General features: G+C 36.1%; 1 protein-coding gene and 1 non-coding gene across 2 annotated transcripts; one reads left to right on the forward strand and one right to left on the reverse strand.

Annotated features, from left to right (window-relative positions):
• The first annotated feature begins 6,645 nt into the window (after positions 1-6,645).
• On the forward strand, positions 6,646-9,358 carry LOC141670887 (cysteine-rich receptor-like protein kinase 25). The gene is made up of 7 exons (XM_074476943.1): positions 6,646-7,454; positions 7,583-7,705; positions 7,803-8,011; positions 8,103-8,313; positions 8,444-8,684; positions 8,768-8,918; positions 8,996-9,358. The coding sequence occupies exons 1-7, from the start codon at positions 6,695-6,697 to the stop codon at positions 9,293-9,295; spliced, it is 1,995 nt and encodes a 664-aa protein (XP_074333044.1). The 5' UTR covers positions 6,646-6,694; the 3' UTR covers positions 9,296-9,358.
• A 16,053-nt stretch (positions 9,359-25,411) lies between these two features.
• Positions 25,412-25,515, reverse strand: LOC141675522 (small nucleolar RNA R71). Its single transcript, XR_012556170.1, has one exon. It is a non-coding gene; the product is annotated as a small nucleolar RNA R71 (small nucleolar RNA).
• Between the last annotated feature and the right edge of the window lie 46,574 nt (positions 25,516-72,089).

Below are 72,089 nucleotides of genomic sequence, written 5' to 3' on the forward strand. Positions count from 1 at the left end.
CTCATCTATGTGATAAACTTTTGAAACTGATTATAACTTGAATGGTGGTAGTTCAAGTAGTATTTGGAAAAGATATAAGTATATTGGAGTATCTTGTAACTTCATCTTTTCAACTTATATCTAGTAAACGATTATCTTATGCATGATAAAGATTTTCAGAAAAACGTTGAGACAAGGTTAGATATATGAGATCACCTTGCAACGATATTTTTATACAGTTATAAGCTGGAACTCTGTGTATATTGTACATGTCGGAGGATTTCAAAGATTGTGAAAAGTATATATGTATATATACTGAATATTTTGCGACTTCATCGCATTAAGAGATCAAACTTGGTTCATTTCTTCTTGACCAAGACTTTCATGAGTACTATGAGAATGCTCATATATTGTAAATCATTATACATATTATTTTGGTGGGCTTGTTGCTCACCCTTGCTTTCTTCTTTCATCACACAACAATAGATAGACAAGATGGACAGGACCAAGCTCCCAATTAGCAAGCGGATAGGAAATGTTCCGCAATTTCCTATAGGCGTTGATGACGTTATAGCTGAGGTAGGAATTACCAATAGGCTAGGCTTTCAACTTTTATTGTACCAGACTTATGTATACTATGAATTGTAATAATGGCAAAGAATTTGTAAATCTATTCAGAAACCCTTTTGAGGTGTAATGACTTATAATTGTGGAATAAAATGACTTGTGTTATTTTGGTATTCATCTCTGAGACTATAACTTGTGGTGTGTGTGTGTATATTGTGGGGTCACGGTACGTCGTAGTTGGATGATTATTAAGATTGGGTGTTATTAAGGGAAATGGAACTCGTGACAACCCGGATACCCGACCCCGGATTTGGGGGTGTTACAACAAATCTGCCTGAAGCTCTATTAGCTCATATTCTATTACATGCCTGGAGTCTGGATTATATTTCTTAAGCATTGATACGTGAAAAACATTGTAAATGTGCTCCATGTGCTAGGGTAACGCCAACTCGTAAGCTACTTTGCCAACGCGCTTTAGAATCTCAAAGGGTCCGACATATCTTGGGCTTAGCTTTCCTTTCTTTCCAAATCTCGTTAGTCCTTTCCATGGTGATACTTTCAGTAGTACCAAGTTTCCTTCTTCGAATTCCATGTATTTTCTGGACTGGTCTGCATATTTCCTTTGACGGTCTTGTGCTGCTATCAATCTTTTCTGGATCACTTTAATAACTTCCTTTGTCTGCTGCACCAATTCAGGTCCAAGTATTTTACGTTCTCCTACTTCGTCCCAATGCACTGGAGATCTGCATTTGCGTGCATAAAGGGATTCATAGGGTGGCATCCCAATACTGGCATGATAACTGTTGTTATAAGCAAACTCTACCAGAGGTAAATGTTCATCCCAACTTCCTTTAAAATCAATAGCACAAACACGCAACATGTCCTCGATTGTCTAGATCGTTCTTTCACTTTGGCCATCCGTCTGGGGGTGATAGGCCGTACTCATATTCAGTCTTGTTCCCAAACATTCTTGAAAACTAATACCCTATTCCATAGGTAAACGAGCGTCTGAATAAAACTGATAGCAAAATCTATCAACGACTCGTCTGTAAGGCGTTTGACGTCGTTTACTGCCCGTAAACAGTGATTCTTGTTTTTCTGATTTGATTCTGATTTTTCTGATTTTTGTCATATATTTTTTTTCTGATTAGATCATGGATAATATGATATGTTAAGATCGGATTATGTGTTTTAACATGCTTTTATGTGTTGTATGAGCATGATGGATGGTTATGGCCTTTCGACCTTAGTGTAATGGTTTTGGTTTTGGTTTTAAATACGACTTGCATGTCATCAATCTTTGTAATCATAAATCTCGAATGTAACTCGAGTTATTCTTGTAAGTTCATTAGATTAGTTTTACTTTCAATCTATGTAATGTAATTGAAGACTCAAGAAGACTATCCAATGGAGGTGATACAAAGAAGAAGATGAGGCATACAAGAAGTCTAAACAAAGAAGAAGACTTATGTAATAAGTAGTTGTATTTATTTCCATCACCATATTAGATTGACCTTAATCTTTATCATGAGCTTGATAAAGATCACATAGGATGGGGCCATAACCAAACACATTTACTTTATTGCACTTTACATTTACTTGTTTATTTAATTTTATATATGAGATATATGCCTATGTTTACCATGCGATGATAGATTTAGGTGAACTTAAATCAATATAAGGCGTGCTCTAGAAAATCTAGAATAGGAATCGTTTCTTTCCTTAACAATAATATTATGAATATAATCATGAGATTCTTGTGTTTTCTTGTGTTTATGAAACACGTAATTAAATATGAATTTTCAATATTGAGAGAAAGGATGATTCTGTCAAAAGCAGACTTCTATCTGTAAGAAAGGGGTATTAAGTGACGCCTCTTGACAATGCTCCCCCCGATCTGAGAATCATCTGATTATCGATTATTGATTTGAAATATTTAATTTAAAAGGAAGAATCTCTTTATAATATGATTATGATTGTAACATAATATAATCCCTCTAAAATTAAATAATATCAAGTAGTAATTGGCCAATGACACAACGGGCTTATGTCGGTCATAGCCTTCCAACATGGTAGAAAGTGGTTCTTATTTTTAAATCATTGTCGTTTCGTGCTACAACCGAGGGCTTTAATTTGGAAATAAGAAATACTTTTCTATTACATAGAGATGTGTACATGGAATTAGAATCTAAAGGTCGTTACGTGCTACAGCCGTGGGCCGTTGGAGACTGATTCAATTATACGAAATGTTGGGTTAGACTTGACTTAGAATATTGATTTTGTTATGCTACAGCCGTGACTCAATTATTCAAGAGGCTAAAGTTTTATTAGGGAATAACATAAGATATAATTGACAAGAGTTGTCTGCCTATTGAACATCACATGACGTTTCAGGCTAAAGCCGAGGTTGTGTGATGGAATGTAGGATCCCTATTCCCCCTAGCATTATGAATGCTTAATTTTCACTTAGGGGTTGTATAAATTAAATAAACTAGTGGGAGCCACTTATGAATAAAGACCCGATTCATATAGTGTATTAAAATAAAATTGAATATTTGTTAAGTGTTGTTATGTGTTCATCATTTACAGATTTACTACATTCGTTATGTCTTCTGCACTATCACTCCGGAGTATACTAGATGCTCACAAGTTGACTGGTCCTAATTTTGCTGACTGGCTTCGAAACTTGAGAATTGTTCTCAGGGTTGAGAAGCTGGAATATGTGCTTGACTCACTTAAGATAGTGCAGAAGACATAACAATTCTCAAGTTTCGAAGCCAGTCAGCAAAATTAGGACCAGTAAACTTGTGAGCATCTAGTATACTCCGGAGTGATAGTGCAGAAGACATAACGAATATAGTAAATCTGTAAATGATGAACACATAACAACACTTAGCAAATATTCAATTTCATTTCAAGACACTATATGAATCGGGTCTTTATTCATAAGTGGCTCCCACTAGTTTATCTAATTTATACAACCCCTAAGTGAAAATTAAGCATTCATAATGCTAGTGGGAATAGGGATCCTATATTCCATCACACAACCCCGGCTGTAGCATGAAACGTCATGTGATGTTCAATAGGCAGACAACTCTTGTCAATTACATCTTATATTATTCTCTAATAAAACTTTAGCATCTTGAATAATTGAGTCACGGCTGTAGCACGATAAACTCAATATTCTAAGTCAAGTCTAACCCAACATTTCGTACAATTGAATCAGTCTCCAACGGCCCACGGCTATAGCACATACCGACCTTTAGATTCTAATTCAATGTACACATCTCTATGTAATAGACAAGTATTTCTTATTTCGAAATCAAAGCCCTCGGCTGTAGCACGAAACGATAATAATTTAAAAATAAGAACCACTTTCTACCATATTGGAAGACTATGACCGACACAAGCCCGTTGTGTCATTGGCCAATTACTACTTGATATTATTTAATTTTAGAGGGATTATATTACGTTACAATCATAATCATATTATAAAGAGATTCTTCCTTTTAAATTAAATATTTCAAATCAATAATCGATAATCAGATGATTCCCAGATCGGGTGGAGCATTGTCAAGAGGCGTCACTTAATAACCCTTTCTTACAGATAGAAATCTGTTGTTGACAGAATCATCCTTTCGCTCAATATTGAAAATTAATATTCAATTACGTGTTTCATAAACACAAGAATCTCATGATCGTATTCATAATATTTAATGTTAAGGCAAGAAACGATTCCTATTCTAGATTTTCTAGAGCATGCCTTATATTGATTTAAGTTCACCTAAATCTATCATCGCATGGTAAATATATGCATATATCTCATATATAAAATTAAATAAACAAGTAAATGTAAAGTGCAATAAAGTAAATGTGTTTGGTTATGGCCCCATCCTATGTGATCTTTATCAAACTCATGATAAAGATCAAGGTCAATCTAATATGGTGATGAAAATAAATACAACTACTTATTACATAAGTCTTCTTCTTTGTTTAGACTTCTTCTATGCCTCGTCTTCTTCTTTGTATCACCTCCACTAGATAGCCTTCTTGAGTCTTCAATTACATTACATAGATTGAAAGTAAAACTAATCTAATGAACTTACAAGGAATAACTCGAGTTACATTCGAGATCTATGATTACAAAGATTGACGACATGCAAGTCATATTTAAAACCAAAATTAAAACCATTACACTAAGGTCGAAAGGCCATAACCATCCACCATGCTCATACAACACGTAAAAGCATGTTAAAACACATAATCTGATCTTAACATATCATATTATCCATGATCTAATCATAAAAAGAAAATATGACAAAAATCAGAAAAATCAGAATCAAATCAGAATCAAATCAGAAAAATAAGAATCACTGTTTACGGGCAGTAAACGACGTCAAACGTCTTACAGAGGAGTCGTTGATAGCTTCATCTATCAGTTTTGTTCAGACGCTCGTTTACCTATGGAATAGGTTATTCGTTTTCGTAAATCGGACATCAGACCCAGATTTCAGTAAATCTACAGCAGCCAATTCAGAATCTGTATCTAATATGATTCTCATAATTAGAACAAACATAAATCATGTATATATCAGTATATATACAGATTACATAATCATCTTATGATTATACAACTCACATGAATATCATATATTCAAAACCATACATATATAAGCATATTATATCAACATCAAATCATGGCGAATCATGTACATGCTCATATATCGAAAACAGTTAAACACATAAACGAATTAAAAACTTTTCGCAAGTAGCTCTGATGCCATTGAAGGATTTTTAGCACATAAACGCAACGAAAACGTAAATTTAAATCTTAAAAAAAAAACGAAACCCTCCGCAGGATTCATGCGAAAAATAATATTTAATTCGTAGTTCAGTATGTTTACCTTAAGAAGCTTTACGTTAATGGAAAGATGGAGGTCTTTAATAGCGATCCAAGAACGATGAATGGAAATCCCTAGCAGCTGCTCCTCAAGTGTGAAGCACTCCACCGGTATCCACCAAAAGTACAATGTGATGGAGGAGGAAGAGGTTGAGAGAATTAGTTGCCTTCCTCTTGTTCTACTTTAGATTTAGGGTTATTTATCTGGGTTGAGGCAAATAGGGTTTATAATAGTATATTTATAGGCAAAATTTTCAGTTGAAAATTTTTCATAAAATATTATTATTATTAACCCTTTAATTGATTATTTTTATTAACCAATTAACTAATAATTAAAACACCTTTTAATCATTAATCCCTTTTCTAAACACTTTAGAAAAATAATTCTCTCACTTGATTTAATTTCCAAAATTAAATTCTTAATAATAATATTAAGAATTAATTAAATCTCATTTAATCAATTATTAAATCTGCTAATTAATTATTTATTTCACAAATAAATAATTACCAGCCATTATTAATTAATTCCTCCACCATTAAATCATTCTCTTTTATGGTGTGACCCTGTAGTTTCAATATTAAGCCGGTAGTAGAAATAAATAATAATAAAACTATTTTATCATTATTTATATAAATTCTCTAATTCATTAAATATGATTAATTAATTAATCATATTTATTTTATATCGTGAAGGATACTTCTCAGCATATCGCGACTATCCGGATAATACGAATTCACTGCTTAGATATTCTCTAACGACATTATCACCCACATTAAGCCGCCTGTGGTCCTGCATGTGGAATTTGAAGGTCCAAAACTGCAATGCAATTGATTCTTTGTTTAAGTACAAAAAATTGCTATTGGAGCTCTCAAGTGTAAACCCCTCTTACCTCCTTATATTCTTATTTATTAAAATCTTAATTGGTGTACGTATTCAAATTTTTGTTATATTAGTCAATTGCTTAACATAATGATATATAACTATTAATTGGTGTACCTATTGAAATTTTTGTTATATTTTTTAGACCAAGTTGAAGTTGTGGAAATATAGTGTTTGAATGACATGGCATTGCCATTGACGTTTAAGTGTTGAACAAATAACTTAGAAAACTTAATCTATATGTAATAACCTTGAAGGTTACAATATCGTTTTCTGCTTCTAGTTTGACCAAAAATGTTTTTAAATATTCAGAAACAACCTTTGATATTTCTACTTAAAGATTTGCAGAGAAGTCTCTATAGAAAGTTATGGCTGTTGTACTAAATTTCTCCAATAACAGAATGGTTTTGTTTAATCTTCTGCTTGTGTCTTTACTTGTTTCTGTGTATGCTTCTACTGAACCTCCTTATCCAGATTGTCATGGCGAAAAGTTTATAGAGAATAGTATGTTTCATAAAAACCGCGATGAACTTCTTCATTCTTTATCCTCAAGTGCTGCTGTCTCTAAGTTTAACAGTACTTCCATAGGAACTGGAATGGATACAGTTTATGGTCTCTTTCTCTGTTACAATCATGCTAATAGTGATGAATGTACGAAATGCGCAGAAGTAGCTAGCAAAGATATTACAAGCCTCTGTAAAAAATTAAAGCAGGCACTAGTGTGGGAAGAAAACTGTCAGTTGCGCTACTCTAACCAGAAATTTTTCGGGCATTTGGATGTTGCTGGAAACATAAATCAAACCAACCCAAAGCCATTTTCTGATCCAGAACGACTTAAATCAACCCTCAACCCTATTTTACTTAATATGAGCATGGTAGCAGCTAATTCAACTAATATGGTTGCAACTGGAAATGTATCCTTTCCTGGCGATGAACCAATTCATGCATATGGGCAGTGTACTAAAGACTTGTCTCCAGATGACTGCTATGCATGCCTTAGAACTGCAATATCAAACTTTTCAAGTTGCTGCTATAATTATCGAGGAGCAAGACTTTTTAGCCGTAGTTGCTTCTTAAGATACGAGTTTTACAAATTAAGTAGTCCAAGTCCTACACCTGGATTACCAAGTAAGTCAGTCCTTCGTTTTAAATTTTGTACTGAGTTTCATATTTCTGCTAGTTTTGTACTGTGCGATTGGCTAGTCATATGCTTCATCAAGTGATTTTTTTCTAAAATTTTTTTACCTCATCTGTAGAACAAAGTGCTCGGAAAAACAAGTGGATGATTGTAGTTATCTCCTGTGGAGCCATGGTTGTACTTGTAGCACTGATTGGTTTCTACATTTATTGTCTTAAACTGAGGAATCAAACAAGAAATAGTAATGCTCGTAATTGAAGATTTTTTTTTTCTTTTTAGTGATCCAGCTTCATTTGTTTTGAATATATTTTAAACATTGTTATACTTTCTACAATTAGGGAATGACAGAGTTTCTCGACAGCAAGTTCAATTACCTGAAAGTAATGAGCACCGTGACCCACATGCCATGCTCCAAAAGTTTCAAGTTTTGAAGAACCTGGATCCTCAAGAGTTTTCCTTTATTCCTATAGAATCTGTAAAAGTAGCAACAAATAATTTTTCTGATTCTAACAAGCTTGGACAAGGAGGCTTTGGTCCTGTTTACAAAGTAATAGCACATGCTTAGAGTAGAATAATATTCTAAGACGTTTCTAGGTGATTCGACATTCAACTTTTTTCTGTGTTTTTCTTTTCAATAGGGCATTCTACCTACTGGCGAGAATATAGCAGTCAAGAGGCTTTCAGCCACCTCCACTCAAGGTTCAGATGAATTTATAAACGAGGTTCTACTGATCTTTAAATTGCAGCATAAAAATCTTGTCAGGCTCTTGGGTTTTTGCGTAGACAGAGAGGAAAGGATACTGGTTTACGAATATATGAGCAACAGCAGTCTGGATTTATTTCTCAATGGTTTGTCATCCATTTACATATCTTACATTCTTGATTGCATTTTCCTATACTCAAAAAAATTGACATAAAAATTATTCCAGCTCTAATTATTAATACAATGTTGTCTTGGGGTGATCTTTTACCCCGTCAGATGAATCTAAACGAGCAAAAGTCAGTTGGACTGTACGTCTAGATATTATAAATGGAATTGCCCGCGGAATGCTGTATCTTCATCAAGATTCTCGTCTTAGAATCATTCACAGAGATCTTAAACCAAGTAATGTGTTACTGGACAAAGAAATGAATCCAAAAATCTCCGACTTTGGAATGGCGAGGATCTTTGGAGGTAGCGAATGTCAAGCTAACAGCACTGTCAAAGTAGTTGGAACATAGTAAGTAGACAAACATAACGAATTCACTATCTTGTCCAGAAACAGTGTCGAGAAACAGTATCTTATGTATAATTTCTTGGCAGTGGATATATTGCCCCCGAGTTTGCAATGGAGGGCCTCTACTCCATCAAGTCTGATGTTTTCAGCTTTGGTGTACTATTGCTTGAAATAATTAGTGGCAAAAGGAATGCTAAATATCATCTCTCAACAAAAACTACAAGTCTTCTTTCATATGTAAGTTCATTATACATGTTGTCAGTATACATTGTAGAGAAGTCCCTCTTGGATATAATATTCTGTTGGTGCTGCAGGCATGGCTACTATGGAATGAAGGAAAAGGAAAGGACTTAATGGATCCGCTATTGGCTGATACTTGTAGCCTCGATGATTTTTTAAGATGCATGCATATTGGATTATTGTGTGTTCAAGAAGATTCATATGACAGACCAACCATGTTATCTGTTGTTATGATGCTAAACTGTGAAACAACAACACTTTCTCAACCTGAACGACCAGCATATTCTATTGGAAGATTGCCTAATCACCCAAAAACATGTTATAACAATTTGTCCATCAATGATATGTCCATTTCTAATGCATTTCCACGGTAGGGGAGCTGATGCTAAGCCTGAGTTGTTTGTATTTTCAACACATTGATGTGAATATTGGTGAGGCTAATTTAGATAACTTGTAAATTGTAATTTAATTTTTTGTTTCCTGTAATTAAAAGTATTTACAACAAAATCCACAAGCCATTCATTATTGCTGTTAGATTCTTACATAGGCATGCTGTGTTCGGGTCATCTTCACATCATCAGGTCGAATCAGTTAAGTACTGGCTAAAACAAAGAAAATGCTGCAAACCTAGGTTCTGGGTAGCTTTGATAAACTGTACAATTCAATTAGGTGAATGGTGCTCTATTTTTTGAATATTCAATAGATTCCCGATCTTTTTCGAGGACAATAGTCGAGTGTCTCCGAACCTACGTTGCTGAAAAGTAATAGGAAAATGGCCTATAGGTATATTTGCTTGAATAGACCCACTGCTGTACAGAGAATAATCTCATTTGTTGACATGCAAATTGGCAGAAACGGCCAATACATCCTTGTCATTGAAGTTTTTACATTTGTTATAATTGACTTGAAAAGAGAAAAATATCATTTCATTATTTGATGTTACGGATTTTATTTACCAAAATGTAAACTGCAGACTTTCTTAATTAGCATCAGTTTTTTTTTTCTTCTCTAATCCTGTAAATCAGTCCAGGTGCCAAACAGGTGATTTTCTTCATGTTTTTGTTATGTTCAATATCTCTCCCCAAGCTCTAATATTCTGAAATACCAAGTTATTAGTAAGCTTTCCGATGCATTGGTATCCCATATATGCCTTCAAATTTTGCTATGAATTTAGTGTCATTCTTTTACATTTTCTATTGTTTTATTTTGATTTGAGATTGATTGTCAAAAATAACAAAGGAACTTGTATATTACAGTTTTGTTAGAGAAACAGTATTTGGTTTTGAGCAGTAATGTAATATCCGGGATATATCATGTAATTATTTTTGCTATTATATAATTATTATGTGTGTTCAGTATCTATTTTGTGAGCTAATTGTTAAGTGTTATCTGTACTTGAATATTCAAAAATAATATTAATTGAGTATTTTAATTTTTATATGTCTAAAATAAAATATAGATAATTGTCATATCTTCCTAATTATTTTTATGTTGGTTTAGGATTTATAAGAATCATATGAAATTTCTAAATTTTTTTCCGGGTAATTAAAGTCTATTTTATAAAAACGGGAACCAACCGACGTCACCCGTTGTTACGTTTTTGGAACCCGAAACTCTTTCGAGAACTCCTTCCTAACCTAATTGTAATATTCCGAGCATATTCCATGTTTCGACTTTTTCGATCCGGCTTACGGTTTGTCCTGCGCGGGTCCCGGCGCAACATTTTCGATACAATATTCGTTTCGGTAAATCAATAAAACCCGTATTTTCGATAAACGGGAGCTTTTTATTAAAGTATCCCAATTATCACTTCGTAATACGTGTAATCAGGCGCTGAGACCAAGACCGCAGTACAAATTGTACTGATTTGGATAATTATCCCGGAAACCGATACCGTTTGGATCAGTTTTTACAAATAAACGTACCGTTTTATATCGGGAATGATCCAACGGGATACTAATTTTCCGTAATTATAAATAGCCTTTTACCGTATTTTATTTCGTATCAAAATCATTTGCAGATAATTAATTATATAATTTTCAGAGAAAAACCCTAATTACATAAACTGTTCTAAGAATCAAACAGCAAAACGAAGGTGTTACCGATCTCTGTTTTCAAAGCTTGAATAACCAAAACAAAGGATTTGAGGTGTTCTATCAGATTCTGAGCTTTGTTTCATTGCAGAAATCAAGGTTATTTTTCTAAAAATTTATTTATTTTCGAATTTATTTTATTAAAAATATGAATTTTTGTTCGGATGATTGTTTGTATGATTTGATGATTGCATGTTGTAGAGCTTGTTTTCCTGATGATTTTCATATGTCATACGTTTGATTTGGAGTTCAATAACATGTTCAAAATTGAGTTTGATTTTCGAATTTTAAAATTAGGGTTTATAACCCGTATGAATGTTCTTAATTGAAATTTGGGGGTTTCTTATTCTGTGATAGATTGATGTTGTGTTATAGTGGGTTGTGTTCTCTGTGAAATTTGCAATCTAGTCGTATAAGTTTTATTAACCAACGAGGTCTGTAGAGAAGGGAGTTGTGTTTTGAAGTTTTCCGATGTTCGCCGGAAACTGGAAAACTTCACGGCCAAATTCCGGCCAACTCATGGATTGTTAGGATGAATTGATTGCATGGTTGTGTTCCTGATGTTGTGTAGATGTGATCTAGAGCTTGTGGTAAGGTGAGGAGGTCGGAATCGTGTTCTCCGGCGAACCCGACTATTTTCCGGCGACCCCTTGGAAAATTACAGTTTAGTACCTATAGTTTTGAAAACGATGCAGTTTGGTCCCTGTAGTTTACAGACTTTGCAAAAATTGGATTTCTGTTTTAAAAATGTTTAAAAATCATATTTCCTATTTATTTTTATTATAAAAATTCGTTTTTAATTTCTGAAAATTCTAAAAATTATTATTTTAATTCTGAAAATTATTTTTAATTCACAAATAAATCTAAATTAATTAGTTAATTAATTTCAGTTAATTTATAATTGATTAATTGGTCAATTAATTCAAAAATTAATTGATTAATTGATTTAATTAATTATTAATTGATTTTAATTAGTTATTTAATTAGATTTAATTATTTAAAATGATTTAAAAATTCTGAAAAATAGTTTCAAGCTTTAAAATATTATTCTAAATTATTTCCAAGGCTCGATAATTATTCTAAAATTATTTCGGAGCCAGAATGGGCCAACCGAACCCTGTTTATTAACCCGAAATTTATCCAACGACCCGTTTTAATTCCGAAAAATGTTTTAAAAATCATTTTAAATACCAGAAAGCCTATTTATGACCCGAGACTTCTTTATAAATAATATGTCATTGATTACGTGATGTATTATGTGCTATATGTGACTTGTTAATTGACTAGCGGTCTATATATTCGGTGTTTACTTAATTATTGCATAACTTTCAATCCGTTAATCGGATTTGGGTAAAATGAAGGGTAGATAGAAGTATGTGTTGAATAGAATTCCATGAGTAAATTATTGATAGATGCTTATGACATGTGAGCAGAAGAGGCAAGACGTAAGAAAGGGAAACAGATAGTTGAAGAGTAAGACGGTTGTGATTGGAAACGAGTGCAGTGTAGTAAGCTAATATCAGGCAAGTGTTCTGAACTTTCTCGAGATATTGTAGTACTTGATAATCCTGTGATATTGCAAGTGCTTTGAAGCACAGAAACCTAAATCCTGATTTCAGTTATTGTCCTTGAGCCATGAATCATATTCTTTCTAATCCATTGATTATTGTATACCCAAACAAGAACCACAAATCTACGATACTACTCTACAAATACATACAAACTAAATACCAAACACTGAAATGAACTATTATATACTCAACCCATGGTATCTTATACTTTGAAAGACCAAATCCTTGAAACCTTGAAACGTTGATTCCTTTGTTATCCAATTCTTTCATTACCCAGCATCCAAGCTTTTAAATTGCCTTATTGATCCTTACAAGGATTGAAACCCTTTCATTATTAAACATTTATCGTTGTTAATGATTTCGGTTATTGTTTATTATTGCATACTCTGTTATTATGTTAGAATTGTATTGTTTTTATAAAATTGTGGACCAGATTCGTGGTCAGACCATATAATGGTCAAGTTAGGCCAATGTGTGCCTTGGATCCAGTAGTTAGAGCAATGCTGTGTGACTTGCTCGGGGTTAGTGCGTGACTGATCAGCAGCCTAACCTTGGTTTTAAATTAAAAGTATAATATCCAATTCTAAATCATAATCCATTGTTCACTTGATATCATAACCATATTCACCTGATGATCATTATTCTCAGTTTTGTCATTGTGACTTGCTGAGCTAGTAAGCTCATTTGTGCGATGTTGTTTATATTCTTTCCAGTTAAAAAGGAACCAGTTGGTAAAGAGGATCCCCAGTCCAGCGCGAGAGCTAGGGGTTCAGGTTTAGAAAGCTGAGCTAGTAGGCTTCTTTTGGAATAATTTAAGTTTGTAAAAGTTTGTAATAATGTTTAATACTCAGTTTGAATTTGAAATAGTTGGGATTTGAATGGTTTGTAATATATTAGTGTGTTTGGCTTGTGTGCATACTTTAACCTGTTGCGGTCCGTGGTGGTTGGTAAGTAGGGTCATTGCATATATTATTATTATCTTTATTATTGTTATAAGCAGGTTATAATTAAGGTGTGTGTGTGGACCCCAAACTTCTGACCCGGGTTTGGAGGGCGCCACAGGTTTGGTATCAGAGCTACAGGTTATAAGTCACTGACACAAGCCTAGGTTGACGGGAATGGGTAGAGGGATAGGATTAGAAGTAAGGTATAGGATGATAGAACGTCGAGAGGTTGAGTGTTATGGTATAACCGGTATTAGTATAGTTTGCGTCGTGGTACGAGATTCTTATATTACGATATGATTTCAGATAGCAGAGATGGCCGACTCTTTTATTTCCGTATCAGCTGATCACTCAGAGCCTTCAGTTGGAGCACCAGCATCGGATCCACGTCCTGTTATTCCACCAGCATTGGCTATTCTACCTCCACCGGTGTTGCAGCCCGTACCATTGCAGGCCATTCCACCTCCAGGCATGAGGCCACCTGTCAGAGGACCCCCACCAGCTGATTCAGATTCCACTGGGCATTCAGTAGCGAGTGCTCCATTCCAGTCTACATTGCCCCCAGTTCCTTATTACCGGTATGAGGCTCTTCTATTGGAGCGTGATTCCTTGTTGGCTCAGATTAGAGAGTTACAGCATATCATTAGGACTACAGATGTTGATCGTGGTGTGAGGGAGCTTCGAGAGGAGATTCATGTGACACGGAGGGTTCTTGAGGCTAGGCTACATGGAGCTACATTACCTGGCAGAGGCCCTGATGCACTGCTGAGCTGGGCTACTGAGGTGATGGAGGACTTTGAGAGGCTGGCAGGACCAGAGTTTCCTTGGAGCTGAGTTAGAGATTTTGAGATGGAGATGCTGAGCAGTATTGTTATGGTTATGTAGTATGGACAGTAATGTGTAGTGTGTATCAATAGACTTTTGAGTTGTATCTATAGACCAGCGATGCTGACTAGTGAGTAGGTTGTTGTACCCTTTTTGCTTTTACTTTCGAAGCGTCTTTACGCTTGTACTACCTAAAACTTTTGATCTATATATCAGTACCTTTTCCTTTCCAACACTGTCATTTATTTTATTGCACCTGTTTTACTTTACCTTATTTATTGCACCAGTATATCCTGTGATACCATGTACCCTGTCTTCTATAACTGTTTATATTCTGTAAAGAAGCATGCAATTTACTAAGTTACAACTGTTTTCAAAAAAGAAAAAAGAAAAAAGAAGAGATATTTCTATTTCATAAAACTTTTCTTTTATACAAAGATTTGATTCAAAAGCTAAATAAATTGATTGATTCTTTACAGAAAATGCCTCCCAGAAGAAATACCCGCACCAACACCCAGAATGAAGAAACCAACAACAACAACAATAACAACCAAAATGATATAAACCAGAATGTGAACCCAGGACCCATGGACCCAGCAATAGCCCAGATTCTTCAAATCTTGGCCCAACAAACAGTTCACCTAGCACAACAACAGCAGAGACAGACCAATCCCCAGGTAACTTTCAAAACTTTTCAGGCAGTAAACCCACCAGAATTCAAGGGTTCCTTAGAGCCAATTGAAGCAAATGTATGGTTAAAGGAAATAGAGAAGGCTTTTGCCTTGGTAAAAGTGAAAGAGGAGCAGAAGGTTGAATTTGTAAGTTACTATCTGAAGAATGAGGCCACCTATTGGTGGGAAATGGTGAAAATATTGGAAAGTACAGATGTTATTACTTGGGAAAGGTTTAAGGAATTGTTTTTAGAAAAGTATTTTTCTCAGTTTGTTCAGGATCAAATGGAGCTGAAGTTTTTAGAATTAAAGCAAGGGAACATGTCGGTAACAGATTATGAGGGGAAGTTTGAGGAATTGTCAAGGTATGTGCCGTCGTATGTTGATACTGATAGAAAGAAAGCTAAGAGATTCCAGCAAGGCTTGAAGCCATGGATCAGAGGGAAGGTAGCTATTTTTGAATTGGATACTTATGTCGGGGTTGTACAGAAAGCTATGATTGCAGAGACAGAGAGTGAGATGTTCCAGAAAGAAAAGGAAAGCAAGAAAAGGAAAGTTGAGGGAAGTGAGGGTCAGTCACAAACAGGGAAGTTTCCAAATTTTAAGAAGGGTAAGTTTCAACCAGGGAGAAATTTTAATTTCAGGAGACAAAATGTAGGAGACGGAGGCCAGGGCAATCGTTCAGCTAATGTGAATTAGCCGAATCAGTTGAGATTAACTTTTTCAGATTGTCAAGTATGTGGAAAGAAGCATGGAGGAGTTTGTAACAAGTTGAATGTGGTATGTTTTAAATGCAACCAGAAAGGGCACTACTCGAGGGAGTGCCGAAATCAGCCAGCAAGAGAGCCAGCAAATAAGGATCAACCTATCCGGAATCCAGCAGTGAATGTTCCAGTCATTGGATTTACATGCTTTAAATGTGGGAAGCCAGGACATATGGCCAGAGATTGCAAGACACCAACCCCAGTCAGTAATGCATTAAGGATTATGGGATCTACCCCAACAGTGAATGAGACTCCGAGGGCTAGAGTTTTTGACATGTCGGTGAAGGATGCGATCCAGGATACGGATGTCGTGGCAGGTACGCTTAATGTGAATTCTTTATGTGCCAAAGTGTTAATAGATTCGGGAGCAACTCGATTGTTTGTTTCACAAGATTTTGTTAGTAAGTTAAATTGTCCAGTTGGGTATTTAAATGAAATAATGATTGTGGAATTAGCAAATCAAGAACGTGTAACTGTTAATCAAGTTTGTGGGAATTGTGAGATTGAGATTTCTGGTAGTAAGTTTTGTGTAGATTTGATACCGTTTAAGTTAGGAGAATTTGACGTTATATTAGGAATGGATTGGTTATCTAAGCATGATGCTCAGATAGATTGTCGAAATAAGAAAGTAATGGTGAAAACGCCAGACGAAAGAATAGTAACGTTCAAGGGACAGAAGCAGGTAAAGAAGTTCTTAACGATGATTCAAACCAAGAAGTTACTACGACAAGGATGTGAGCATTTCGTAGCATATGTGATCGACAGAAGTCAGGAGCCAGCAAAACTTGAAGATATTCCAGTTGTAAATGAATTTCCAGACGTATTTCCCGACGAGTTACCAGGACTTCCTCCAGATAGAGAAATTGAATTTGCAATCGACTTAGCACCTGGAACCGAACCAGTATCTAAGGCCCCGTATAGAATGGCGCCCGTTGAGATGAAAGAATTAGCAAAGCAATTGCAAGAGCTGTTAGAGAAAGGAGTAATTAGACCCAGCGTATCCCTGTGGGGTGCACCGGTATTATTTGTCAAGAAGAAGGATGGAAGCATGAGACTGTGCATCGACTATAGAGAGCTCAACAAGTTGACGATTAAGAATAAGTATCCGTTACCCAGAATTGATGATTTGTTTGACCAATTGAAGGGAGCCAAGTATTTCTCCAAAATCGATTTAAGATCGGGATATCATCAACTAAAGATTAAACCAGAAGATATACCAAAGACAACTTTCAGAACAAGGTATGGGCATTACGAGTTTTTAGTGATGTCTTTTGGATTGACCAACGCCCCAGCAGCGTTTATGGACCTGATGAACAGAATTTTCAAGGAATATTTAGACAAGTTCGTTATAGTATTTATAGACGATATTTTGATCTATTCAAAGACGGAGGAGGATCATGCGGAACATTTAAGGACAGCTTTGGAGATTTTAAGGAAAAAGAAGTTATATGCTAAATTGTCGAAGTGTGAGTTTTGGCTACAGGAAGTTCAGTTCTTAGGACACATAGTCAGTAACGAAGGGATCAAAGTGGACCCGGCAAAGATCGAGGCAATTACGAATTGGGAAAGACCGAGAACACCCACTGAGGTAAGAAGTTTCTTGGGATTGACAGGATATTATCGACGATTCGTTCAGAATTTTTCAAGAATTGCAACACCATTGACAAAGCTTACACGAAAGAATGAAAAGTTTATATGGAATGACAAGTGCGAAGAAAGTTTTCAGGAATTGAAGCGGAGATTAATCACAACACCTGTTTTGTCACTTCCAGACGATCAAGGGAATTTCGTAATTTATAGCGATGCTTCCTACAAAGGATTAGGATGTGTTCTTATGCAGCACGACAAGGTGATTGCGTATGCGTCAAGGCAATTGAAACCACACGAACAGAAGTACCCTACTCATGATTTGGAGTTAGCAGCTATAGTTTTCGCTTTGAAGATTTGGAGACATTATTTGTATAGAGAAAAATGTGAGATTTTCACGGATCACAAAAGTTTGAAATATATATTTACCCAGAAGGAACTTAATATGAGACAAAGGAGATGGTTAGAATTGATCAAAGATTATGATTGCTCGATTAATTATCATCCCGGTAAGGCAAACATTGTAGCAGATGCGTTAAGTCGGAAGGAAAAGTTAAATGTATTATCCGTACCTGAAGAGATATATAAAGAATTTCAAAAATTGGAATTGGAGATTAGAATTTGCAAGCCTGAGGAAGCAAAAGTGTACGATATGATTTTCCAACCGGAGTTATTGGAGAAAATAAAGAAATGCCAGAAAGAGGTAATGGATCAAGATATAAATAGTTTGGTAGGTGAGGAATTATGCACGCAACAAGATGATCAAGGTATTCTTAGGTTTTCCTCAAGAATTTGGATTCCACCAGTAACGGAGCTGAAAAATGAAATTTTACAAGAAGCACATAGTTCAAGATATTCCATCCATCCAGGAAGTACCAAAATGTACAGAGATTTAAAGAAGAATTATTGGTGGCCAAATATGAAGAGGGAAATTGCGGAATGGATTAGCAAATGCTATACCTGTCAGAGAGTTAAAGCAGAGCATCAGAGACTAAGCGGATTGCTACAACCATTGGAGATTCCAAAATGGAAGTGGGAACATATTACCATGGATTTCATAGTTGGATTGCCAAGGACAAGGGCTAATCATGATGCCATTTGGGTTATAGTAGATAGACTTACCAAGTCAGCTCATTTTCTGCCTATAAATGAAAGATTTTCGCTCGACAAGTTAGTTCATATGTACTTGAAAGAAATCGTAGTTCGTCATGGAGTTCCAGTGTCTATTGTATCTGATCGAGATCCAAGATTTAATTCAAGATTTTGGAAGAGTTTTCAAGAATGTTTGGGAACAAGATTGAATATGAGTACGGCCTATCACCCCCAAACGGATGGCCAAAGTGAAAGAACGATCCAGACAATCGAGGACATGCTACGTGTTTGTGCTATTGATTTCAAAGGAAGTTGGGACGAGCATTTACCCCTGGTAGAGTTTGCTTATAACAACAGTTATCACGCCAGTATTGGGATGCCACCTTATGAAGCCTTTTATGGTTGCAAATGTAGATCTCCAGTATATTGGGACGAAGTAGGAGAACGCAAAATACTCGGACCTGAATTGGTGCAACAGACAAAGGAAGTTGTTGAAATTATCCAGAAAAGATTAATAGCCGCACAAGATTGTCAAAGGAAATATGCAGATCAGTCAAGAAAAGACATGGAATTTGAAGAAGAAAGCTTAGTATTATTGAAAGTATCACCGTGGAAAGGACTAACGAGGTTTGGGAAGAAAGGGAAGCTAAACCCAAGATATGTCGGACCTTTTGAAATCCTAAAGCGTATTGGCAAAGTAGCTTACGAGTTGGCGTTACCTCCGCACATGGAGCACATTCACAATGTTTTTCACATATCAATGCTTAAGAAATATAATCCAGACTCCAGGCATGTAATAGAATATGAGCCAATAGAACTTCAAGCAGATTTATCATATATAGAGAGTCCGATAGAGATTCTAGAGGAAAGAGAGAAAGTATTGAGAAATAAAGTGGTAAAGTTAGTAAGAGTATTGTGGAGAAACCCAAAGGTTGAAGAGTCAACCTGGGAGTTAGAAAGTGATATGAGAGAAAAGTACCCTTATTTATTTTCTTAGAGATTCTGAGGACAGAATCCTTTTAAGGGGGGAAGGATGTAATATCCGGGATATATCGTGTAATTATTTTTGCTATTATATAATTATTATGTGTGTTCAGTATCTATTTTGTGAGCTAATTGTTAAGTGTTATCTGTACTTGAATATTCAAAAATAATATTAATTGAGTATTTTAATTTTTATATGTCCAAAATAAAATATAGATAATTGTCATATCTTCCTAATTATTTTTATGTTGGTTTATGGATTTATAAGAATCATATGAAATTTCTAAAATTTTTTTCCGGGTAATTAAAGTCTATTTTATAAAAACGGGAACCAACCGACGTCACCCGTTGTTACGTTTTTGGAACCCGAAACTCTTTCGAGAACTCCTTCCTAACCTAATTGTAATATTCCGAGCATATTCCATGTTTCGACTTTTTCGATCCGGCTTACGGTTTGTCCTGCGCGGGTCCCGGCGCAACATTTTCGATACAATATTCATTTCGGTAAATCAATAAAACCCGTATTTTCGATAAACGGGAGCTTTTTATTAAACTATCCCAATTATCACTTCGTAATACGTGTAACTAGGCGCTGAGACCAAGACCGCAGTACAAATTGTACTGATTTGGATAATTATCCCGAAAACCGATACCGTTTGGATCAGTTTTTACAAATAAACGTACCGTTTTATATCGGGAATGATCCAACGGGATACTAATTTTCCGTAATTATAAATAGCCTTTTACCGTATTTTATTTCGTATCAAAATCATTTGCAGATAATTAATTATATAATTTTCAGAGAAAAACCCTAATTACATAAACTGTTCTAAGAATCAAACAGCAAAACGAAGGCGTTACCGATCTCTGTTTTCAAAGCTTGAGTAACCAAAACAAAGGATTTGAGGTGTTCTATCAGATTCTGAGCTTTGTTTCACTGCAGAAATCAAGGTTATTTTTCTAAAAATTTATTTATTTTCGAATTTATTTTATTAAAAATATGAATTTTTGTTCGGATGATTGTTTGTATGATTTGATGATTGCATGTTGTAGAGCTTGTTTTCCTGATGATTTTCATATGTCATACGTTTGATTTGGAGTTCAATAACATGTTCAAATTTGAATTTGATTTTCGAATTTTAAAATTAGGGTTTATAACCCGTATGAATGTTCTTAATTAAAATTTGGGGGTTTCTTATTCTGTGATAGATTGATGTTGTGTTATAGTGGGTTGTGTTCTCTGTGAAATTTGCAATCTAGTCGTATAAGTTTCATGAACCAACGAGGTCTGTAGAGAAGGGAGTTGTGTTTTGAAGTTTTCCGATGTTCGCCGGAAACTGGAAAACTTCACGGCCAAATTCCGGCCAACTCAGGGATTGTTAGGATGAATTGATTGCATGGTTGTGTTCCTGATGTTGTGTAGATGTGATCTGGAGCTTGTGGTAAGGTGAGGAGGTCGGAATCGTGTTCTCCGGCGAACCCGACTATTTTCCGGCGACCCCCTGGAAAATTACAGTTTAGTACCTATAGTTTTGAAAACGATGCAGTTTGGTCCCTGTAGTTTACAGACTTTGCAAAAATTGGATTTCTGTTTTAAAAATGTTTAAAAATCATATTTCCTATTTATTTTTATTATAAAAATTCGTTTTTAATTTCTGAAAATTCTAAAAATTATTATTTTAATTCTGAAAATTATTTTTAATTCACAAATAAATCTAAATTAATTAGTTAATTAATTTCAGTTAATTTATAATTGATTAATTGGTCAATTAATTCGAAAATTAATTGATTAATTGATTTAATTAATTATTAATTGATTTTAATTAGTTATTTAATTAGATTTAGTTATTTAAAAATGATTTAAAAATTCTGAAAAATAGTTTCGAGCTTTAAAATATTATTCTAAATTATTTCCAAGGCTCAATAATTATTCTAAAATTATTTCGGAGCCAGAATGGGCCAACCGAACCCTGTTTATTAACCCGAAATTGATCCAACGACCCGTTTTAATTCCGAAAAATGTTTTAAAAATCATTTTAAATACCAGAAAGCCTATTTATGACCTGAGACTTCTTTATAAAAAATATGTCATTGATTACGTAATGTATTATGTGCTATATGTGACTTGTTAATTGACTATCGGTCTATATATTCGGTGTTTACTTAATTATTGCATAACTTTCAATCCGTTAATCGGATTTGGGTAAAACGAAGGGTAGATAGAAGTATGTGTTGAATAGAATTCCATGAGTAAATTTTTGATAGATGTTTATGACATGTGAGCAGAAGAGGCAAGACGTAAGAAAGGGAAACAGATAGTTGAAGAGTAAGACGGTTGTGATTGGAAACGAGTGCAGTGTAGTAAGCTAATATCAGGCAAGTGTTCTGAACTTTCTCGAGATATTGTAGTACTTGATAATCCTGTGATATTGCAAGTGCTTTGAAGCACAGAAACCTAAATCCTGATTTCAGTTATTGTCCTTGAGCCATGAATCATATTCTTTCTAATCCATTGATTATTGTATACCCAAACAAGAACCACAAATCTACGATACTACTCTACAAATACATACAAACTAAATACCAAACACTGAAATGAACTATTATATACTCAACCCATGGTATCTTATACTTTGAAAGACCAAATCCTTGAAACCTTGAAACGTTGATTCCTTTGTTATCCAATTCTTTCATTACCCAGCTTCCAAGCTTTTAAATTGCCTTATTGATCCTTACAAGGATTGAAACCCTTTCATTGTTAAACATTTATTGTTGTTAATGATTTCGGTTATTGTTTATTATTGCATACTCTGTTATTATGTTAGAATTTGATTGTTTTTATAAAATTGTGGACCAGATTCGTGGTCAGACCATATAATGGTCAAGTTAGGCCAATGTGTGCCTTGGATCCAGTAGTTAGAGCAATGCTGTGTGACTTGCTCGGTGTTAGTGCGTGACTGATCAGCAGCCTAACCTTGGTTTTAAATTAAAAGTATAATATCCAATTCTAAATCATAATCCATTGTTCACTTGATATCATAACCATATTCACCTGATGATCATTATTCTCAGTTTTGTCATTGTGACTTGCTGAGCTAGTTAGCTCATTTGTGCGATGTTGTTTATATTCTTTCCAGTGAAAAAGGAACCAGTTGGTAAAGAGGATCCCCAGTCCAGCGCGAGAGCTAGGGGTTCAGGTTGAGAAAGCTGAGCTAGTAGGCTTCTTTTAGAATAATTTAAGTTTGTAAAAGTTTGTAATAATGTTTAATACTCAGTTTGAATTTGAAATAGTTGGGATTTGAACGGTTTGTAATATGTTAGTATGTTTGGCTTGTGTGCATACTTTAACCTGTTGCGGTCCGTGGTGGTTGGTAAGTAGGGTCATTGCATATATCATTATTATCTTTATTATTGTTATAAGCAGGTTATAATTAAGGTGTGTGTGGACCCCAAACTTCTGACCCGGGTTTGGAGGGCGCCACAAGTAAAGTGCAGATCGACAGGTATTCTGGGTGCAGTTTTTGTTTTCTAGAATCATGGTTCTTATGGTTCTCCCAATATTGTGAATTCCATTTAAATCAAAGCCTAAAATATCATTGTACTAGTAAAAGAATCACAAATGAATGTTTGATGGAGCCGAGCAATGTGAAATGCTTTTCTGATTGTTACATGGCTTATTTATAATGTCCTTCAGTTTAGGCTTATATCCATTTGTTAATGAGGCCATTTTGTTTTCTACAAATTACAGAATATTATGGGTGCAATAAAAGTAAAAATTCAAGACAAATAGCAAAAGTTGCAAAACCAAATGAAAATGCGCTAGTTGACCATTTTTCAAACATAAATTAGAGGGAACTTCCTTACAACAATGCCCAAAAAATGGAACATCCTGTCTCCATATTGTTAAGTGACATTTATATCCACTTAGAACGCTCTATATAGGCTCAAATTGGTGTTTTGTACTCAAGTTATTTGTGTATTTGATATGTTTTTGTAGTGTTTTGCATTACAGGTGTTTGAAGAGTGTTAGGAATGGAGCCTCGGTCAAATTGAACAAGAAACCAGCAGCTGAAAGCAAGAGAAGAAGAAAAAACTCAGATTTTCCAGAAGGTCAGCGCGCCCGCGCTGTGTTAGCGCGCGCCCGTGCCAGTTTAGCAGAAGAACAGCGCGGCCGCGCGGCGGCCGCGCCAAGTCGAATTCTGAGAATCCTGATTCAACTAGAAGATTGATTTCCTGGACTTCTCTTCTGATTATGTTGCTATATAATGACTCTTTAAGGACGATTTTCATAACGGAGACTAAGGAGAAGACGGCGAGAAGACCTAGGACCACAAATACAACGAAGGAGAAGAAAAGCTTGTTTATACTTGTGATTCTTTGATTGAGTTGTAATCTTGGATGCTTGTTTTCTTGTTTATTGAACCTATTACTCTTGATTACATACTTTGATTATTTATTCAATTTATAAAGACTTAGTTTATTATACCATGCTTTTATCGGAACCCACGGTGATAATGAGTTCGGTTATGAACTAATCGTTATTGTGGGATTCTAACGGATTTACTTATAGATTTCAATAGTTAATTTGTTTCGATATCTTAGTGTGTGGTGATTGTATAATATCCCAGTATTGGTTGTACTTATTCGTCTTATGAGCGTCGCGAACTTATAAGATAGCGTGTTAATCTCTATTGAAGCGAAATTGAATATTGGGGTTTAGAACTTGCCATGCTAGCATAGGTTCATGTATTTGTTATGCATGATTTGTAGGTAATTTTAACCATCTTACTACTTGCCCTATGTAATCACGATAGATAACTTGTGCACTAAACCGTTATATTGTCAAATTCTATAGACATATAGGGTCTCAATATAATTGGTGTCTATCCAGCTTCTATTTCTTTTGTGGATGTCTAGTAGTAGGGTATTCGTGCAACGAAAGTTGGCGTTTACTAGTTTCATGTTATCTGATTAGTTGTCATCACCATTGCATGCTAAGGTTAAGAACAATGACTTTAAATGAAGTAGTAATGAAGTTAGAATTCCATGTTTGTCTCGTATAAATAATTCAACCTTAATTCTCTTAGTTAATGTCAATTAGTATAATCTCCTAGTTTAATCAAACCCAAATTGTTATCATCTTAGCATTGAATAATAACCATACCATTGTTGCATAAGTGCATAAATTGAACTTAACCTAAACCAGTCTCTGTGGGAGTGAACTAGAAAGAATTCTATATTACTTGTGAATGCGTATACTTGCGTGTAAATTTGGCGTGTATTTTCATCCTAACAAGTTTTTGGCGCCGCTGCCGGGGACTCGTGGTTTATTTTTAGTTTATGTGCTTGACATCAGTGGTCGTTAAAGTTCACTGACTCGGATATTTTACTTACTTGTTTGCTTGTTGCTTTTTCAGGTACTCTAGAGATCGTGTTTGCTAACGCGTTCTCGATCTCGAAAGAGAACACTGGATAAAGTGGAGGAAATAGTAGACGAAGATCTTGTAGAGGAGAAAGTAGAAGAGAAATCTTAGTTGAGAAAGTACAAGAAGAAGCTCTTATTACAATGAGAGAACCATAAGCAAATCCGAAAGCTTTGATGGATTACTCTCAACCGAAGATTAATGATATTCAGTCTAGCATTGTCAGACCAGCCATCGCGGCTAACACTTTTGAAATCAAAACTAGCACGATTCAGATGGTACAGAACTCAGTCCATTTTAGGGGTTCTCCAACGGAAGATCCCAACATACATATTAGAGATTTCATCGAGATCTGCGATAGTTTCAAATTCAACAATATTTTTGAAGATGCTATAAAGCTAAGACTTTTCCCATTCTCTCTGAGGGATAAAGCTAAGTATTGGTTGCATTCTCTACCACTAGGCTCTATCACCAAATGGGAAGATCTTGCTCAGAAGTTTCTTACTAAATTCTTCACTATGGCAAAAATATCTGCAATCCGAAATGCTCTTACTCAATTTACGCAGCAATCGGGAGAGTCTTTATGTGAAGCTTGGGATCGTTATATTGAGATGCTTAGAAAGTGTCCTCATCATGGGATGCCTGACTGGATGATTATCAACTATTTTTATAATGGCTTGGGAGCACAGTCTAGACCCATGTTTGATGTAGCATTAGGTGGAGCCTTATGGGCTAAGAGCTATGATGAAACTTATGAGTTGATCGAACTGATGGCTGCTAATGAATACCAGAACCCTTCTCAGAGACTACCTCAAGGCAAGGTAGCAGGAATTCTAGAGGTGGATGCAGCTACTGCTATAGCTGCTCAGCTTAAGGCTTTAACGATGAAGGTGGATTCTTTGGCTAATTATGGAGTTCATCAGATCACTAGTGTTTGTGAGCTTTGTGCTGGTGTGCATGAGATGGAGCAGTATGCTATTTCTAGTGAATCAACTCAGTTCGTGAGCAACTTTCAGAGGTCGCAGCAAACAGTTCCAGCCACTTATCATCCTAACAACCGCAATCATCCTAACTTCAGCTGGAGCAACACTCAGAATGCGGTTCAACAGCCTTATCAGCAGTATACAGCAAAGTAATACAACCCTCTCGGTGTTCAGCAACCGTAATATGCACCAAGACAACAACTCCAATTGCAAAAATCTAATGAAAAATCTGAATTGGAGGAGTTGAGGCTCATGTGCAAGAGCCAGACGGTTTCTATTAAGACCTTGGAAAATTAAATTGGGCAGAATGCCAATGCCTTGATGAATCAACAACTTGGTACTCTCCCTAGTGACACAGAAGTTCCATGCAAGAAGGAAGCAAAAAAGCAGGTTAAGGCAATTACATTGAGGTCTGGGAAGATTGCAAATTCCTAAAAATCTCAAGTTTCGGAAGATGAAGTTATGGTTGAAGAAGATGTACAGAAGGAAGTGGAAGTGGAACCAAGGAAGACAACTGTGGAACACACTCATCCTGAGGGTAATACAGGGGAAAAACAGATCTATCCTCCACCTCCTTTTCCTAAGAGGCTGCAGAATCTGAAGTTGGATAAGCAGTTTGCTAAGTTTTTGGAGGTGTTCAAGAAACTTCATATCAACATACCTTTCGCTGAAGCTCTTGAACAAATGCCTAGCTATGCGAAGTTTATGAAAGGTATTCTCTCTCAAAAAGTGAAGCTCGATGACTTAGAGACCGTTGCTCTTACGGAGGAATGCAGTGCTGTGCTACAATAAAAGTTGCCTCCGAAGCTTAAAGATCCTGAAAGCTTCACTATTCCTTGCACCATTAGAAACCTATCATTCGACAAGTGTTTATGTGATTTGGGAGCTAGAATCAATCTGATGCCTTTGTCTGTCTTCAAGAAGTTGGATTTACCTGATCCAAAGCCTACTTATATGTCCTTACAGTTGGCCGATCACTCTATTATATATCCACGAGGCATTGTAGAGGATGTCTTGGTCAAGGTGGATAAACTCATATTTCCTGCTGACTTTGTAATTCTTGATTTCGAGGAGGATAAAAAGATTCCCATAATCTTGGGAAGACCATTCTTGGCTATTGGCCGAACCTTGATTGATGTGCAGAAGGGTGAGCTCACTATGCGAGTGCTGGATCAGGATGTGATGTTCAATGTTTTCAATGCCATGAAATTCCATACTAATAATAAGGAGTGCTTAAAAGTGGAATTGGTCGATTCCGTGGTTACTTCAGAACTTGATCAAATGCTAAGGTCTGATGCCTTAGAGAAAGCCTTGTTGGGGAATTCAGATAGTGAAGATGACGAAGGTGATGAGCAGTTGCAGTATTTGAATGCTTCTCCTTGGAAGCGAAGGCTGGATATGCCTTTTGAATCTCTTGGAATGTCAGAACTCAAAAATGCTGAGGGGTGTCTCAAGACATCTATTGAGGAAGCTCCTATACTTGAGCTTAAACCATTTCCTGAACAATTAAGGTATGCTTTTTTAGGCGATGCATCTACTTTGCCTTTTATTATTACATCTGACCTTTCAGGTGGCGATGCGGAAAAGCTCTTGAGAATTCTGAGAGAGTTCAAATCGACAATTGGATAAACTATAGCATATATCAAGAGAATCAACCCTTCTTATTGCATGCATAAAATTCTGCTAGAGGAAGGAAGTAAGCCTACTGTTGAGAAACAAAGAAGGCTAAATCCTATCATCTCGTGAAGAAGGAAATTCTCAAGTGGCTAGATGCAGGGATCATCTAATCTATTTCTGACAGTTCTTGGGTGAGTCTAGTTCAGTGTGTGCCGAAGAAATGAGGTATCACTGTGGTTGTTAATGAAAAGAATGAGCTCATTCCTACTCGAACAATCACGGGGTGGAGAGTTTGCATGGACTATAGGACGCTGAACACGGCCACGAGGAAGGATCACTTCCCTCTTCCCTTTATTGATCAGATACTTGAAAGGTTGGTTGGGCATGAATACTATTGTCTTCTGGATGCCTATTCGGGTTATAATCAGATTTGCATCGCTCCGGAAGATCAGGAAAAGACTACTTTCACTTGTCGGTTTGGTACTTTTGCCTTCAAAAGAGTTTCTTTTGGGTTGTGTGGTGCACCTGCCACATTTCAGAGATGCATGATGGCTATCTTCTCTGACATGATTGGTCAGAATGTGTAGGTGTTCATGGACGATTTTTATGTGTTCGGGGATTCTTTCGACGAGTGCTTGCAAAATCTTGGCGCAGTTCTTAAAAGGTGTGTTGAGACAAATCTGATTCTCAACTGGGAGAAATGTCACTTTATGGTGCAACAGAGCATCATTCTTGGGCACAAGGTCTCTAGTAAAGGTCATGAGGTGGACAAAGCCAATGTGGGGGTCATTGAAAATCTACCTCCACCAATTTCTGTTAAGGGGATTCACAGTTTTCTTGATCATGCGGGTTTCTATAGGCGGTTCATCAAGGACTTCTCTAAAATCTCTAAACCTTTGTGCAATCTTCTAAAGAAGGATGTCCCTTTCAAGTTTGATGATGAGTGTCAAGCTGCTTTTGAGAGCTTAAAGAAGAGTTTGATCACGACATATGTCATAACTGTACCTAATTGGAATGAGTCTTTGGAAATGATGTGCGATGCAAGTGACTATGCAGTTGAAGCAGTTCTTGGGCAAAGGAAAAACAATATATTTCATGTGGTCTATTATGCTAGTAAGACCCTCAATGGTGCTCAACTGAACTATACTTCTACAAAAAAGGAACTTTTAGCTATTTTTATGGTTTTGAGAAGTTTCGTTCTTATTTGCTTGGGACGAAAGTGACAGTTTTCACTGATCATGATGCGATTTGCTATCTTGTCTCGAAGAAGGACTCGAAGCCTAGATTGATTCGATGGGTTCTTTTACTTCAGGAGTTTGAGTTGGAGATCAAGGATAGAAAAGGCACGAAAAATCATGTTGCTGATCATCTCTCTCGGTTAGAAGATCCAAGTACGACTTCACATGATAAGACATTGATAAATGAGTCTTTTCCTGATGAGCAGCTGTTTGGGGTGCAAGAAGAAGAACCGTGGTTCGCAGACATTGTGAACTACCTTGTGAGCAATATTATGCCTCTATACTTGTCTTTTGCCCAAAAGAAGAAGTTTCTTTATGAGGTGAAGTGGTACATGTGGGATGAGCTATTTTTGTTTCGGCAATGATCTAATCAAATCACCAGGAGATGTATTCCGTACAGCGAGACGGAGGGTATCTTGCGAGACTTTCATTCGACTGTTTATGGAGGCCACTATGGTGGAGAGAAGACAACAGCTCGTATCCTTCAAGCGGTATTCTTCTGGCCTACACTATTCAAGGATGCGCATCGATTCGTTTTGAAGTGTGATCGCTGCCAGCGTGTTGGTAATATATCCAAGAGGGATGAGATGCCTCTTAATGTGCTTCTCGAGGTTGAGGTCTTAGATGTTTGGGGAATTGACTTCATGAGGTCATTTGTCTCATCTTGTAATAATCAGTATATCTTGTTGGCAGTTAATTATGTCTCGAAATAGGTTGAAGTTAAAGCTTTGCCAACGAATGATGCGAAGGTAGTGCTTAAGTTTCTTCATAAACAGATTTTACAAGATCCAAGAGTCATAATCAGTGATGAGGGATCGCATTTCTGCAATCACAAGTTCACTGCTATGATGCAACGATATAATATGAATCATCGCATTGCTACAACCTACCATCCTCAGACTAATGGTCAAGCTGAGCTATCTAACAGAGAGATCAAGTGTATTCTAGAGAAGGTTGTATGTCCATCAAGGAAGGATTGGTCTTTGAAGCTAGATAAAGCTATTTGGGCGTATCGGATGACATACAAGACTCCGTTAGGCATGTCTCCGTTTCAATTAGTTTATGGGAAATGATGTCATTTGTGTGTGGAGTTAGAGCATAAAACATATTGGGCTTTGAAGAAATTGAACCTTGATATGGATGCAGCTAGTAAGAACATGATGCTTCAATTGAATGAACTCGATGAGTTTCGACTTCAAGCGTATGAGAACAACAAGATGTATAAGGAGAAAGTCAAGATGTGGCACGATAGGGGTCTAGTGCTCAAATCATTTATGCGGGGGCAACAAGTTCTCTTGTTCAACTCTCGTCTCCGTCTTTTTCCTGGGAAATTGAAGTCAAGATGGTCAGGGCCATTTGTTATCAAAACAGTGTTTCCACATGGAGCGGTGGAGATTTTTGAGAATGATCTAGGCCAAGCGTTCAAGATAAATGGACAACGATTGAAGCATTACTATAGGAATACGGAAAACCGTGAGGCGGTTAGTGCCGTTTAATTGTCCACTTGATCTCGGGATTTTACGTCAAGCTAGCGACGTAAACCAAGCGCTTTTTGGGAGGCAACCCAAGCTTGTTGTACATTAGTAGGAGATAGAAGGAAGAAAAAGCAAAAGAAAACACAAAAAATCAGAAAAATAGTGAAAAAGCAGGGTGTTTTGACAGAAGCACGGCGCGCCCGCGCTGGAATTCCAGAAACATGGCATGCCCGCGCATCCTGGCTTGCCACGCTACACCCCTGTAGAAAAAAAAATCAGAAAAAACGAAAAATCAAAACAAAATACAAACTCCAGCCGAATTTCCCTCCCCCACTTCTCTTAATTCCTTCTCCAAATCAATTCCAATCACCCCATTACTCCCACTAATTCCATAATCTATCCCACTTCTATTCTAAACCTAATTCTTAATCCCTATATATACATACACTTATACACAATCCAATCTCCACCACACTTTTCAATTTTCAAACTCTAAATCTCTCTTAAACACTTCTCTTTTCTTAACTTATTCAAATTTAATGGCACCCAAGAGACAAAGAACTCAAGTTAGCAGCAGCACCAGCGATTCTTCAAGTGTTGGAGGTGTGAGGCCGAGGTTTGCTACTCCAGAGGCTGAATCGGAGTATACGAGGTTGCTATCGAAGCCCATTACGAAGGAGAGGGGTTTCCTGCCATCGGGGAGTGATGGTAAACTTTTGGAGATGATTCTCGAGATGGGTTCGGTTGCTTTTTGTGAGGCACCCGCTGTTGTGCCCATGAGTGTAGTTCGTGAGTTTTACGCGAATGCGAAGGCGGATAAGAACGGCTACTCGGTGGTTCGGGGATTGACGGTGGATTATATTGTTGAAGCTATTCGGAGGGTGATTAATCAGCCCGAGAGAAAGCCGGAGCAGGAGGATTGGGTGACGAAGACCGGGGAGGATTTTGACTTGGACATGATTGTTGCGACGCTGTGTGTACCAAACACTCACTGGAAGTTCAAGAAGGGCTCGAACGAGTATGCCACTTTCCCTGCCTCTTGCTTGAATAGGTTCGCTCGTGCATGGAACTCTTTTATCTGTGTGAACATTATGCCCTCTTCGCATGTGCACGATGTTACTGTGGATCATGCCAAGTTATTGTGGGGGGATATTGTAGGGCGACTATGTGGATATTGGCTCTATTATTTATCAAAGTATTTTGAGGATTCTGCATGGGAGCACTACATGTTCTATTCCGTATGCGTCGATTGTGATAAAGCTGTGTGTGGCAGTTGGAGTTCATTGGCCCGCATACGAGCAGCTGCAGTTGCCTAGTGCCCCGATTGATAGTTCGACGATCGCAATGATGCAGGAGTGGTTTGTGATGCATGACATCCATAGTAGTTTTGCACATGATATCACCCAGGTGTTGGGGACTGCTTTTAGAGCCACATGAGTTGACATTCAGTGGCCAGTTTTCGGGGAGGATTCTGTGTACCCGCCTCCTGACACTCCACCCGTGGAGGGTGATAATTCGGATTCCGAGTAGGTATGCCCTTATTCCTTACTATTACCTTCACTGAGGACAGTGAATATTTTAATTTTGGGGGTGGTAGTTAAGGAATATATTTGTGTGTGTCCATTTAGTTGCATATTCATGCTAATTTAGTTCATATAGTTGTATATTTGTCATGTAGTTTTTTATTTTATTTTATTTTGCAATTTACTTTGCATGATAGTATGTTGCATATAGTTGCATGTACTTTTTATCATGATCCCTTAAGTTTGCTGTTTCGACTGATTTGTGATATTGATGTGAGTGTAGTGATGTCGTATAGAGGGATGTTAAGTCCTATCGATTTGATTTGCATGCTAGAAACAATAAATTTTTCACTAAGTCTTATAGGTTGCTTGAGTGCTGGATCATGATCATGGTTTGTTTGTTTGTCGAGGTTTAATCACCAGTTTATATCTAGAATATATGATATTACCTTAGTGGCGAAATAACATGGATATTTAAAAATTGGAGAAAAACATTGGATTTCATTGCTAGTTGTTGTGGCTAGGTGTCAAATGGCTAGTAGCCGGCTCATATGTATATGAGTAGTCGAGGGTTGAGCGAGATGAAACGAAACGAACTCGTTCAGAAATCATGTGAAAAAAGAAAAAAAAAGAAAAAAGAAAGAAGAGAAAAAAATATGTGTGGATGCATAATTGATCACGAGTGGGCTCTTTAATGCTCGAGTTATTAAGTTCTTAGGAGACTTTGTGTCTAGTGACCTAAGGCTTTTATAGTCTGGGATCCGCTAACCTAACGCTCGCTATATGGGTATTAGTGTATAAGTCTTTTGTGGACCTCACTCATTGCACTTTCAAATAAGCATATTTGTGTTTATTTTGTGTTATCAATAAAAGCATGAATTCTTGTATAACTTTGATATAAAAATGGAAGTGTTGTCATTTATTTTGAGTTTATCATTTATTCTATTTATAACCTTGTGATTGTCTTGATGAGTAGTGAGTCATGGTTATTGATCTAGTTGCGAGAGTGTATCTGTTAAGCAATTGCACACACGCACGTTTATGGTTTGTGAGTTAAATTATGGGATTTGATTGATCTTTGTGCGAATAATTGCATTTATTGAGATATTGCTCATTGGTTGGTTTAGCTAATCTAAGGGGATCATTGCATTTATGTAGTTTGCATTCATGCATTTTTATTTTTGTTCTTTGAGTCTATTTATGCTTAAGGATAAGCATCGATTCAAGTTTGGGGGTGTGTTAAGTGGCATTTATATCCACTTAGAATGTGCTATATAGAATCGAATTGATGTTTTGTACTCAAGTTATTTGTGTATTTGATGTGTTTTTGTAGTGTTTTACATTTCAGGGCATAATCGAAGGCAGGAATGGATCCTACATTATTTTATGCTTGAAGAGTGTTAGGAATGGAACCTCGGTCAAATTGCACAAGAAACCAGCAGCTCAAAGCAAGAGAAGAAGAAAAAACTCAAATTTTCCAGAAGGTCAGCGCGCCCGCGCTGTGTTAGCGCGCGCCCGCGCCAGTTTAGCAGAAGTACAGCGCGCCTGCGCTAGGATAGCGCGCGGCCGTGCCAGGTCGAATTATGAGAATCCTGATTCAAGTAGAAGATTGATTTCCTGGACTTCTCTTCTGATTAGGATGCTATATAATGACTCTTTAAAGACGATTTTTATAACGTAGACTAAGGAGAAGACGGCGAGATGACCTAGGAGCATAAATATAACGAAGGAGAAGAAAAGCTTGTTTATACTTATGATTCTTTGATTGAGTTATAATCTTGGATGCTTGTTTTCTTGGTTGTTGAACTTATTACTCTTGATTACATACTTTGATTATTTATTCAGTTTATAAAGACTTAGTTTATTATACCATGCTTTCATCGGAACCCACGGTGATGATGAGTTCGGTTATGAACTAATCATTATCGTGGGGTTCTAATGGATTTACTTATGGATTTTAATAGTTAATTTGTTTTGATATCTTAGTGTATGGTGATTGTATGATATCCTAGTATTGGTTGTGCTTATTCATCTTATGAGTGTCGCGAACTTATAAAATAGCGTGTTAATCTCTATTGAAGAGAAAGTGAATATAGAGGTTTGGAACTTTCCATGCTAGCATAGGTTCATGTATTTGTTATACATGATTTGTAGGTAATTTTAACCATCTTACTTGCCCTATGTAATCACGATAGATAACTTGTGCATTAAATCGTTATATTGTCAAATTCTATAGACATATAGAGTCTCAATATAATTGGTGTCTATTCATATTCTATCTCTTTTGTGGATGTCTGGTAGTAGGGTATTCGTGCAATAAAAGTTGACGTTTACTAGTTTCTGTTATCTGATTAGTTGTCATCATCATTTCATGCTAAGGTTAAGAACAATGACTTTGGAAGAAGTAGGAATGAAGTTAGAATCCCATGTTTGTCTCCTATAAGTAATTCAACCTTAATTCTCTTAGTTAATGTTAATTAGTTTAATCTCCTAGTTTAATCAAACCCAAATTGTTATCATCTTAGCATTGAATAATAACCATACCATTGTTACATAAGTGCATAAATTGAACTTAACCTAAACCAGTCTCCGTGGGAATGAACTAGAAAAATTCTATATTACTTGCAAACGTGCATATCAGGAAGGAAATCATTAAATTTATTTGGTGTAGAAACTTACATGGAATAATAGTTCACCATCATGGTTACATTGATAAAAAGAACTGTTTTTTTCCACTTATGATTTCAAGGAGTAAGACGCCAAAACTAAAGACATCAGACCTCACAGAGTAATCTCTATGCATTGCATACTCAGGAGACCTGTAGGCGCTGAAAGTGGATAACACGTCAAGTAGATAAATTAGAGCTATGATTTTACTTACTAAGTTCCAACAATTCTACTTGTCTTTCCATGGTGTTCATCGATGGCAAAAATCCTTGACATGCCAAAATCAGATACTTTTGCATTCATTTCAGCGTCTAACAAAATATTGCTTGGTTTGAGATCTCTATGAATAATTCTTATCCTGGATTCTTCATGAAAATAAAGCATCCCTTTAGCAATTCCTCCAATTATATTGTGTCTTCCCGTCCAGTCCAATTGTACTTGTACGATAATGAGTTTAGAAAGTCACCTGATTTGCATTACCAACTTTCTGAACTTTCTTAACAATACTCAGGGTCTGAATATACCCATCTATCTGTGTTTATGTACATTTTTTTGCAGTTAGTGCCATATATTTTTATTAGACTTTATACATCATGTTATACAGGGCTTGATGAGAAGAGCAGGCTCTAACCGAATAAAAAGTAGTCTAGGCTTTTGTTGAGGATATGTTCGTAGATGAGAATTTTTTCCTCTCCTTCAAAGCAATATGTCAAAAGCCTCACAAGATTTCTATGTTGAAGCTTAGCCCCTAAACAACCTCGTTCTTAAATTCTTCTGACTGCAATTTCTTTTCCATAAGAGATTTAGAACTTTAAAAGACTAAATTTTGAGATTATTGATACGAATTTTCGTAAGATACAAAAAATTTAAGCTTTATACCTTGTAGACCTCACCGAATCCACCTTCACCTATTTTGTTATGGTTAGAAAAGTTATTCATAGCTTCTTGAACAGTTTTTAAATCCAATCTCAAGGATTCCACAGTTGTGATATCATTCTCCACTATAGCCAGTTAAACATTGTTACTTGAGCATTTTTAAGATATGTAATCATTACAAGTCTAAGACGAATGTTAACTACATTAAAATCTGAACTTACAATCGAATGAATTAATAATATCTATATCAGATTCTTCTGATAAAGTAGCCTGTGCCGCAGAACGTCAGGGAAGCACATAGTAGAGCAATGAGGATAAAAAGTTTTTGGGACGAGTTACGCTCTTTCCTTAAACAAAAAAGTAACCCCATTAACACAATATAAAGTACATCAAGTTAACAAAATTCAGATTCAACCTTTTGTTGGTTTTGGAAATGCAAAGATCTATCGATTAGTATACCTTCATGCTTCCCTAATGAGCTTGGAGTTGGAGAAGGTGAAGGTGCAGAAACCAGGATATCAAAAAAGGGGTAAACCTCGTATCTGATATTACAACTATACAGTAATATTCTTCCACCTTGCTTCCTATCACAGCATTTTGGCAGATACCGCGTAGCCTCTCTGAGTTAGTGACCACAGTCATTCCTTGACAAGTCTGGTGTACACTAAACTAGCTCATAGAGAGTTAGCACACTAGTATTATTAACAATCTGAGTTGCGAACCCCCTTATAGCATGGTTATCTTGATCCATTGTTACATTTGAAGCCAGGGTTATTAAGTCACTTAAACTACTATCTAGTACCTTTTTAAAGCCTGTACTCTCACTTATGCTACTAGGATTGCCATAATACAATCCCAGTGTTTGATTATTAGTCCTGAAAACCAAAGTCTCTTTTCAGGTTCAGTATATTCTGAAGGATCTTTAAGAATATAATGTGCTGGAATGACCATGTCCCCATCTGTAGATTCCTCAACTCTTACCATTGGAGTGAAGGGCCCATTCTTGAGGATCTTAATGTATAGTGGATTGACTTGTTGATATCTCCAATCTTCATGTCTTCAAGGCTTGTCGATATCTCTGAGTTCTCTAGTAACTATTCTTGACTTCTCGATAAGTCATTCTGGAGTTCTCGAATGACTTCTCTATAACACTTAATCTGTGACTTGTAGACTTCTTGACTTAGAATGTTTTTCACAAAATAGATTTATTCAACTTCAAGCTTCTTCACACTTTCTCTGAGGCATGATCTTCATGATCTTCATGATCTTCTTCTAGAGCTTATTCTTTGGCTTGAGACTGTTTACAGAAAAATACTCCAGTCTAGTCTATTTACATTTTTACAGACTTAAGTGTTAAAATACAAAATGCAAACTTAGATTATCATACAACTTACTTAGGGTTATCAATTTGACTTAGTCTTGTTATAGTACAGTCATGTCTTGCACAACAATCTCCCCTAATTTGTGAGAAGATTACTTATCACAAATTCATGCATGTTAACAAGACTAACCCCAAGCTACTATGAACAATTTAGACTTCACATACAAATTGACAGAAATATAACATTTGACATTAAATGGTTATTGAAGTTTTAACAAGAACATTCATTACATGAAATCTTCATATTCTGGCTCCTTTCTAATGAGATCTTTAAGAGTCACTAACACTTTCATTTCTTCTAAAATTTTAGTTCCTCTTAAAGCTTCCACAAGCTTGAGCCACTCATCTAATGAATAACCATTTAAATAACCAGCCTTAAACCTGGAGAATCTGCCAATCTTGATGTTCAGAAAATGTCCATCTTTGGAGAGTCTGCTCAATCCTTTAACTTTAAGCTCATTTGATTTTTTCTCAATTCTTGCCAGTTTTTCAACATATTTCCTATCTCCTTCTTCCTTCTCAGCTTTTGCCTTTACAATTTTCTCATCCCTTTCTTTCACCCATAAACAATACACAGCTTTCTAGAACCTTATAATAGTGTCCTTATCTTTCATGAGACTGATCACTCTTTTAAACTCTGTAGTTGAAAGTGTGTCCGTTAGATTATTGCCAAGTAGAGTGAATGAACCATCATCATAATAAATTATGACTTCTGTATATGATACAACCTAGACTCTGACCATTTCTTCAGCCAGCTGTTGAAAATATTCTTCATCTGTGAGGCAACAATTTAGTGGAAGAAAGTCAGTTTGATCATAGCAATTCCATAATGATCTCTCAATAACTGGCAGTTGCTTTGCTTTTCTTCCAACAAATTTAAAGTGTGTCTTGATTGGAGGTTTATATGAAGGTAGGGTTGTGATTTTCTTCAAGCTGGTTTGAGTGGAAGTGATTTGAATTTTGAGAAGTGAGTTTGCAGTTGGCTTTTATAGAAATTTTGGCTTTGCGGTGAGAGATGGTTGAGTGTTTGAGCTAAGAGATTTGGTAGGTTGAGATTGTGTCATTTGGATTTGTAGGTTTTGTGGATATGTTGTGAACTTGATGATTTCATTAACAAAACACCTTAGTAGATTTAACTTAGTGAAAAATGTAGCACCCGACGGATGATTCATTACAGTCCCGACGGATGACTCATTACAGTCCCAACGGATGACTCATTACAGTCCCGACGGATGACTCATTATAGTCTCGACGGATAATGATCTGTTATCCATCGAGTGAGTAGCTTATGTAATAATAAGTCTATAGCACATTTCTGCATACATCTTTATATAGATTTTGTAGTAGCATATAAGTCATGTTGACTTTAATTAGATATGCAGAATAGGTTGATGAAATGTACATAATTGATGTCTTGTAATTCTGCATAAATGAAATGAAGTCAAGTGCCAAATAGCTACTCGACGGATGATCAACAAAGCTACTCAACGGATGATCAACAAGACAACTCGACGGATGATCATGTACTCAACGGATAATCAATTCAAATATCCGTTGACAGTGACAACACAGTCACATGCGTCGAGTGTATGCAAAAGGAATGTGGAAGCCTATTCAACTGGGTTTTAGAGAACAAAGAAGCATTGTCATTTCCATGCTATTATGAAGATATTCAAAGATGTCGGAATAGAGTAATAAAGCAGCAGAGTATTAGACTTGATAGGTTTTGTTTTATTATCTTGTTTTATTACTTTGTAATCTTGGTGATATATAAACCAAGAAGTAGCAAATAGAATAACAACAAGACTAAGAACATTTTTCTCTGAGAAATATTTATAAGCTGTATTTCTTAGCATTTCTCTGTAAACTTAGTTGTTTATATTTGTAAGCAGCTGTGAGCTAATTTAGCTACACAGAGTTCTCTTGATATAATATATATATCTCTGGTGGATACATTCAAATCCACCAGAAAGTTTTTAAAGACTTTTCTTTTTAATTACTTGTGTTTTGATTAATTCTAAGTTATTATTCCGCACTCTGCAAATCAATTCACACAGATATATATTCTAAGTTAGAACACTTTTAAACCAAGAAAAAGTTTCAAGAATTCCATTCAACCCCCCTTCTGTAATTCTTGTTGCATTGTTAGGGACTAACAATTGGTATCAGAGCAAGCTCTTGATAAACAAAGAGTTTAAAGATCACAACAAAATAACAAGATGAACAAGAAGGATGTTGGAGTCAAGATTCCTTTTCTGGATAAAGATAATTACCATCACTGGAAGGTAAAAATGCATCTTCATTTACTTTCTCAAGATGAGGCCTATGTAGATTGCATAGAAAGAGGCCCTCATGTACCAATGAGAGCAGCAACTGGAAATGAGCCATCTGTCCCCAAGCTAAGGCATGAATGGTCTGATCCTGATATTGAACAAGTCAGGAAGTATAAGAAGGCCGTGAATATTTTGTTCAATAGAGTTGATGGTGACATGTTTGACAACATCATCAATTGCAAAACTGCCAAGGAAGTTTGGGACACTATACAGATTATCTGTGATGGCACTGAACAAGTTAGAGAAAACAAGATGCAGCTGTTAATTCAGCAATATGAGCACTTTCATAGTGAAGACAGTGAGTCTCTCACTGACATTTTTAGTAGATTTCAAAAACTACTAAATGCTCTGAAGTTGCATGGAAGGGTATATTAGACTAAAGACTCCAATCTTAAGTTCCTTAGATCTCTTCCAAAGGAATGGAAACCTATGACAGTCTCATTGAGAAACTCTCAAGATTACAAGGATTTTACTTTGGAGAGACTGTATGGCATCCAGAAAACTTATGAGCTTGAAATAGAGCAAGATGAGATGATGAAGAGAGGAAAGAAGAAAGGAGGATCCATTGCACTAGTTGCTGAGTTAGAGAAAGAGAAGGAGATGAAGAAGGAAGCTGTTGAATCAACTTCAAAGGTCTGTGAAAACAAGGGCAAGGGGCTGGTAGTAGAAAATGAAGATTCTTTGAGCCAAGATGACATGGAAGATATTGATGAACATCTAGTATTTCTTTTCAGAAGATTTTCCAAGCTCAAGTTCAAGAAGAACTTTGGAGCAGCTAAGCCAAATAGAAACATGGTGGATAAATCAAAATTCAAATGTTTCAAATGTGGCTTGGTAGGGCACTTTGCCAGTGAGTGTAGAAAGTTAGATTCCAACAAGAAAAAGTTTGAGCCTATGGATTATAAACAGAAATACTTTGAGTTTCTCAAACAAAAGGAAAGGGCTTTCATTACATAAGAAAATGACTGAGCAGCAGATCGTCTGGATGAGGATGAGGATGTCAGCTATGTCAATCTAGCCCTAATTGCCAAGTCTGATGAAACAGAGACACGTTCTTCAAGTAATCAGGTCATCACCACTAACCTTGCACATTTATCTAAAGCTGAGTGTAATGATGCAATAAATGACATGTCTATAGAATTATATCATTTGCGTGTTACACTTAAGCCTCGTACTTTGGAAAATGCTAAAATCAAAGAAAACAATTTGTTTTTAAGTGAGAGGAATAATGTGCTAGAGTCTCAGTTCATTTAATTTGAAAAATTGACAATTGAGTGTAAGATTGCTAAGGATGAATTAACTGAGTCCTTGAAGAAATAAGAGATCTTGAAGAAGCAGCTTAAACGAGCACAAGAGGTGATTAAGGCATGGAAAACATCTAGAGATGTTCATGCTCAAATCACCAAAGTTCAAGGTATTGAGTCCTTTTGTGATGTAGCCTGGAAGAAGAATAAGGAGAAGCTAGAATCCAATTTGGTTGAAGGATTGCTAACAGATGTAGACTCGACGGATGATGAGGGTCATCCGTCAGATAACAAAAAGGGTTATCCGTCGAGTGATATAAATCCTCATCTGTCGACTGTGAGCGAGCCTGTGAGTAAGGCCAAACTTATTAAGTCAAATGAGAGATATGGATCAGTTTCCAAGAATTTTGTTCCTGGAGAAACCAGTCAAGTAAAGAAGGAGAAAAAGGTTAATGTTGGTCATATGACAGTCAAGCAGTTGAGTGACAGACTGGAGAAAATTGAGGTTAAAACAGATGTTAAAAAGAAAAATAATAGAAATGGCAAAGTAGGAATTAACAAGCATAACAACTACACACCTGATAAATATGCTCCCAGAAAAATCTGTGTCAAGTGTGGTAGTATAAATCACTTGTCTGTTAATTGCTAATCTGCCATGCCTACTTCCATATCTGTGCCACCTCATTTTTCCAACATGAATGCCATGCCTTCTATGCCTATGAATGCTATGTCTGCACAGAATATGAATGCATAATTTGCTAATATGCCATCTGCACCTAATCCTTATTATGCTGTATTTAATATGCCACAAATGCCATTTAGCATGCCTTACTGGAATAACATGTTTACTAATAGCATGCCATTCTCTGTAAATCAAAATATACATGATAATTCTGCTGTAATGAATGGTTTCAAAGGTCCAACTCAAATGACTAAGGATGAATATGAAATTCCCAAGTCAAATGAGATCAAACCTAAGAAACAGAAAAAGAAAGCTAACAAGGAAGGACCCAAGGAAACTTGGGTACCAAAATCAACTTGATTTGATTTTGATGTGTGCAGGGAAACAGAAAGAATCTTTGGTACTTGGATAGCGGCTATTCAAGACACATGACTGGTGATTCTACCCTGCTCACAGAGTTCAAGAAGAGAGCTGGCCCAAGTATTACTTTTGGAAATGACAGCAAGGGTTATACTGTGGGATATGGCTTTATTTCAAAAAACAATGAAGAGGTTGCCTTAGTGGATGGTCTCAAGCACAATTTGTTGAGTATCAGCCAGCTTTGTGATAAAGGCAATTCAGTAACCTTCAAATCAGAAGCCTGTGTTGTGACAAACAAAAGAAGCAACAAAGTGGTTCTCACTGGAGTGAGAAAAGGAAATGTGTACCTAGCTGACTTCAACTCATCAAATGCAGAATCTATTACCTATCTTCTCAGTAAAGTAAGTCAGGATGAAAGTTGGTTATGGCACAAGAAGCTATCACATCTAAACTTCAAGACCATAAATGAACTTGTAAAGAAAGAACTGGTTAGAGGCATTCCTCAAGTGGAGTTTTCTAAGGATGGATTGTGTGATGCCTGCCAAAAAGGAAAGCAGATCAAAGTATCATTCAGAAAGAAGCATGATTCATCAATTGAAGAACCTTTGCAACTGCTACACATGGATTTGTTTGGACCAGTCAATGTATTGTCAATTTCAAGGAAAAGATTTTGCTTAGTAATTGTTGATGATTTCTCAAAGTTCTCATGGACATATTTTCTAAAGTCTAAAGACGAGGCTAGTGAAATTATTATCAATCACATAAGGCAAGTCAATAATCATCCTGATTTCAAAGTTAGAAGAATCAGGAGTGACAATGGAACTGAGTTCAAGAATTTCACTATGAGAGCATTCTGTGAAGAAAATGGGATTATGCATGAGTTTTCAGCAGCAAGAACTCCACAATAAAATGGATTTGTAGAAAGGAAGAACAGATCACTTATTGAAGCTGCAAGGACAATTCTTGAAGAGTCTAAGTTACCAACATATTTCTGGGCTGAAGCTGTAAATACTGCATGCTATACTCAGAATATTTCTCTGGTTAATCAAGCAAAATGCATGACTCCCTATCAATTATTCAAGAACAAGAAGCCAACTCTAAATTTCCTTCATGTCTTTGGCTGCAAATGTTATATCTTGAGAAATTAAACTGATCAGAATGGGAAGTTTGATGCTAAAGCAGATGAAGGAATTTTTGTTGGATATGCTGTTGGTAAAGCATACATAGTCAACAATCTGAGAACCAACATTATTGTGGAATCAATACATGTTGTTTTTATGATAAAAAGATTGAAGGACTACAAGATGGAGATTACCATGAGAGCCTCAAATTTGACAATGTGGAGATGGTTAGTGATGACAGTGATGATGAAAGTGATCAAGAAACTACTACTAAGGATAGTGCAGGAAAATCTACCTTCAATGAAGCTGTTAACTCAACATCCATCGAGTTACAAAATGCATCATCCGTCGGTAGACAACCTGCATCATCCGTCGAGAGACAACCAGCCTCATCTGTCGGTACTCAAAATTCACCATCCGTCGGTTTATCACAAAAAGCTGAAAGTCAGAATAGATCACTTTCAGAAAATTCCTCTCTCTCAAATCAAAGATCCATAAACTCAGGGGGAGTTTCAAACAATCAAAACTTAATCACACATCAAGACAACAATGAGGCCTCTTCATCTAGAGCTAATCTACCTCAACAAAGGAAATGGACAAAGGATCATCCTTTTGAGCTTATCATAGGTGATGTATCTTCTAGAGTTCAAACAAGGAGAGCAACTCAAGAAGAATGTCTATACATCAGCTTTCTTTCTAAGGAAGAACCAAAGAAGGTAGAAGAAGCTTTGTTGGATCCTGATTGGATTTTAGCTATGCATGAAGAGATAAACCAATTTGAGAGGAATAAGGTATGGAAGCTGGTGCCCAAGCCTAAAGGAAAGAATCCAATAGACACCAAATGGGTATTCAGAAACAAGATGGATGAAAATGGCATAGTGGTCAGGAACAAAGCTAGATTGGTTGCTAAGGGCTATTGTCAACAAGAAGGAATAGATTTTGCTGAGACATTTGCTCCTGTTGCAAGACTTGAAGCCATCAGAATCTTCTTAGCCTATGCAGCCCATGCCAATTTCAAGGTCTATCAAATGGATGTCAAAAGTGCCTTTCTGTATGGAGATTTGGAGGAGGAAGTCTATGTCAGTCAGCCTCCTGGTTTTGAAGATCCAAATTTTTCAGAATATGTCTACTATCTTTTGAAAGCTCTTTCTGGACTGAAACAAACACCTAGAGCCTGGTATGACACTTTATCAAAGTTCGTTTTAGAAAATCACTTCACAAGAGGTACTGTAGATAAAACTTTATTCTTTAGAAATGTTAATGGCTCTAGTATTCTTGTTCAAATTTATGTAGATGACATTATTTTTGGCTCTACAGATGAAAATTTTTGCAAAAAGTTTGCCAAATTGATGCAGAGTAAGTATGAAATGAGTATGATGGGAGAACTAACTTACTTTCTTGGTTTGTAAGTTAAGCAAGTTAGTGATGGAATATTCATTAGTCAAACTAAATACATTTATGATCTTTTAAAGAAGTTTGATCTAATGGATTGCACATCTGCAAAAACTCCCAGGGCCACTGCAACTAAGCTTGAATTGAATACTACTGAAAAGTTTGTGGATATTTCAAGTTATAGGGGCATGGTTGGCTCACTTCTGTACTTACCAACTAGTAGGCCAAATATAATGTTTGCTACATGTTTATGTGCTAGATTTCAGGCTGATCCTAGAGAATCTCACTTAGTAGCTATTAAGAGAATTTTCAGATATCTCAAGGGAACACCAAAACTTAGCATTTGGTACCCTAGAGATTCTGGTTTTGATCTAACTGGTTATTCAGATGCAGATTATGCAGGTTGTAGAATTGATAGAAAAAGTACAACAGGAACCTATCAATTTCTAGTAAACAAGCTTGTGTCTTGGTTCAGTAAAATGCAGAATTCAGTTTCTACTTCTACAGCTGAAACTGAATATATTGCTGCTGGCAGTTGATGTGCACAAATTTTGTGGATGAAAAACCAATTGCTAGACTATGGTCTGCAAGTAGAAAGAATTCCCATTTTCTGTGATAACATAAGTGCAAATGCCATCACTGAAAATCCAGTACAACATTCAAGGACAAAGCACATAGACATCAAGTACCACTTCATAAGGGAACATGTAATGAATGGTACTGTGGAACTACATTTTGTTCCAAGTTAAAAGCAGCTTGAAGATATATTTACCAAGCCACTGGATAAATCCACCTTTTCAAGGTTGGTAAGTGAGTTAGGTATGCTAAATTATTCTTAATTTTTTTTTCCCATATATTTTGCAAGTTGTAATGCAGCCAGAAATTTAATTGATTTTTCAGTCTTGGATGAAATTTTGGCTAAGTCAAAATTTGCATCCCAACGGATGATCATTATCCATCGAGTTTGATCATATCTCTTGATATAATATATATATATCTGGTGGATACATTCAAATCCACCAAAAAGTTTTTAAAGACTTGTGTTTTTAATTACTTATGTTTTGATTCATTATAAGTTATTATTCCGCACTCTGCAAATCAATTCACACAGATATATATTCTAAGTAGAACACTTTTAAACCAAGAAAAAGTTTCAAGAATTCCATTCAACTGCCCTTCTTTAATTCTTGTTGCATTGTTAGGGACTAATAGTAGGGTTTGTTGGTGTGGTCCTGAATTGTCTTCCTTCTTTTTCCTCCTTCTTTCTTCTCCTCTCTTCTTGTCATCATCCTTCTTCTCATCCTTCTTTTTATCCTTGCTGTCAGTTTCTCTTGAAGATTGACTTGGATTTGAGCCAGAAGGTTTTTGTTTATCATCCTTTTGCTTATCATCATCCTTGTCATCTTTTAAGTTGAATTCAGTAGATGGCAACATGATGTCAACATTTACAAGATACCTTTCAAGAATCCTAATCATTTCTTCATCTTCAATTTTCTTGGTCTTTTTATACTTCAAATCAGATTGAAGAGTCATGATCAACCTCATGTTCCGTCTCACACAGTTCTTGGGAATATTGAAGATTTTGTTTTTCTTGGTCTGTGAGCAGATGTAGGACACCCCCTTGCTTGGATATAGATAGGATTCAGGAAAAGCTGCTATCTGTGCATTTTTAAGCTCATGAAGAAGCTGAGTGTCTTCTGTGATGACTATATGAACTTTGTCAATCACAACATCTAGCTCAAATGCTCTTAGAGTTCTGAGGTTTGAGAGAGAGACTTGAAGGCATCTATCCACACCACCATCATTGATGTTAACAACAATCCTCTTCTGTAGATAGTTCTCAACATTTACAACTACTGCCCTGATAGAGTTGATAGTCTTGGCCAATGCTCTTTTGTATGTGATGAAGTTATTTTGAAGAGACATCCTCGGGACTGCAAGAAGTTCACTGAATTCTTGATATTGATTTGGTCCTTCTGCAGCCTTGATGAGTCTTTCTTTTCCCACATCTTGGAATTGTTGAGTTTGTGAAGAGCTTAGGCCACCTGAATAGGCTCTTTAGACTTAGATTTAGAATCCCTGGATTGTTGAATCTTAGCCTCAATCTCCCCCTTAGTCTTGGTGACAGGCATGAGGAGAGGAGTTGGTAATTCTGGCCTTATTTCTTCAGGTAGTGAGGGCAGTGGTATGTTGAGCTTCCCCATGATGGCTCCCAATGCAACATAATTCTGATTTGGAGGTGCTTTTGAGAGTTCACCAGGGTCTTGATATCTGTCTGTTGACTCTGCACCAAGGATGTAAGAGCTTGAACTTTTACACTTAGTGAGTCATTGGAAGATTTGAGAGAAGAAACTTGGTGTTACAGTTCTTGAACTTGCAGTGTGGATGAGGATTGAGATGTGGAGGAAGTAGAAACCCCAAAGGTGTCCTGTACAACCTTCTTGATTTCGTCCATGAGCAAGGCTGAAGGAGTGTATCTGCTAGAGTGCATTTGATCCAGCTTCAGTCTTGTGTCATTATAATGAATGATATGATTTTGAACTTGTTCATTCAGGTCCATAAATGAGGTCTTCAGATTCTTGACACTTGTTTCCATTCCACTGAGATCATACCTTGACATCTGGTCAACAAAGTTTATGAATTTGTTTTTATCTCAGTTTGAGAAGGAATGATTTGATCCATCTTTTCCCTCACCATCTTCATCGTTTTATCTTGATGTCCAGTCAATGTGATTTGATGTGCTTTTCCAAAGTTGTGGAAAGCCTTGATTTGAGCCTTGTATACATCATTGATGGCATCATACACTTCCTGAGGAGTTAGAGATCTAGCATTACTTCCCAGAACAGTGATATACTACTCCTTGAACTTAGCTAGCATAACATCCATTTCAATAGAATATTCTTTATCTAGCCAAGCATCACAGTTTGCATCCTGACCAGCTTCATCTACAATTTTAGCTTAATATTCTTCAACATCTGTCTGATAGGTGAGCATGATAGCTTGGTAGTCCTGATTTGACATGTTGGATGTGAGCAGCTGTTGTGAGATTTGTGCAAGACCTCCAATATGGTCAACTAAAAGATCTTCAATGGTTGCTTTTCAGTTTTTTGAAGCCACTGGGAGATGAGATGAGATGGTTGAGGTTGAGAGGTTGAGGGTTGATTTGTTGGTTGAGAAGGTAACAATGTAACAGAACCACCTGTGACAGGAGTCACAGTTTGACTCATAGTAGGTACCGTGGTTATGACAGTGTATTGTCCTCCACTTGAAGTGGGAACCTCCATTTGAATTGGAGGGGATTTGATTGGGTTACTGTCATGTACACCAATCTCAAACCCTTGTGTCCCTTTCAGAACACTGTCACCTGAATGTGATATACTTGCCTCCTCTATAATAGAATCATTGGCAATTGTACTCCTAGCATCAATTGATAATACAATTTCTGCTAGGGTTTTGAGGGGAGTTGTCCCTGGAACAGGAACCTCCACTTGAATTGGAGAGGATTTATATAGCTCCCCCTCAGGAATACTACCGTCAAACCTAACAGCCTATGAAGGCTGATTTGCACATGAAGGTGCATTTGTGATCACCATGGGGTCTTCAGTAAAAACTGATGAATCCCCCATGTTTGTGATGGTGTCATCAAGGTCTACCCCAGCTAGTAGGCTCTCACCATCTAAATTTGGTGTCTGGGTGGTGAGCAAGGTTTCTTGAACCATGTCACTTGAGTGAGTTTGCACTTGAGGAATGGATTCAAGTGCAGTATGTGAAGAAGAAATTTGAGAGATTAAGATTTGTTGGTCAGTAGTGAGTGTTGGCAGCTTTCCCTGAATGGATGAGGGAGCTTCAAGAGCTGTGCTCTCCTTGTGTGTGTCATCCTTGTTTCTTCTTCCATACACCTGTATTTGATCAAGTGATGGTTGTGCAGACTCTTTACAGGGTGCATTTGGGAGAATTCTCTCTTCAATAGAGACACCTTGTTAAGAGGATGTCCCTAGAGTCTGTTCAAGGCCCTTGTTTACAACTACATCCTTTCGAGAGGATGCAGAGGTGTCTATAGTGGTCAACTCAGTTTGCTTAGCCTTCTTTATTTTTCTGACCAAGGGTGACTCAGTTGGTGTTTGTTCCTCACCACTCTCATTCAATACAGTAAGGGTTGCCTCATTTCTCTTCTTTTTACCCACTTCACCCTTTTGAGAGGATGAAGTGGTTGGTTTCCTAACAACTATTGGTTTTGAAGAAGTATGCTCAATATGGGTAGGTTCCTGTGGATGTGCCTGTGTTTGTACTTCCACAGGATCAGGAACCATTATTGCACTAGATTGAACTACATTGATCCTCATGCCAGGCATAGGGTAAGGATATATCTTAAATCTTTCAATCATGAAAGGTGTTAGCTTAAGACCCACATGTACCTTATTCTTACTAGTAAGTGATCCAAATAGGATTTTGGAAACTTGCTTACAGTTTCCTATTAATGACCTATCTACACCCTCAAGCATATGTATTTCATTTACTTTATGATTTGAAGCAGACATTATGAATCTAGGAAGAAAATTTTATTTACCTCTTGAAGTGAATGGCATGATGAGCTTGGTTCTCAATTCCTCCAAAATGTAGTGTCCGACATTGATAAGTTTGTTGTGAGCCATTGAGTAGACCATCTTCTGAACAACACTAGAAATGTTGTCAAATCCTGATTTTCTGCATGTGAAAGCTCTTATCACAGAATCAAACAAAAAGGACCACTCCCTTCTCAGATTTTTCTTGTTCAAGCGAGCCAAGTTAATCTTCTCATAGTAGTTCATAAAATCCAAGAATTCATACAGCTCCTCCTGAGTTGGAATCCCTACTACCTTTTAGTTGGAATGTTCAAAGCCAGGATCAAATCAACTTCAGTTATCTCAACCTGTTGTCCTTTGATTTGACAGTTAACCACTGGACTTGAAGATTGATCTTCATGCACAACTGTCCTAGCTATAGCTGTGTTCCAGAAATCACCCAATACATCCAGATAGAGAACTGGGTTAGCTGTAAGAGCTCCAACAAAGTAAGTTTCAGATAAGAACTTGACAAAACTTTTGAAAGCTTCAGGTGCTTGATTTGCATCTAAGAATGCAAGGAAGTCGGTCTCCTTTGGGATGAAGGGTACAATGATGTTTGATGCCATTGTTGTGATTGTGAGGATTAATGGGTAAAAGAAATTAGTGAGAAAGGATTTGAAACGAGAGAGAAATCGGTTTGGAATTGAAAAAGCTACGTCACTTAGAGTTCTCGAAGGCGTAAGTATATGTATGTCGAGATGTCTAGGTATTTATAGTAAAAGTAAATGACTTGCCGAGAACTCAAAAATAGACGTTTGGGATTTGTCTATCGAGAAGTCATTTTGAAAAGTGAAAGAAATATCGATAAGTTATTTTATTATATTCTTGTAGAGAACTAAAAATAAGCTTATCGAGATGTCTAATAAATACTCAGTTTGTCCAAAATGGACTGAATTGTTTCCAATTTTTAATTGAATAAATCAAAATAAAATCAGAATAATTTTACCAAAAGTATTTTACCAAAATAATTTATTGGATTAAATTATTTCAGTTTTGAGTTATTTGTAAGTCTAAAGTTATACTTGTAGAAAACTCTGTGAATTAACACTTATAGAGAACTCTACAATGACTTATCGATAAGTCATAATGAAGCTTATCGAGAAGTCCCTCAAGAAGTCAGAAAATTGACTTATCGAGAACTAATTCGAGAAGTCTTAAAATGACTTGTCGATAAGTCAGTTAGACTTATCGAGAACTCAGTTCTCTATATACTTTTGATCATTTTGATTATGCCTTGTGTTTATTTTACATATTGAAAATGTAAATGAACATTTTGACAGTTTTCTTAGAATTGAAAAATTCCAAGCTAAATTTTGATTTTGAAAAATAAATATGCAGAGATTTCTGAAATATTTATAATTCATATTCCAGTTAAAATTTTGATTTTCTAGAAATTAATCTGCTGGAACACATTAGCTGAGTTCTTGCCTTAGGATGAAGAATTTAACATTCCAATTTCACCTACAAGTCTAGTGAAAGTTATTTCATCCAAAGGTTTAGTAAAAATATCAGCTAAGTATTTTCCTGTTGGAATAAAAATGAGCCTAATGTATCATTTGCAACATGTTCTCTCATAAAATGGTACCTTACATCAATGTGCTTTGTTTTAGAGTGATTAACTGGATTAGCCACAATAAATATAACACTAGTATTGTCACACATAATTGGAATTTTGTGTAACACTAGGCCATAGTCCATTAGCTGATTTCTAATCCAAAGCACTTGACCACAATAACTTCTAGCAGCTATATATTCAGCCTCAGCTGTAGAAGTTGACACATATTGTTGTTTCTTGCTATACAGGATACAAGTCTTTGTCCAAGAAACTGACAGCTTCAACTGTACTCTTTCTGTCAACCTTGCATCCAGCAAAATCTGCATCTGTGTAACCAACAGCTTCAAAACCAGGTCACTTAGGATACCATAATCCTAAGTTTGGAGTCCCCTTTAAATACCTGAAAATCATCTTCACAACCATCAAATGTGATTCTTTTGGATTGGCTTGAAATCTTGCACACAGACATGTTGCAAATATGATGTCTGGTCTACTTGCAGTTAAGTAAAGTAATGATCCAATCATTCCTCTATAACTTGAAATATCTACACTCTTGCCCTTTTTATCTTCATCCAACTTTGTTGTTGTAGACATAGGTGTAGATGCAGGTGAACGATCAGTCATGCTAAACTTTTTCAATAAATCTTCGACATACTTAGTTTGGCTGATGAAGATTCCATCACTTCTTTGACTGACTTGAATTCCAAGAAAGTAACTTAATTCTCCCAACATACTCATTTCATATTCACTCTGCATAAGCTTAGAGAATCTTTGGCACAACTTTTCATTAGTAGAGCCAAAGATAATATCATCCACATAGATCTGTACTAGGATCATATCATCACCATGCTTCTTATAGAAGAGAGTTTTATCAATTGTTCCTCTAGTGAATCCATGCTTAATAAAAAATTCTGACAGTGTGTCATACCAAGCTCTAGGTGCTTGTTTAAGTCCATAGAAAGCCTTGAGGAGCTTGTATACAAAATTTGGAAATTCTGGATCTTCAAAGCCAGGGGTTGTTGCACAGAAACCTCTTCTTCCAACTCACCATTAAGGAATGCACTATTCACATCCATTTGATATACCTTGAAATTTGAATGTGCAGCAAATTCCAAGAAAATCCTTATTGCTTCAAGTCTTGCAACTGGAGCAAAAGTTTCATCATAATCAATTCCTTCCTCATGTGAGTAGCCTTTTGCAACCAACCTTACTTTGTTTCGTTCTGATAACAATTCCATTTTCATCCATCTTGTTCCTAAACATCCATTTTGTTCCAATGATACTTCTATTCTTTAGTGCAGGAACCAATTTACAAACATTTTTTCTCTCAAACTGATTTAACTCTTTTTGCATAGCAAATATCCAATCAGGATCAAGAAGATCTTCCTCAGTTTTCTTTGGCTCAACTTGTGACAAAAAACATGCATCAAGGCATTCATTTGCAGTTGCACTTCTAGTTCTCACTCCAGCAGTTGGATCACCTATAATTGCTTCCCTAGTGTGACTTCTATCCCACTTCCTTGTGTGAGTTTGTTGACTTGTGTTTTCTGCATCTTCTTCATTACTGACATGACTTCCAGAATTTTCTTCTCTTTCTCCCCCTGAGTTTGTGCTATCAAATTCAGGTCCATGAGATGAGCTTTCACTCTCATGATTCACTTGTTTAGTTGGCTCTTCATTTGTTCTATGATTTGCATTGACTTCGGCTTCATCATCAGAATCACTGTCAATGTTGAGGTTTTCAAACTTTAGGGACTCAGCTTCATTTTAATCAAGGCATTCCAAGCATGGCACTTGTCATCATCAAAAGTAACATCTGTGCTTTCCATAATTTTCTTCTGTTCAATCACATAGACTTTATATGCAGTTCTCTCCAATGAATATCCCAGAAAAATTCCCTCAAAAACTTTAGAGTCAAATTTTCCCACATAATCACAGTTACCCTTTAACGCATAGCACTTGCTTCCAAACACATGAAGATGCTTCATAGTAGGTTTTCTCTTGGATAAGATTGAGTAGGGGGACTTGCCAAGATTTTTGTTAATGAGGTATCTATTTTGAGTATAGCATGCAGTGTTCACAGCTTCTTCCCAAAAACTAGTTGGCAACTTTGCATCTTGTAGCATTGTTCTAGCAGCTTCCACCAATGTTCCGTTCTTCCTCTCAACTACTCCATTTTGGTGAGGTGTCCTAGCTGCTGAGAATTCTTGAAAAATGCCTTTTTCTTTGCAGAAATCAGTTAAGGTTGCATTCCTAAATTCTGTTCCATTATCACTCCTCAATCTTTTCACACAATTCTGATCTTCAGCCTGCTTCTCAATCTTTTTTATGTGCTCAATTATGATGTATGGAGTCTCATCTTTAGAATACATAAATTCTACCCATGTGTACCTTGAGTAGTCATCCACCATCACAAGTGCATACCTTTTTCTTAAAATTGACTGGATATTAACTTGTGTTCGTCGCTAAACATGCGCTAATAATACACGCAAGTATACGTGTTCACAAGTAATTCTAGTTCGTTCCCACAGAGACTGACATTGGTTAACTAATTAATTTATGCACTTATGCACCAATGATATGGCTATTATTCAATGCTAAGACTAATAACAAATTGGGTTTTTGATTATAACTAAGAATTAAACTAACAATTATAACTAAGAGAATAAGAATGGTTGAATTAATATATATGACAAACATGGGATTCTAACTTCATTAAATACTTCATCAATAGTCGTTATTGTTCTTAACCTTAGCATGTAATAGTGATGACACTAATCAGATAACACGAAACTGATAAATGCCAACTTTCGTTGCACGAATACCATACTACCAGACATCCACAAAATAGATGGAAGGTGAATAGACACCAATTATATTGAGACCCTATATGTCTATAGAATTTGACAACATAAATGTTTAAAGCACAAGTTATCTATCGTGATTACATAGGGCAAGTAAGATGGTTAAAATTACCTAGGAATCATGCATAAAAATAACACATGAACCTATGCTAGCATGACAAGTTCTAAATCCTTAAATTCACTGTCGCTTCATTAAAGATTAACACGCTATCTTATAAGTTCGCGACACTCATAAGATGAATAAGCACAACCAATACTAGGTTATGATACAATCACCACACACTAAGGTATTGAAACAAATTAACTAAAGAAATTCATAAATAAATCCGTTAGAACCCCACGATAACGATTAGCCCATAATCGGACTCATCATCAACGTGGGTTCCGATTAAAGCATGGTATAATAAACGTAGTCTTTATACTGAATAAATAATAAAACCAAGTACGAAACAAGAGTAAGGTTCACGAATAAGAAAACTAGCATCCAAGTTACAACTTAGAACAAAGATTCACAAGTAAAAACAAGATCTTCTTCGTCTTCGTTAAATCGTGCTAACACGGTCTTCTTATGGCTCTCCTTGTGCTCTGGTATATCCGTCTCCCTAGAAAATGTCCTTTATTTAAGTATATATAGCGGCCCATGCAAGATAAAATTTCTCCAATTGTAAATCAACTAGAATCAGGATTCTGGGATCCCGACCCGGCGCGACCGTGCGCTTCATCAGTGCAAGCGCTGGCTCTCTGACAAATGGGCGCGACCGCGCGCTAGACCAGCGCGGGTGTGCCGTGCTTCTGGAAAAACTTCTGAATTTCTTTAATTCCTGCTGCAATCGAGTTGGCTTCCGGAGCTTTATTCTTTGGACATCAACCTAACACCATATTAGCACCAAAATAATGCTAATTGACCTGATTCTTAGAATAATGCCTGAAATGCAAAAACACTAGAAAACACATTAAAACACCAATAACTTGAGTACATTTACACCAATTTAAAGCTTTACGGAGCGTAATAAAGTGTCATAAATGCCACTTAACAACTGGTCCAAATAAATCCATGTGAATACGTTACAAATGTGCACTTATAAAATTCACGGTTTTACTCATGTGACTTGATCTTTTCATTTTTCTTTTTGACAAGCATCACAGACTTTATCTTGAGCAAATTCAAGATTAGGCATGTCTCTCACCAACTCCTTTTTAACTAGAGTGTTGATTGCTTTGACATTTAAATGAGACAACTTTTATGCCATAATTTGCTTTGCTCCACAAAAGCCTTGGAGTAGAAGCAACAAATTCCTTTCTTATTTTTTAAGTCCAAGTCTGCAACAAATAAGCTTCCTTTTCTTGCTCCTTTTAGAGCAACTTCGCCAGTTTTCTTGCTGATAAAAGTGCATTCTTCTTTGTTGAATAAAATATTGAAACCTTTGTCTGCAAATTGGCTGACACTTAGAAGATTAATTTCAAGACCAGCTACCAGTGCTACATCTTCAATGACAACATTTCCAGAAATCAATTTGCCATATCCCATTGTGAAACCTATGCTGTTGTCTCCAAAAGTAACTAATGGATCAGCCTTCTCCTCAAACTGTGATAGCATGGCCATATCACCTGTCATATGTCTTGAGCTACCACTGTCTATGATCCATATGAATTTCTTCTTTTTTCCCCGCATACAATGAGTTTAAGTGTGTTTAACAACCCAAGCAGTATTGGGTACTTTCTTCTTGTTAACAGAGTGAGCAGAATCAGAATGAGTTATTTCATATAAGATATAATTCAATGACTGTTGTACATTTTCCCTTTTTGATGTAAACTCAAGTTTTACTTCTTTGAGGTCTACTCCCAGCTTGTGGCAACTTTTCATTACTTTCAAGTTACTAGGGATGCAATCAAATTTGTCACAGAATGAGTAGGGATCATTTGCATTTACTTCATTGTACTTGTATGCTCCTTCTACTGGCTTGCTCAAAACCTTTTTGCAAAGGTGGGTTAGATGATTTACAGAGCCACATTTTTGACATTGTTTCCTTGGAGCATCTGCGTCATAAGAAAAATTGTTACTCTTATTATCCCAATATTTCCATTTCTACTCTTCTTTTTCTTTCTTGCATTTTCAGTTTTCGTTTCCTTGACAGGTGTCTTGAAATCCTGGTTGGCCATGGGCTTCTTTTTAGTTTTGGAAGATGGAGTTGTTTCTGCATTTTTCTTCTCACTGTCCTCATCAGCAATTTATTTCTTTATGATCAACTTTTCTTCACTGAAATCTACTTCACGTGCTTTGAACATATGTGAACCAACCTTTTTCAGCATAGCTGGAACATCTTCATTTTCTGTTGCTTTTCCTTTGCCACCTATATCTTTCTTCTTGTTATTCAAAGCATCATAATCAAGACCAATGGCTATATTAGCACATGGCTTGTTCTTCTCATGGTACTGTCCAACTAACTTAGATGCATTCCTGAAAGATTTTAACTTAACTTCATTCTTTTCAATCTTCTCTCTTAACACAGCTTCAATCTCATTGGCAACTTCAGCTTATTTTTCAAATATTCATTTTCTTGCTTGACTGACTCAAGCACCACAAGCAGTAGATCCATATTTTGCTTCTCACTCTCAAGCTTCTCATTAGCTTTTGTTAGCCTACTGACTTCCTCAGTAGCAACTACTAAGCTAGTGTGTATATGGAACATCTCCACACTCATTTTTTCAACAGTCTCCTTATTTGACTAGCATTTAAATCAATGGTGGTTAGAGTTGGTACCTTTGATTTTGAAGTGGATACTTCTCCATGCTCAAAAGCCATTAGTGCATAGTTTCCAACTTCTTCATCTTCATCATCAACATCAGTGTCATCCCAACTTTTTCCTTCTGCAATATAAGCTTTTCCAGACTGTTTCTTCAAGAGAGCTTCATACTTTGCTTCTAGTTCAAGATATGCCTTGTCTTTCTTCACCTTTTTAGGCTTTCTGCATTCAGTAGCAAAGTGACCCGACTCATCACAGTTGAAGCACCTTATCTTTGATCTATCCACAGATCCTGTTTTGTAGCCACCTTTACTAACTGAATTATACTGAGTTTTTGTTTTCCAATTGTTGTTGTTGGAAGATTTTCCCTTGCCTTTGAAAAACCTTGGATTCTTGACTCTTATGTTGGAGAACTTCCTAGCCAAGTAAGCCATGGATTGGTCCATTTCATCTAGCTCATCCAAGGTATAATATTCATCTTCCTCCAGTTCCAACACAACTTGTTTTTGAGGTCCTTTGCTCTTTTGTTCTATAGCTTGAACAACTGAAACAAGATCATCTTGCTCATCTTCACTTTCTTCTCTGACATTTACAATTAAAGCACTTGAACCATCAACAGTATGACCATGATGTGATTTTAATGACTTTCTTTGCATCATTTCAAGTTTATAAGTTTTCAAGATTCCATGTAGAACTTCCAAAGTTATTCTGCTCAAATTTCTTCCTTCTCTAATAGCTGATATTTTCTGTTCAAGATGGTCAGAAGAGCTAGCAGAAACTTTAGGTTAATCTCCTCAGCCTCATAATATTTATCATATAGCTGCAAGTCATTTATCAATTTATTGAACCTTTCAAAAACTTCAGTGATTCCTTTTTTTAGTTTAGCCATAAACCCCTCATATTGAGAAACAAGAATCCTCATTTGGTTTGACCTAACCTCCTTTGTTCCTTCACATAAGATTTCTATTTTCTCCCAGATTTGTTTGGATGTGTCACAGTTGACAATGTTATTGTACATTACATTGTCAAGTCACTCAATCAAGATCAGTTGCAAGCCACTGTCCAGAGAGACTTTTTCTTTTTCAGGTTCAGTGTATTCTGAAGGATCTTTATGAGCATAATCTGCTAAAATGACCATGTCCCCATCTGTAGATTCCTCAACTCTTACCATAGGAGTGAAGGGCCCATTCTTGAGGATCTGAATGTATAGTGGATTGGCCATTCTGATGAAAAACAACATTTTCTTTTTCCATAGTGTATAGTTAGATCTGTCAAAGGTCGGGATTTTGATACTGCTAAGTTTTTGTGTATTCATTCTTCCAAGATCTTTAATCTGTTTGCTTTCAGATTTTGCTCTGATACCACTTGTTGGGTAATGAATACAACACAGGGGGTTGAATGTATTTTGGACAATTTTAATGGTTTTTAGAACTTTTAAGAATGGTGAACAAAGTAATCTGTATTGTAGAGAAAAGGTGTTTTAACAGAATAATTAAAGCATGCACATGAACACACATATCTTTCAAAACTCACGTAATTTTATATTAAAATCAATCTAGTGTTTTGCTACAAATTTATGGGTTCTTAGTATGTTAAGAACTCATCTTCTCTCTTGAAAGGTACAAGAATTTTTCAGATCTATTTTGTTACCCCTAAAACAAAGCATCCAGTGTTTACTTTATAAAACAGTAAATACTGGTTTTTACACAGCATGCAACATCATGTACTAAACCCTACTTTTGGATAACCAAATCTTTCTATTTCTGGCTTCGTGTATCTTTGCAAACCGTGCATGCCTGTGACTTTACTTTGCCAGTTAATCTTGGCCTTTGATCTTGTACTCTTCAAGCTGCTTTTGTAGACTTTTCAAATCAGTGATTGATTTGTTTGTTGATTGACAATCTTGGCTATTTAACTGGTCTACACTTTGTACTTTGAGTTTTACCTCGAGATCTCCATTTTGGTATATAGAGAACTCAACATCTCGCAAAGTATAATGACTTATCGAGATCTCTAATTGCTCTATAGTTGTTTGACTTATCAAAGTCTCTGAGTTCTCTATAGAGAATTTGGCTTGTCGAGATCTCTTACCTTCATGTCTTCATTTTGGCTTATCGATATCTCTGAGTCTTCTAGTGACAAATAGACTTATCGATATCTCAGAGATCTCTAGTAATATTTTGACTTATCGATATCTCAGAGATCTCTAATGATATTTTGACTTGTCGATATCTCAGAGTTCTCTAGTGAAGAAATGACTTGTTGATATCTCCAATCTTCATGTCTTCAGTTTGGCTTGTCGATATCTCTGAGTTCTCTAGTAGCTATTCTTGACTTCTCGATAAGTCATTCTGGAGTTCTCAATTGACTTCTCTGTAACACTTAATCTGTGACTTGTAGACTTCTTGACTTAGAATGTTTTTCACAAAATAGATTTATTCAACTCCAAGCTTCTTCACACTTTCTCTGAGGCATGATCTTCATGATCTTCTTCTAGAGCTTATTCTTAGGCTTGAGACCGTTTACTGAAAAAATACTCCAGTCTAGTCTATTTACATTTTTACAGACTTAAGTGTTACAATACAAAATACAAACTTAGATTATCATACAACTTACTTAGGGTTGTCAATTTGACTTAGTCTTTTAATAGTACATGCATGTCTTGCACAACAATGATACTATCAATCCTCCTGAAAAAATTATACTAATGAATTTGGATAAACAAAATAATATATTTTATTTATCCAGGATAAAAAAATACATTATACAATTGATTCAGACTAACGCAAAACTAAAATAAAAATACAATTCGACCAACAAAAATAAAACCATATATACTAGTTATTCAGTCTAAAACAAAATTATCTTATTGATCCAGACTTTAAAAAAAATTAAACTAATAATAATTAGTTTAATTTGGTCGGTGTATTGGGCATCGGGTTAAAATAAAATAATGTAAACGACATATCAAAGATAAATCAAATTAATATTAGACTAAGTATAATTCATATCCTATTGATGTGAACTAAAAAATTAAATTTTAATTAAAACATAAATATTATTTTTTTAAAAATACACATAAAATTATCAGTAAAACTATATTTTTCAATCAGTAATATTGTATTTTTCAAATATCTTTTATAGAATTGTAGTTAATCGATTAAGTAATCACTACGCTAAAATAATATTTTTTAAAGTCCCAACATAATGGAAACATTATATTTTTACCCTGAATAAAATAATAATTTCGTTATAATAACATTCTCCCTTACTAATGCTATCAATTTAAATAATTTTAAATGTGTTAGGAATATGTTGTGAACTTGATGATAAGTCAAACAAAACACCTTAGTAGATTTAACTTAGTGAAATTTTATAGCTCTCGACGGGTGATCTAATATAGTCCCGATGGATGAACTTTATAGTCCTGACGGATGATAATTTGACATCCATCGAGAGTGTAGCTTATGTAACAAATAAGTATTGTAGCACATTTCTGCAAACAACATGTTTTAGTCTTGTAGATTGTGTAGGGTTCTCTAAGTCATATTGACTACTAGATTGATATGCAGAATAGGTTGACTAATTGTAAATATGAGATGTCATGTAATTCTGTATAAGTGAAATAGAGTCAAGTGGCAGATAGACTCCCGACGGATGATCTACAAGACTCCCGACGGATGATCAACAAAGCTCCCGATGGATGACCAACATAGTCCCAGCGGATGATCAAATTCAAAATAGCTGTTGATAGTGACAACACAGTCACATGCGTTGGGTGTTTGCAAAAGGAATGTGGCAGCCTGTTAAGCAGGGTTTTGAGAAAAATGAAGCATTACCATTTCCATGCAAATGTGAAGATATTAAAAGATGCTGGAATAGAGTTGTGAAGTAACATGGAGTTAGGCTAGATATATTTTGTTTTATTATCTTGTCTCACTACCATGTAACTTGGTAATATATAAACCAAGAGTAGCAAGTAGAACATTTAACTAAGCAAGTTTATTTTCAGAGAAACATATCAAGCTATATTCTGCATGAATTTCTCTGTAGTTTGTTTGTTCAACTTGTAAAGCAGCTGTGAACTATTCAAAGCTTCACAAAGTTCTCATTCTGATATATATATATATATATATCTGGTGGATACATTCAAATCCACCGGAAAGTTTTAAAGCCTTGTGTTTTATTTCTTAGTGCTTTGATTTCAATCATCTTTCTATTCCGCACTTTAGCAAATCAAACACTGTTACATGTATTGAGTTATAACATTTTTAAAATTAAGAATAGAAGCCAGAATTACATTCAACCCCCCCCCATCTGTAATTCTTGTTATATTGTTACAGAATAATGATTGGTATCAGAGCAAGCTCTTGAAGCAGAAAGATTTAAAGATCACAACAAACAACAAGATGAACAAAAAGGATGTTGGAGTTAAAATTCCATTTCTGGACAAAGACAACTATCACCATTGGAAGGTGAAGATGCACCTACATCTTCTTTCTCAAGATGAGGCCTATGTGGACTGCATAGAGAGAGGTCCTCATGTACCAATGAGAGCTGCAACTGACAATGAACCATCTATTCCAAAACCTAGGCATGAATGGTCAGATCCTGATATTGAGCAAGTCAGGAAGGATAAGAAAGCCATGAACATATTGTTCAATAGAGTTGATGGTGATATATTTGAAAACATCATTAACTGTAAAACAACCAAAGAGGTTTGGGACATAATCCAGATTATTTGTGATGGTACTGAGCAAGTAAGGGAGAACAAGATGCAACTCCTAATTCAGCAATATGAGCATTTCCATTGTGAAGATAGTGAGTCACTCACTGATATATTTAGTAGATTTCAAAAGCTACTAAATGCTCTAAAGCTGCATAGAAGAGTCTATCAAACAAAAGACTCTAACCTCAAGTTCCTTAGATCTCTTCTAAAGGAGTGGAAGCCAATGACAGTCTCATTAAGAAATTCACAAGATTACAAAGAGTTCACCTTGGGGAGACTGTATGGCATCCTTAAAACCTATAAGCTTGAAATAGAGCACGATGAAAGGATGGAGAAAGGAAGGAAGAAAGGAGGGTCCATAGCACTGGTTGCTGAGTTTGAAAAGGAGAAAGATATGAAGGTAGAAGCTGTTGAATATACATCAAAGGTCTGTAAGAGCAAGGGCAAAGGGCTGGTAGCTGAGAATGAAGATCAGTGGAGCCAAGATGACATGGATGATATTGATGAGCACCTAGAATTTTTATCCAGGAGATTTGCCAAACTCAAATTCAAGAAAAATGTTGGAGCAGCCAAGCTAAACAGAAACATGGTTGATAAGTCAAAATTCAAGTGTTTCAAATGTGGCTTGGCGGGTTATTTTGCCAATAAATATAGAAATTCTGATTTCAGCAAAAAGAAGTTTGAGCCTGTTGAAATTAAACAGAAATACTTTAAGTTGCTTAAGCAAAAGGAAAGAGCTTTCATCACATAAGAGAATGACTGGGCTGCAGATGGAATGGATGAAGATGAAGATACAAGCTATGTCAACCTAGCCCTGATGGCAAAATCAGATGAAACAAAGACCAGTTCTTCAAGCAATCAGGTAATCACCACTAACCTAGCACATTTATCTAAAGCTGAGTGTAATGATGCAATAAATGACATGTCTACAGAATAATATCACTTGTGTGTTACACTTAAGTCTCTCACTAAGGAAAATGCTAAAATTAAAGAAAAAATCTGTTTTTAAGTGAGAGGAATAATGTGCTAGAGTCTCAGTTTATTGAATTTGAAAAATTGAGAATTGAGTGTAAGATTGCTAAGGATGAATTAACTAAGTCCTTGAAGAAAAAAGAAATTTTAAAGAAGCAGCTTGAACAAGAACATGAAGTGATTAAGGCATGGAAATCATCTAGGGATGTTCATGCTCAAATCACTAAAGTTCAAGGTATTGAGTCCTTTTGTAATGCAGCCTGGAAGAAGAGTAAAGAGAAGCTTGAGTCCAATTTGGTTGAAGGATTGTTGATAGATGTGGACTCGACGGATAATGAAAATTATTCATCGGATAATCAAAAGGATTATCCGTCGAGAGACAAGGAGCCACATCCGTCGGTTGTGAGTAAACCAGTTAGCAAAGCTAAGCTAGCTAAGTTAAATGAGAAATATGGATCAGTTTCTAAAAACTTTATTCCAGGACAATCGAGTTAAGTTAGAAAAGAAAAGAGAGTTAATGTTGGGCATCTGTCTATCAAGCAATTGAATGACAGATTAGAAAAGATTGAGGTGAAAACAGAAGCTAAAAAGAAAAACAATTGAAATGGGAAAGTAGGAATTAACAAACATAATAACTACACACCTGATAAATATGCACCAAGAAAAATCTGTGTTAAGTGTGGTAGTGTTAATCATTTATCTGTTAATTGCAAGCTTGCCATGCCTACTCCCATGTCTGCACCCTCTTCTTTTCCCAACATGACTGCCATGCCTACCATGACTATGAATGCTTTGTCTACACAGAATATGAATGCATAATTTGTTAATATGCCATTTGCGCCTAATCCTTATTACGCTGCATTTAGTATGCCCCAAATGCCATTTAGCATGCCTTACTGGAATAACATGTTTGCAAATAGCATGCCTTTTATGTAAACCAAAATGTGCATGATAAATCTGTTTTAATGTCTGGTTTCAAAGGTTCAACTCAAATGACTAAGGATGATTCTGAAATTCTCAAGTCAAATGAGATCAAACCTAAGAAACCAAAAAAGAAAGCTAACAAGGAAGAACCCAAGGAAACTTGGGTACCAAAATTAACTTGATTTGATTTTGATGTGTGCAGGGAAACAGAAAGAATCTATGGTATCTGGATAATGGTTGCTCAAGGCACATGACTGGAGATTCTACCATGCTCACTGAGCTCAAGGAAAGAGCTGGCCTAAGTATTGCTTTTGGAGATGACAACAAGGGTTATACTGTGGGATATGGCTTGATTTCTAAAGACAATATCATCATTGAAGAGGTTGCCCTAGTGGATGGTCTCAAGCATAATTTGTTGAGTATCAACCAACTTTGTGATAAGGGAAACTCAGTTACTTTCAATTTAGAAGCCTGTGTTGTGACAAACAAAAAGAGCAACAAAGTGGTTCTCACTGGAGTGAGAAAAGGAAATGTGTACCTAGCTGACTTCAACTCATCAAATGCAGAATCAGTCACTTGTCTTCTCAGTAAAGCAAGTCAAGATGAAAGTTGGCTATGGCACAAGAAGCTGTCCTATCTAAACTTCAAGAGCATGAATGAGCTTGTCAAGAAAGAATTGGTTAGAGGTATTCCTCAAGTGGAGTTTACTAAGGATGGATTGGGTGATGCCTGCTAGAAAGGAAATTAGATAAAAGCATCATTCAGAAAGGAGCTTGATTCAACAATTGAAGAACCTTTGCAACTGTTGCACATGGATTTGATTGGACCAGTCAATGTGTTGTCCATCTCAAGGAAAAGATTTTGCCTAGTAATTGTAGATGATTTCTCAAAGTTCTCTTGGACATATTTTCTAAAATCAAAAGATGAAGCTAGTGAAATCATCATCAATCACATAAGGTAAGTCAACAATTATCCTGACTTCAAAGTGAGAAGAATCAGGAGTGACAATGGAACTGAGTTCAAGAACTCTGTAATGAGATCATTCTGTAAAGAGAATGGAATTATGCATGATTTTTCTGCAGCTAGAACTCCTCAACAAAATGGAGTGGTGGAAAGGAAAAACAGATCTCTAATTAAAGCTGCAAGGACAATGCTTGAAGGATCAAAGTTACCAACATATTTTTGGGCTGAAGTTGTGAATACTGCATGCTACACTCAGAATATCTCTTTGGTTAATCAAGCCAAATGTATGACTCCTTATCAATTGTTCAAGAATAGGAAGCCAACTTTAAATTTTCTTTATGTCTTTGGTTGCAAATGTTATATCTTAAGGAATTAAACTGATCAACATGGGAAGTTTGATGCCAAAGCAGATGAAGGAATTTTTGTTGGATATGTTGTTCGAAAGGCATATAGAGTCTACAATCTAAGAACCAACATTGTTATGGAATCAGTACATGTTGTGTTTGATGATAAAAAGATTGAAGGACTACAAGATGGAGATTTCCATGAAAGCCTCAAATTTTATAATGTTGAGATGGTTAGTGATGACAGTGATGATGAGAGTGATCAAGAAATAGTGCCTAAGGATAATGAAGAAAAATCTACAACTAATGAAGCACATAATTCAAAATCTGTCGAGTTACAGAATGCTTCATCCGTCGATAGACAATCAGCTTCATCCGTCGAGATACAAAGTACATCATCCGTCGGAACAATGAGAGAAGCTGAGAGCCAAAACAGATCACCTACAGATAGTACCCCTTCCTCAAATCGAAGATTCATAAACTTAGGGGGAGTTTCTCATTATCAAAACTCAGGCACACATCAAGACAACAATGAGGCCACTTCATCTAGAGTTAATATACCACAACAGAGAAAAAGGACTAAAGATCACCCTTTTGAGCTCATTATTGGTGATGCATCTTCTAGAGTTCAAACAAGGAAAGCAACTCAAGAAGAATGTCTATATAGCAGCTTCCTTTCTAAGGAAGAACCAAAGAAGGTAGAAGAAGCTCTGTTAGATCCTGATTGGATTTTAGCTATGCAGGAGGAGCTAAACCAATTTGAAAGGAACAAGGTATGGAAACTGGTATCCAAGCCTAAAGGAAAGAATTCAATTGACACCAAATTGGTATTCAGAAATAAGATGGATGAAAATGGCATAGTTGTCAGGAACAAAGCTAGATTGGTTGCTAAGGGCTATTGTCAACTAGAAGGGATAGATTTTGGTGAAACTTTTGCCCCTGTTGCAAGACTTGAAGCCATCAGAATTTTCTTAGCCTATGCAGCCCCTGCCAATTTCAAAGTCTATCAAATGGATGTCAAAAGTGCCTTTCTAAATGAAGATTTGGAGGAGGAAGTCTATGTCAGTCAACCTCCTGGTTTTGAAGATCTGAATTTTCCAGAATATGTCTACTATCTTTTGAAAGCACTTTATGGATTGAAGCAAGCACCTAGAGCCTGGTATGACACTTTATCAAAGTTTCTTTTGGAAAATCACTTCACAAGAGGTACTGTTGATAAAACTTTATTCTTTAGAAATGTTAATGGCTCTAGTATACTTGTTTAAATTTATGTAGATGATATTATATTTGGTTCTACAGATGAAAAACTTTACAAAAAGTTTATCAAATTAATGCAAAGTAAGTATGAAATGAGCACGATGGGAGAACTAACTTATTTTCTTGGTTTACAAGTTAAGCAAGTCAGTGATGGAATATTCATTAGTCAAACCAAATATATTTTTGATCTTTTAAAGAAGTTTGAACTAATGGATTGTACATCTGCAAAAACTCTCATGGCCACTGCAACTAAACTTGAGTTAAACACTACTGAAAAGTCTGTGGATATTTCAAGCTATAGGGGCATGGTTGGTTCACTTCTGTACTTAACAGCTAGTAGGCCAGATATAATGTTTACTACCTGTCTTTGTGCTAGATTTCAGGATGATCCTAGAGAATCTCATTTAGTAGCTATTAAGAGAATTTTCAGATATCTCAAGGGAACACCAAAACTTGGCATTTGGTACCCTAGAGACTCTGGTTTTGATCTAACTGGTTATTCCGATACAGATTATGCAGGTTGTAAGATTGATAGAAAAAGTACAACAGGAAACTGTCAATTCTTAGGAAACAAGCTTGTGTCCTGGTTCAGTAAAAAGAAAAATTCAGTTTCTACTTCTATAGTTGAAGTTGAATATATTGCTGCTGGTAGTTGCTGTGCAAAGATTTTATGGATGAAAAACCAATTATTGGATTATGGTTTACAAGTGGACAAAATTCCTATTTTCTGTAATAACACAAGTGTAATTGCCATCACTGAAAATCCAGTACAACATTCAAGAATAAAACACATAGACATCAAGTACCATTTCATTAGGGAACATGTGATTAATGGTACTGTGGAACTTCATTTTGTTCCAAGTGAAAAACAGCTTGCAGATATCTTTACCAAGCCACTTGATGAATCCACATTTTCCAGATTGGTTAGTGAGTTAGGTATGCTTTATTACTCTTAAATTATTACAGATATTTTTGCAAGTTGTAATGCAGCCAGAAACTTAATTGATTTTTCTATTTTAGATGAAATTTCGGATAAGTCAAAATTTACATCCCGACGGATGCTCATTATCCATAGAGTTTGATCATCCGTCAGAATAGAATAGCTTAATAAAAATTAATTACTTTTCTGGATCATTTTATACCCGACGGATAACTGTTTTATTCTCATCCGTCTAATTGCTTTCATCATGGCCGTTGGAACTCTGAACATTATCCATCGGATATACTTACAGTCTGTAAGTATATAACGACGAATAATTGACAGAATTTTGACAGTTTATTTATTTTAAACGGCTATTTTGGGCTATTTTGATTAGTTACTTTACTTCACTTAATTACTTTTGACAGTTTATTTCTGAGACAGTATAAAAGCAATATTCATTTTTATTCTTTTCTTTTATCATTCTCAAATCAATTGCTCTTACTCTCTTCTTCTCCAAATCAAATACTCTCCTTCTCTCTGAAAATTCTCTTACTCTAACAATGGCACCAGTAGTCAAAATCATGTCTCAGTCTGGATTTATCTATGAGAAAAACAACTTTGTAGCTCTTGTAAACAAGGAAATTCCGGCGTCTGAAGATTTTCATAAAATGATGGATTTTGTGAAAAGTTGCAAACTCAACTATGCGATACTGGAATCACCCACAATCTAATGTGAAGTTGTGTGGAGGAGATATGGACAACTGCTGTACCAGTCTACAGACAAAACCATAACTTTCACACTCAAAGGTAAGGAATGATGCATTAATAGTGACACAATTCAAGCATGCTTTAAGATTCCTGAAAACACTACTACTATTCCACATACAGATGCTAATTTAGTTACCATGCTTAATTCTATTGGGTATGCACTTACTACCTCTAAGTTAAGTGAGATTAGAAGGATAGGTCTGACAAAGGAATGGAGTTATTTGTGTGATGTAGTTACCAAGGTATTTTCTGGAAAAATAAGTAATTTTAATTCTGTCAATACTGCCATGCTTAACATGCTTTATATGCTAGTTACTGATAATTATCATAATTTCAGTGACATGGTTATATTTGAATTAGGCTATAAGTTAGGGGAAGTAAATAAGAGAGGTAAAAGTGTCTATTATGCTAGATTCTTTATGATTCTTGCTAACCATCTTATTGAGAACCCAACCAACAAACTAGATTATTGGGTTCAAGAAAGGAGAATAATTGCAGATCTGAACAGAGCAAGTTACCACAGAGAGGTGCCCCTCTTCTACTTCCTAATCATGGAGGGCCCTCAGGTAAGTGAGGTAAGCAACACTATCACTACTCTTCCAACCTCACAGATGCCAACCCAAGCTACCAAAAAAAAATCTTCAAAATCTAAAACAAAGAAAGCCCCCTCTGGTTTCTCTCAAAAGAAACCAGTTGCAAAATCTACCAAACCTAAAGAGGGGAGTGTGAAGGGTGGTGGGATAGGTGATGGACAGGGTGAAAAACAAAGAAACCCTAAGGATAAGGTTGGTGAGGTAAGTGTACCCAAACCTAGCCACATAGTTTCCCAACAAACTGTGGTAGTTAATAAGGAAACTAGCACAACTCTAGTTTCATCCTCTCAAAAGGGTGTTACTATTGAAACAAGCTCCCAACCAGGAGCACATGCCAAGAGGGAAAGGGACACAAGTTCACCTCAAACCTATGCCAGAAAGAAGAGATCTATAACCCTTGGGGATGCACAGGGAACACACACAGTGCACACTGAAGCTAAAGACTCAGTCACTGCACCATCTCAAAGTCAGTTTGATGTGGCTCCAATAAATATGGAGTCACAGCCAAAATATTTAGTAATAGAAGCACCACAAACACGAAACTCTCCCATAAATTCTCTGGATGTTGACATGATCAACACATCAATTCCTGATTCCCCTTATAACTCTGTTGGGGAAGCCAAAATCTAGTGCAAGTGAGCATCATCGTTTGGATAATTTGTTGGCTCACTTGCCAATTCTTTCAGGAACTGTTGAAACATCTGTGCCAAAATTTTCATCAATCTGCACAGAGTCCACAATAGTTTCCACTCCAAACTCATTCATTTCTTCTATTCCGATGAATATTGTTCATCCATCGGTTATGATTGTATCCCGACGGATGTGCCTAACAGCAGTCATCCGTCGGCTATCCTAACTACTATTCTGATGGATGTTTCTCATCCATCGGTACTCTCTACACACACTGAAATCTCAATAATTGTTACAAGTGTAGATGAGTTAGTAGTTGTACAATCACTCTTAGGACTGATGGAAGGGAGTGAAATGAGTGAGAGGTTGGGTTGCTCCCAGGCAAAATGAGAGGAAAAGAGTGAACTCATGCAGACTATTTCTTCCAGCCTGGCAAAAGAGAGTGAGAGGTGTTCCACCTTAGAAGGTGAATATGAGGGTGGGAGGGTGGTGAGCCAGGGGGAGTGAAAGGCATATGTCATAGCCTATTTGTTTATTCGAGGATTTAACTCAACTCAAATAAGATTGTAATAAGTAAATAGTCTACCGTCAAAAAGATCTCACAAAGCAACATCTGTCAAAGGATTCAGAAACAATGTTCATCAACAGACTTGAGGAATTACTTCACTGGAAGAAGTTTAAGAAATTGATCAAGCCTCAGTGATATAAATCAAGATTGTGGATTTAATCAAGTGACAGAGATCTTGTCATTGTATCAGATAATTACAGGGATTTAATCTGAAGAAATCAAGTTATCAAAGTCAAGACATGAAGAAACGTCACGAAAGTTAGTCACTCATGAACCGGACAGTACATCGAGTGTCAACATTGAAGTGGTGGAATTGATTCATAATTGACAGTGTTTTTCAGAAGATTTTCAGAAGAATGGTTGTTGTTGAAGAGTAGTATTAATTCTCTATTAATTAATTAAGTCGTATAGTTTAATTAAGAAAAAAATTATATCTGCAAAGATTAATTTATTGATTAATTGAATTAATTGATTAATTAATTCTGAATTAATATTATGAATTTTTAGAATTGATTTTGAATTTATATTTAATATTAATTCAGCATAACAATCAATTGAACTGGTATGACAATCTGGATTGTCATACCGAAAGTCAAACTAGTTCAACAGATTGTCATACCGAAAGTTCTACCAGCTATGGGATTGTCTTGCTAGTTCAGGAGATAGTCATACCGATTGTCATGCTAGTTCAGGAGATAGTCATACCGATTGTCATGCTAGTTCAGAAGATTGTCTCACTGAAAGTCATGCCAACTATCAGATTGTCTTGCCAGTTCAATGAAGTTCTGTTGATCAAATCATTTAAAAGACAAGAAGAGCAGCAGGCAATAGATATCATAGAATACATTCAACAAACTCAAGAACAGAAGCAGCCGCCCAAAATTTTTCATTTCTCTGCTGAATTCAAGATTATCAATTTCTAGTTTTAAAGTTAAATCCAAACCACTAGAAATTATTCTCTTGTTATTGTGTAACTATCTAGCGGATCAAAATCCCTAGAACTTAATCTCAAATTGCTTTTAGCATTTGATCCTTTTTATTGCAAAAATAAAAAAGTTCATGTCGAATTTATTCTAGATTTGTGATAATTAATTTGAGATTAATTCCTTGTAATCGATACCGTTGTTGTAACACCTTTCAAGTTTAATAATTGTTTTATTTAACTTGAATTTTGTTTCATTTTTTTTATTCCGCACTAAATTTGATTAAACGGTATAGTTTGTATTCAACCCCCCTTCTACAAATATATTGGGACCTAACAGGGAACCCTTGATGCAACAAAAGAGAGAAAACGAGAGAAATGCAGGTACATGAGTTATAAGGATGGAATCCATTGCTCGTGAGTCAATGATTGTCAGTGATGCAAAAAGGGAGAGACTATTTCAGCAAGAATATCAAGCTGTCATAGATTCTATCTCCCTGGATGCTGAGACATTTACTCATCATGTTCCAGCTTATCAAACTCTAGCTGGACAGGGCAATTATGATGCTGAGAAGATGCTGAATCTAGTGCATACAACTGCTTCTCTACAAAGGGCAAAGGATGCAATCACTGCTATGCCATCTACAACTGGCAGTGATCCTGAAATGGCTGAAGTCTCTTTTGGGGATGATGGTGAAGATGTGGAGGATGACATCATGAGCATAGGAGGGGATGTATATATTTCTTCCTGGATGCTGACTAAAGAATGTTCATATTTACATCTCCAATCCACCTTATTCAAGCTGATTCATGACACCCAAACAGCAATTCAGGCATCCACAAGTGCCATCACTAAAAGATTACTCACAACACATCTTGAAGCTCTACAACTTCATAAGATTCAAGCTCTCCAACACATCAAAGTGTAAATGAAATGAAGCAAGAAATTTCTGAAGTCAAACAAGATTTTGTGGCAAGGTTGGATGCCAGACTTTCAGGAACCACCATGACTGAGATAGCTTAAAAGCTAAGGAAAGAAGCTGATCTAAACAGAAAGGTTGAGGCCATGGACTCTAGGTTGTCTAATGTGGAGAAGTCAGTGGCCAACATACTTGCAAATCAAGAAGCTCAGACTGCTCTGCTCCAACAGTTGGTGGCTGCACAACTCCCTTCTTCTCAACAACTTGATACTAACAAAAAGGGGGAGAAAAGCTCATCAAGTTAGGGGGAGACTCTGCTCAAAATTTAAGTCAGCAAAGTAATTGTGCCAGCAATTGCTTTCACTAAGCCACCAGCTATGGACATCATTGATCTCATCAATCTAGCAGCGGAAAAACTGGAATCAAATTACAAACTGACAAAGATTGATATAGAAGCAGCTGGGAAGGAGCTAGATGATAAATGGAAGAAGATTGATGCGAATATTCAAAAGAAATTTGGTCAGATATAGAAACCAAACAAAAAATTTCATCACCACTCACAAGTCACACAAATCCCAGTGAATGAAATAAGTCTTGGTAACTTGGAAAAAGGCCAAACTTCATGCATCAAATCTCCAAAAGCTAATTTAATTCTAAAGCCTAAAAGGAACTATTCAAAGTTCTCAAACAAAAACCCTATGGATCTTATGTTTGAGACACCTATGCCAGATAAAAAGAAGCTGTTGGCGAGGTCAATTGCATTTTACAAAGATCCATCTGATTCAGCTCAAAAGAAGAGAATTGCCAAAATTTACAGGAATGGAACAGAAATCTGTGTGGTGGCTGGACACCCTCTGTTTGTAGAAGCTAAGAAGGAAGAAAAAGAAAGGATCAAGTAAGAAAAGAAGCAGGCTGCTCTAGATGCTAAGAAGCTCAAATAAAAGAAGGAGCAAGCTGCTATCTTGGCCAAACTTCAAGCTGTCAAGTCTACAACTGAGATTTATAAAAAACCACCTGTAATTACTGAAGCTCAAGATCAACAAATGCAAAATGAACCTCCACAGAAAATAAAATTCAGATACAAGCTTCACTCCAAAAGAAAATTGGACTTTAGTGATGAGGAAATGGAGGACTACATTCCCAAACATTCTAAAACTTCAACTCAAACATCCCAGCCCTCAGTGGTACATTAGGAATTCAAGGTAGATCCAACAAAGAACTTTCATGGTGAACCTATAATTCCCAAGGATGAGCTAGTAGATTGGGAAAGCTTTCCAATTCCTGAACTCAATTTACCTATCTTTAACAAGCCAAATAAGACAAATATTAAAGCAACCAAGAAAGTGAAGCCTGTGACTTTAAGGTCCAAGACCCTAACCAAATCTCAATCCAAAGTCAAGAAGGGAGATATCTTATACATCTGTGACATCAAGGAGTTTTCTGAAATAAACATCTACTTGGATGAATTGGAAGAAGTAAGAGGAATTGATGCTCATAGATATCTTCTTGAAAGGCTGGTGTTCAAGTACAAGGGAGGGAGAAAAATCACATGGCCACTTTACAGGATTCTTCAGGAAAGCTGCTATGTACTGATTTAGATCTTCTCATCCTTCAAGAAGAACTTTGGTTTCAATATAATTGCAAAGAAGTTGGTTCTAAAGAAGATAGAAGATCTAAGGAGTGATAAAGCCAAGAATGCACTTCCTAGATCTCTTACAATTCCCTTCACAGGAAAAAGAGTGCATTTAAGGCCTTATTGGATGATGGAATTCAGAGATGATAATGGAGTTAGAAGATTCTTGAGACTGGATGACCAATTGAGTATCTCTAGTAATGAGACTCTTTTGGAAATACAAGAAAAGCTGGATCTATCTGAAGCTGATGAACTTGAATTCCACAGACAACTCCAGAATCAAATAGAAGAAAACAACAGGAAGTTTGGGAAGAAATCCAAACAATCAAGGAAATAGAATCATCTGCTCAGACTAGATGAGCACCTTGATTATGACTGTGAGAAATCTTTGTACACTTTTCTTTATTCAA

This window comes from Apium graveolens, chromosome 7, assembly GCF_009905375.1.
Source record: "Apium graveolens cultivar Ventura chromosome 7, ASM990537v1, whole genome shotgun sequence".
Classification (NCBI taxonomy): Eukaryota; Viridiplantae; Streptophyta; class Magnoliopsida; order Apiales; family Apiaceae; genus Apium; species Apium graveolens.

What these genes read in the sequence shown, in the direction of transcription:
- LOC141670887 (XM_074476943.1), top strand. Translation starts at nt 6,695, where the DNA reads ATGGCTGTTGTACTAAATTTCTCCAATAACAGAATGGTTTTGTTTAAT. An exon ending in TCTGGATTTATTTCTCAATG is followed by an intron (nt 8,314 to 8,443) that starts GTTTGTCATCCA and finishes TTACCCCGTCAG; the next exon opens with ATGAATCTAAACGAGCAAAA. An exon ending in CTACAAGTCTTCTTTCATAT is followed by an intron (nt 8,919 to 8,995) that starts GTAAGTTCATTA and finishes TTGGTGCTGCAG; the next exon opens with GCATGGCTACTATGGAATGA.